At 41.1% G+C, this 72,089-nt stretch overlaps 1 protein-coding gene across 1 annotated transcript; it reads left to right on the forward strand.

Annotated features, from left to right (window-relative positions):
• Positions 1-32,246: 32,246 nt before the first annotated feature.
• Positions 32,247-33,832, forward strand: LOC114893703 (protein TOPAZ1-like; the record flags this gene model as incomplete). The annotated part of the gene is given in 4 exon segments (XM_029219390.1): positions 32,247-32,463; positions 32,466-32,749; positions 32,751-33,420; positions 33,423-33,832. Coding segments are annotated over 4 exon segments (1,581 nt in total), but the record flags the coding sequence as incomplete, so codon positions are not given.
• Between the last annotated feature and the right edge of the window lie 38,257 nt (positions 33,833-72,089).

A 72,089-nucleotide genomic window follows, 5' to 3' on the forward strand; every position in this document is an offset into this window, starting at 1 on the left:
CAGAGCAGGATGTTCTGGCCCCTCCTCAGGCTTGCAGTTTTACTGCTGAAAAGCTGGGGTAGGTGTTCCACTAGCAGATGGTTTAATGTGCAAGTCAGCCTAAGGAATCTGCTTTTGGGGATAGAAGCTTCAGCCAGCATTCTACAAACAGTCATGGAGCACCTGCTTCTTGCTAAATTCTGTGCAGCAGGTTTGAGAAAACAGCAATTGGCATCTGTAATGTGTCCATGGGCCAGGCCTACCTGCTATGTCCATAAATAAGCCAGCCCCCAAAATAAGGTGATCTCCTGGTTCCCCAAGGAAAAGATCCAAAAGAAAAGGTTGGGGCCCACTCAAATGTACAAAATTTTAAGGATGTAGTTGTTATAGAAAATGTGTACTTCTAATGTATAATTTATAAATTGACCTTTCCATATAGCTAAAAGACCTCATTATATAAAATATATTAATTTGGGGGCATGATTTGTTTCCACTCTCACATACTTTCTTAGCTCAGGCTATCCCAAATTACCATAAATGGGGTGGCTTAAACAACATTGATTTCTCACAGTTCTAGAGGCCGGGAGGTCCAAGATCAAGGTAACGGCAGATCAGGGGCCCTCTTCCCAATTTGCAGATGGTCATCTTCTCGCTGAGTCCTTACATGGAAGGGACAGAGATGGGGCCAAGCTCTTGTGTCTCTTGTTTTAAGGGCACTAATCCCATCATGAGGGCTCCACTCTCATGACCTAATCACCTCCCAAAGGTTGCTCCACCTCCTAACACCATCACATCGGGGGTTAGGATTTCAATATATAAATATGTGGAGGACACAAACATTCAATCCATAACACATGACATGAAACGATTTTATCAGGCTCTTCACATCTGCCTTCTACATCAATGTAACCTCTACCATGAGAATGCCCTTTGGGGTCACCTAACTTGGATGAATATTTTTGAATCCACAGCTCATGCTGTCTCTGAAATTTCATTTTAAGTCACAAGTAACCTTGGTATAAAAACAGTTATTACATTTGTCATAACTTCTTGTTCGTATTGTAGTTGTATATTTGTGATCTCCAGGACATAACCATTGACTGCATGGCCTTTTAAGTGGCCATTTAAAGGCTTTTTACAACATCATCCAAAACTTGCACTTGTGAAGTCACTTCATTCAGGTCTCTGCTCAAATGTCCCTTCTCAGCAAGACTTTCCTTAACCAACATTTCTAAATTACACCCTCTGCCACCAGCTACCCCCTTTACCTACTTCATTTTTCTCCATAGAACTCATCTTCCAAGACCTCGTGTTCCCCATGGGCCAGAAATCTTGTCTCTTTTGTTACCATCTATCCCCACTGCTTAGAATAGTATTTGGTACTGTTCTAAGTACCAAACATGTAAGGGACTGATACTTACTTTTAAATAAAAGAGTATTTCCAGGAGTGATCACTAAATTATATTAAATTACATTAAGTTATTGGCTATATATCAAATTTTATTATTTATGTATAAACTTTATATATTATAATATATATGAAATAATATAAATATGAATGTATAAAATTTTATATATTTCCTTAAGTAACACCTACAGGAATGTAAAACTATCATTAATGAAGGCCTTTTTAGGTTAATATGTTTTCTCTAAATAATATTTTTATGAAAAACATAAAAATTTAAGTAGTCATTGAGAGAGTACCCTGTAATACAAGATAAGAGCTAGGAGTCAATTTTTGGAAGGGCGGGGGTCTCTTCTTATTTGGGTCCATATGCAGGTACACAGCAGTCATTTCTACACTATGAAAAACCCATTTCCTAGTCATCTATTTCATCCAAGTGTTTTGCTCTCTCAGTTTCCATGGCAATGTCCTCCATCTCTGTAAACAGTCTTTTCATGATTCTTTTTTACATCTGTCCCTTAAACCCCGAAGCCCTCTGTTGGCCTTTTTCCAATCAGTCTTGCGCTGTTTTGATTGATTACGCATACAGATTGCTCCTCCTTGGCCAGCCTTCCTAACCTCCTGACAGACTTCCATTTTCCTAAGGTCAGATTCCTGGCTTCCAGGCATCTTCCCGTCCTCCTGCCCACCTGAGAACACATTTCTTGCCTTGTTTTCAGTATTCTCATCACTGACCCCATCCTACTCCCTCCTCTGGGTAACATATTATTTAGATGCACTGTCTGAGCCCACCTACCAGCATGAATTCAGATCCCTTGATAAAGTAAACACAGCAATGCATGGACATGGTACGAAGATGGGAGAGACACATGCACATAGAGAAAATGGTAACTGTCACACAGACATGGATCATATCCTAAAGATATGAGAAGGAGGAATCCTAAAGATCTGGTGCGGAGGGCAGTAGCAGAGATCACTGCCAAGCACTAGAAGCCTGGACTTCCAAAAGTGCCCACATGACCTGCAAGGTTCCACCACTGACACCCAGGAAGAAACCCACTAGAATGTGTGAAGCACGGTGAATTTGAAAGTCAGGTAGCCATTGTTCAGTCTGTCGTATATTCACATAGACAACTGGGAGATGGGAAGCAGCAGCCCTTCAGGGGTACTAGCAAGAGAACAAGGAGTCCTGGACTTTACTGAGGTTGAACTAAGGGGCAAAGGGAGAATTAAGCAACACATTCTGCCAAAAACCCATAGCCCCTAATTATCCACTTCCCACTGGTCTGCGGTTTGTCATAGACACTTCATAAAGTTAATCCAACTGACTCTTGGACATAGAATAAAACATTTTCCCTGGACCCTCAAAACATCGCTAGGAAACAGGAGAAATAGATGTCACTCTGTCCTGCAGGATGAAAAGAGGCACATCTCTTGGCCATTGAGAAGAATCCAGCACTGTTGCGAGAGAGAGAAGAGAAGGGTCAAAGCAAACAGCCCCCGCTTCCTCTGAGAAGGTTTTATTTTGTTTCCTGATTTGTGATTTCATGAAAAAACATCCTGAAGCACTCTTTGTTTGGTTTTCCCTCTGTTTAGTTTTTGTCCGTAATGTAAGAAGACAGTTGTGGTTATAGGGAACGAAAATATTGTCATTTTTTCCTCCATCTCAAGTTTTTTATGATGAATTGCCTCTGAAATTTTTATGCCAGGATTTTTTTTTCTTGAAAAAACTGAGCAAATCTCCATTTGCAAACTTCTGTCACACCTAAAATGGCATATATGCTTCTTCAGACAGTAAAGCTATTGTAATAAAAATAGTGATCTTTTTAGATATTTTCACAGTTACACAATCTCTTCATACTTGTGTTTCTTCTTTTTTTTTCTTTTTAAAACATTTTCAAGGAAGAATCTGTTCAGAAAATAGTTTCCCTTACTCAGGCATAGTTATGAATTGGTAATGAAGTCAGTACCACAGATTACATCTGGAGCGAGAAATATGTCACAGGCAGTGATTTACAGTCTCATTGCAACATAATTTATACAAGGAGAGATGCTAATTTCCATGCATCCTGATTTATTTCATTAATAATTCTTACAGGCAGTATATTCTGAACTTATTTTAGATCAGTAAGTTTTCAAATTGGCTTACGATCAATTCATAAAAATACTGGAAGCGATCAGATCCATAATAAATTGTTCCATAGAGTGAGATATAACTAGTATGTAACAGTATATGGAGATGATATTCGTGTTAATCGGCTACCCAAAAAAGGGAAAATTTATACCATTCTCTGTTTAATTTAGATTATAAAATTCACTAGGGAAATCAAGGACTCGGACAGCTGATAGTTCTTAATAGCAACTGCAGTAAAACACATTTCACTGCTGGAAATTTGTGAGCCTCAATTAATCATGGGCTCAGATAGTTTTTAAAAGTGCTTTATAATCCAAATATTACTATCTCAGTAAGACACTCCAGTGTGTTTATTAATCCATATCTACTCACATACCCTCCCCGACCTTCAGTCACATGCCTTATAGCTCAGCAGGCTTCAAGCAAGATTCCAAAACTCCTGCTCTAATTGTACGATTTTCAGTTACTCCACACTATTTCTTCCCAGAGAAGCGTTAAAAAAAAAAATAATCCCCTGCCAGTTTAGCCTCCCTCCTTAACGACAATAGGCTGTGCATTCACTGCATTCTTGGTATTTTAGAGCCTTTCCCTTTAACCTTCCCCTTTAAAAATATTACCTTCCCAGTCCCTACTCCTTTCCTATTTTCTAAAATAAGACAACCTCATCATTAAACACCCCAACACAGACGAGAGTCTGTCCTCCAGAAAAGAGGATGCTAAGTTCTCTCCTGTGAGCTAGTCTGCTGATTAATCCCCATTTTCCCTGCATCCTGATGATCTCCACCCTCAGAGCATAGGTCCCTATCCTCTCTGCCATGGTCCCCACCCAGTACCTAGAAGGTGCATAGTATTTAGTAGATGAGTAAATATGTCACCTGTTAAATAACAAAAATTCAACCAAAAAACTTTTAAAGATCTAATTGACTTTACTGAGCGATTAATGCATTAGGCAGCATCCCATCTGTCAAGGAGAAAGGAGCTCCGAGGAGTTGTACAAAACAGAAGGCTTTTATGGCAGAAGGGGGAAGACAGTGGCATAGGAACCTACCTATAGGAGATGGAAGGGGGCTGTGGGCAGATAACCTTACTGATGCTGACCAGACAACTCCAGACTGACCAGCTAAGACTGTACTCCTGGGGGAGATTAAAACTTCAATTAGGTTGAGTATCAAGTCTTGGTTTGCTGACATGGGCTTAGCACAAGGACTCCATTTGGGGCCTATTGTTTCTGTTATAACAATTCCCCACTACTGATCAGGCTCTCAGCTTAACTGAGAGATGTGATCAAAATTTAACACATTAGCACCACTCTTGGCTACTGCTCTGTATTCTCGCGGCGTCTGCCGATCCTTGGTGTGGTATCCATACATCATGGTGCTTCTGCTTAATCTCCCTGTGATAGTCACAGGTCAAGGCCTCAGTTTATAATCTTTAAGCCTGTCATTCCCTTTGTTCCTTTTCTGGCATTCCAGTGTTAGGGAGCTCATTTGCTTGGTAGTGAGCAGCTCCAAACATGCATTTAAAGCTTTTGAGAGAATACAAAGCACCAGGGAGATTATTATGATTATAATAAGCAGGATAATTCCCAATGTCTGGAGTGTACTTTGGAGCCATGGTCCCCAAGACCCAAACCAATCAAAATCAAACAAGACAAAGAAGGACCCCGTTGAAGGAGTCATCTTTTTAAGCCAAGAGGCTTGCTCAGTCATCTTAATGTAACTGAGTTTCAACTTCTACAGAAGTGTTAATCCAGGTGTAGCAGGTGGTGCTGGCCACAGCACAAACACTTTATGGATCAGCTGAAAGGTAATAAAGGGCTATCCTATTAGCAAGAACAACTTTGGCCAGAGAGTCTAAAAATTTTTGTTAGGCACCTATTGCTTTACCTGCGGATTCTGCAATATTTTTGAATTAAAGAGAGGTTTATGATCATATTCTCATTTATTCTTAACCAGTGAAGTAGTGATCTGTCACAGGGGGCTTATTTTGAACCATGAATGCCTCCTGGTAATTCCCATTTGAATCTGTGGCTCAGGACTAGAGAAGTGACAGCCATAGAGGCCAGTAAAAATTTAAGGGTCAGAAGACCACACAGGCAGTTTTATTCTGGTTACCCTTGTTTTGTGTCCCTTTCTTTGTATAGTGCCTGAAAGCAGAGCTCCCCATGTTTGGGGTTTTTAACCAGAGACAGGGAGATGGACCAGGGAGTCTCTAGCATCATGGACAGATCAGAGTTTTCTGATGACAAATCCAGCAGTCAGAAAGGTTACCCCACACCCCTCAGCAATGGCCTAGGAGGTATGGATGATGGTATTATCTTTGCAGGCCAATGCCAGAGTAAAGAAAGGGAATGGAAAAAAGGTTTCATGGTTATTTAAAGTAAGAAGTCTTGATCCAGTGTCATAAAAAGAAGCAGTCTACCTCGATATCAGCTACTTCTTTTCCCAGTCAATTTTTTTTTTTTTGCGGTACGCGGGCCTCTCACTGCTGCGGCCCCTCCCGTTGCGGAGCACAGGCTCCGGATGGACGCGCAGGCTCAGCGGCCATGGCTCATGGGCCCAGCCGCTCCGCGGCATGTGGGATCCTCCCGGAACGGGGCACGAACCCGCGTCCGCTGCATCGGCAGGCGAACTCTCAACCACTGCGCCACCAGGGAAGCCCCCCAGTCAATTTTATTTGGAGGTCTCTAGCATCTGTACAGGACCAGATGTCAGGTGGAGCCACCTTCAGCTGTGAGACATCCAAGGCTCGAGTCCCTGATGTTTGGCTGCCATCTGGATAGTGAGGAGGACCTGGTATAGGCCCTTCGAAGAGATTTCAGGGCAGTCTTTGTTCTTACTGATTGCAAATCAAAAGTGTGGGAGAGGGCTTCCCTGGTGGCGCAGTGGTTGGGAGTCCGCCTGCCGATGCAGGGGGCGTGGGTTCGTGCCCCGGTCCGGGAGGATCCCACGTGCCGCAGAGCGGCTGGGCCCGTGGGCCATGGCCGCTGGGCCTGCGCGTCCAGAGCCTGTGCTCCGCAGCGGGAGAGGCCACAGCGGTGAGAGGCCTGCGTACCGCAAAATAAATTAAAAAAAAAAAGAAGTGTGGGAGAAAACTGGAAACATTAGTTTGGAGAGTTATAGCCAAATATTTGAGGAACCTAGAAAATTTCAGGATTCAGTCCAATTTACAGGTATATAACAAAACCTCAAGACAATTAACAGGAATATAATTCAATAGAGACAAGGGTATAAACATAATTTTTCTCTCTACAGTTATCCCCATTTCCTTATTTCCAAGGATCATCACAGTTCAAACACAGATCAAAACTAATTTATCTGTGTTAAATGTGGCTTAGTTATTTATATAAGTGCAAGAAGAATAGTGATTGACCACACAAGGTCTTCTGAAGACGCTGTGCTGAGACTTTTTATCAGGAATCCCAGATTGAACTCTTAAAAGCCTCTCCAAGCCAGGAAGCCAAGCCAAAGTTCAAGCAGTTCCTTAAAGCTGTTTGGTCATATCTGAGTCTATGCATATCTCACTCAAATATAATATTCCAGTCAAAGCCTTAGTAATATAGCCAATGTTCCTAACTGTATCCTCTTATAAGGAGAACAGATTTCTGTTGAATTTAGGTAAATAGCTAACTATATTACCATGAAAACAATATTCAAGAGCTTCTGAATTTTGGAGGGATCAAGTAGGGGGGAAAAGTAAATGTGTCATCTTTGTTTACAATGGTATATTTTACCAAATTACTCTTAGCTTTAAGATAAAAGAGAAAATGTTTCCATAAATCTGGACAAACAAAACATTAAGGAATTCATTCAGTCCCATGTAATTAATACTTGTTCTGATTAAATCCAGTTTTTTCACTAGTTCTGGAAATTCTTACCGAGTTCAGTTCTATGATTTTAAAGTTATTGGAAACTGCACTTGTCAAAATTTTCTTTCATGAATTTTCTTGAAGATGAAGCACCTTTGCAGGAATGGTTTTGAAAAAGCATCAGAATAAAACAAAAACTATCTGTCATAAGTTTTAAACTGTGCACCGTTCTGAGTAACATGGTGAAATCTCACGCCCTCCCACCCAGGATGTGAATTATCCTTTTGCCCAGCACATCCTCACTGTGTATGCTACCACCCATCAGTATAGGAAAAAACATAGTATATCTAAGGTTCTGTACTATCCATGGTTTCAGGCATCCACTGGGGGTCTTGGAATATATCCCCTGTAGAGAAGGGGGGTACTACTGTAATTTTGAGCATTGTTATAAATACTAAATTTATATAAGCATTTAAGTCAATTAAATAGAATTTTAGTAATACTATCGGAAGGTAGAAAATACTACACATCTACAACATACATATATAGATACATGTAAACATACAACAGACATGGAGACCTTATGGTTTCATTTTTAAATTTTAACCATGAGGGACTTCCCTGGTGGCACAGTGGTTAAGAATCCACCTGCCAATGCAGGGGACATAGGTTCAATCCCTCCAGGAAGATGCCACATACCGCCGAGCAACTAAGCCCATGTGCCACAACCACTGAGCCTGCACTCTAGAGCCTGTGAGCCACAATTACTGAGCCCACATGCCATAACTACTGAAGCCTGAGTGCCCTAGAGCCCGCCCGCCGCAACTATTGAGCCCACGTGCCACAACTACTGAAGCCCGCATGCTGCAACTACTGAAGCCCATGTGCCTAGAGCCCCTGCTCCACAACAAGAGGAGCCACCGCAATGAGAAGCCTGTGCACCACAACGAAGAGTAGCCCCTGCTCGCCACAACTAGAGAGAGCCCGCGCGCAGCAACGAAGACCCCACACAGCCAAAAAAAAATTTTTTTAATAAAAATAAATTTTAACCATGAAACAGGTACAATAATGTAAAATTCACTAGTTATAAATAACATTATTATTACAAGTAACTTATTCCACAGTTGGAGTAAGTTAAATTTGTCTGATCAGATGGCTAAAGCTTTTTATATTAATATTTGTAGAAAAGATACTTAAGATTTGTATCTGTCCTTGACAAGCAATCTTATGGAAACTGGAAAAGTTTGTATTTTTTAAAAAACCTCTTCCCCCTTATTTTTCCTTTAGTCTAAGGAATTAGGGATGACCTAGACAAGAGTTTCCAGAGGTGACCAGGTAAAATATTTATATCTCAAAGGATATATACAAGGAAAGAACGTAAGTTCCTCTAAGAAGGACTCTGAATTGTTTCTGTAATTACATTTCTCCATTCTCATCAACCCTCATGCCTACATTGCTACCTCTAAGCAGGTGACACCCACAGTTTACATTTACCCTAACTTCTCTCAGAAGTACCTGGCCCCTCATGGCCCCTCCACTTGGATGTCCCACGGGCACTTCCAACTCAACAAGTCCAGAACTGATCTGGCCGTGTCTCTTCCTGCTGCATCCTATCCCGCCTCCACATAGATCAGAGCTCTTCCTTAAAGCCCCACCTTAAAAGCCATCTTTTCAATGACACTTATCATTTGGAAATAATTTCTCTCCTTTGAAACACCATAGCTTTACATTTGTGTCTTTTCAGTACTTGTCACTCTCTTACCTTATACTATACTGATGGAGGGTTTTTTCCTCCCCTTTTGGACTGTAAGATCCTTTTATTTTTTTTTAACATCTTTATTGGAGTATACATGCTTTACATTGTTGTATTAGTTTCTGCTGTGTATAACAAAGTGAATCAGCTATACGTATACATATATGCCCATATCCCCTCCCTTTTGCATTTCCCTCCCACCATCTCTATCCCACCCCTCTAGGTGGTCACAAAGCACTGAGTTGGTCTCCCTGTGCTATACGGCTGCTTCCCACTAGCTATCTATTTTACATTTGGTAGTGTATATATGTCCATGCCACTCTCTCACTTCATCCCAGCTTACCCTTCCCCCTCCCCATGTCCTCAAGTCCATTCTCTACATCTCTGTCTTTATTCCTGTCCTGCCCCTACGTTCTTCAGAACCTTTTTTTTTTATTAGATTCCATATATATATGTGTTAGCAAACAGTATTTGTTTTTCTCTGACTTACTTCACTCTGTATGACAGACTCTAGGTCCATCCAGCTCACTACAAATAACTCAGTTTCGTTTCTTTTTATGGCTGAGTAATATTCCATTGTATATATGTGCCACATCTTCTTTATCCATTCATCTGTTGGTGGACACTTACGTTGCTTCCATGTTGGACTGTAAGATCTTTTATAGATTCGTGAATTCTCTGACAAAGTTTATGCAGTGTTTTCCATATGGAAGTGTTAGTTGCATTAATCAATGAATCAGTCAGTCTGAGGGAGGGAGAGAAAGAGTGGACAAGGAGAACGGCCTACTTCATAGTCATGGTTTAAGATTTATAAACAAAATGACTTAGACTCGCTTTTAAAACCTGATGTCTCTATAAGATCCCATAGAATTTTGCTGCACTCAGAGAATTATCAAATTAGTGACTTAAATGATATTTTTAGAAACCACCTATCCAGAGGTTTTGAAAAACCTTTAAAGTTGCAAGATATTTATGTATGAAAATTGACTGCACAAACTTGATCAAAAGATAAAGCTTTAAATACAAACATATGCACACAATACACACATAACAAATAGTAAGAAACTGATATCAGCTTAAAGTGAATAATTAGTATTAAGGGATTTGAATTTTTATATCCATTATCCATTCATTTAATAAACACTTGTATGGTATTTAATGCATACCAGGCATTGTTCTAAGTGCATTAGAAATAATAAAATATTTTCCTCACAACAATCTAAGAGGTAAGTATTATTGCACCCATTTTATAGATGAGAAAACTGAGGACTTCTTCCAGGTCACATGACTAGTGAGTTGTAGGATTAGGATTCAAACTCAGTCTATCTGGCTCCCAAGTCCACACTCAAAACCAACAAAAGCTACCTCATTTACTGTTATTACTGCTATTGTTATTATTAGAAAAATAATAAAATGACACTATGGTTAAAAAAAAAGCCTTGAGGATAGAACTGTGAACGTTCTTTCCTTTTTCCTCAAGCTAATAAAAAAAGAGTTGACTTAAAAATTGATGACTATAAATGACAACATTTATACTGTTTGCTACTGTGATCTTTGATCACTGTTGATTGAAGTTTTTTGAGCAAGAAAAGCAGAAAAGAATTAGATTAAGAAATTATTTCTTTACCATCCTTATGATTTAGAAGAACATTCATAAGCTCATAAACATATTTAAAGTTTTAACTCCACTTATAAAGTAACCATGAATCCTTGTCAAATTTCTCTGGAAATCAAGAGCTCCATAAAACACTCTGAACACAGCTACTGCTCATTTCTGCTATCATGGAAAGATTCATGAGCAACTTAGGGAATGGACCATGGCTTGTTTATCTCTGTATCTCAGTGTATACAGTGCAGTGCCCAGCTTAGTACGAGTTCATTGCATGTTTCTTGAGTTAAATTTAGTAACTTATCTTATTTGTGATTTTTCTAAAGTGCTACAAAATTCCTGATTTAGTACTATTCAATGTCTGTTTGAAAAAGAATCTCCAAGAACAGAAAAGAAAGCAGAACCCAAAGGCAATGAAAGCTTACAGCAAGGGAAGCTTCACTGCCAAATACAGGGGATTCTTTTTCCCTGTAGGGTGCCATGCAGCAAGCACACCTCAGCTGACCAGCTGCTGTGAGCTTCTCCTTGCTGACCAGCGAAAGGAAAATGGTCACACACCTCCCAAGAGCAGAGCAAAAATGGAGCCCAGCATTTCTGTGGGATGATAGAGACCATGTCTTATCAGCAATTACAGGAACTGTCCTAGAGGGATATCTCTTAGGTAGCACATTGGAGGTGAAGAGTGGGCAGAGAGGAGTGAGCTGGGTATGTGTTCTAACAGGCATCAATTCACAAAAGGAAAGCTCAGGTCACCTCGTGTGTGTGTGTGTGTGTGTGTGTGTGTGTGTGTGTGTGTGTGTGTGTGGGGGGAGAGAGAGAGAGAGAGAGAGAGAGAGACTGGGTGAGGGAGAAGAAGAGGGGAGGGGAAGGGAGGGGAGGAAAGGAAAGAGAGAGAGCACAACCCATCTAGATGACAGATTTCTGGGGTGCTGAGCCACTCACGCCTCTACTCCATCCAAAAATGTCCTCTCCCTATAAGTTGGTAAGGATGAAGCTCTACAGTGAGACAGTCACAGACATTAAACAATGAAAGGGGCTTCAACATTCATCCAATAACTTCCTTTTTGCAAATTATGCTACAAGAGCAAATTATGACCTAACCAAAGTCAAAATTATATTAGCCGTAGGACCAGAACACACAGCCCAGGGAAGACAGGAAAGTTAGGACCCATGTGGTTTGATTCAAATCCAGCCCTCTTTCTATACATTTCACTTCATCTTTTGTTTAAAAGCAAATACCCTTGACAAAAGCAAGACCTTAGCCTTATCCATCATTCATGTGCTATATTTCTAAGCTTCAGTCATTCCCTTACCTCCTTCCCAATTGTTGCTCCATCTGTGTACAATTTGTACTATTTGTTACCTATTAGTTTTCTCTAAATTCATGTCTAACATTTCATCTGCAGCAGAGATTGCCAATGTCCCCTGCCTTCCATTCTGCCCTTCTCCTTAAGGTGACAGAGTGCCCTGCACCACTGAGTCCTGGCTGGGTACCAGGCAGGCGGCCTGTCTTGCAGAAGAGTATAGCCATGTGACAACAGAATGTGAGCAGAAGTAAGAGATGCAACTTCCACTTATTTAAAGGAAACTCCTTGCCATGAAGCTCCTCTTTTTCCCCTTCTGACAAGCGAGAAACAGCAAGGTCATGTAGCAGCTTCAGTCCCTCAGAGGAGCACGCTGCCAGAGAGGATGACAAAGCAACACAATGGGAAGAATCCAGGCCCCTAAATGAGTTCATGGACCCAAGTTTGAGACAGCTATATTGGGGATAAATAAACTCTCTGATTTAAGATACTGTATTTTAGGGATCCCTTTGCAATTTCCTGAGCTGTGAGCATGTGAGTGTCTTCTGTTATGTTAATGAGGTGACTTTTGGAAAGCCCCTGGGTCACCTAAGGGGGTGGGAAGCAAAGAAGGAGGGGCTGGTTGCCAGGAGAACCAACCACGTGATTAGAGGTTGGAACTTTCAGCCCCACTTACTGACAGCTAGGGAAGGAAGAAGGGCTGGCTGGAGATTGAGTTCAATCACCAACGGCCAATGATTTAGTCAATTGTGTCTTTGTAACGAAGCCTCCTTAAAAATCCAAAAGGACGTGGTTCAGGGAGCTTCCAAGTTGGTAAACACATGCAGATTTGGGGAGAGGGGTGCATCCAGAGAGCATGGGAGCTCCAAGTCCTTCTTCCCATGCATTGCTCTATGCATCTCTTCCATCTGGCTGACCCTGAGTTATATCCTTTTATAATAAACTGGTAATCTAGTAAGTAAATGTTTTCCTGGGTTCTGTGAGCCATTCTAGCAAATTAATCAAACTGAAGAGGGGGTCACAGGAACCTCTGATCTACAGCGAGTTGGCCAGAAGCACCAGTGACATCCTGGACTTGCCACTGGTATCTGAAGTTGGCTGGGAGGTGCAGTCTTGCAGGAATGAGCCCCTAACCTGTAAGATCTGGCACCATCTCCAGGTAGAGAGTGTGAGAATTGAGTCAATTGCTCAATGGTGTTGAAAAAACACACAGTGGACTTTGTTAAAGCAGCTTAGCATTGACCCTACATAAAACAACATCTTGTGCAATAACAGCCATGAAAAATCAGGATTTTATTTAATCTTTTTGGTAAAAACATTAAATTATATAACTATTCAAATCAACAACTGTTCAAATACCAGCTAAAAAATCATGCCAATACAACAGAAGCATGAACACCTAACCTGAGGAAAGACTAATAGAAGGGAAGCAAAAACAAGTGATAAGTATAAGTGGTAAGGGCATGTGGGCACTGAGAGAAGGAATAGGAGAGAATAAAGGCTGGGTGCCCAGAAGTAACCTTTGCCTTCTTCACCACCCGGCCTTGGGCAAGCCTGCATTCCGCCACACCACCAGGGGAAGACAGGAGGACCAGGGACTATGGGGGCCACCTCAGATTCATCTCATCTCCTAGAAGGATCCCACGTGGGCAGGGACACAGACCTTCCTCCCCACCACGCCCCAGCAACCACCCAGGTGGGCCTTGACAGCAATGGGCACCATTTGGAGAGACGGTAGTTGTACAAGAGTCTGGCCAGCATCAGCTCCTCCTCTTGCCCTGACTCCCCTTCCCTGTGCAAACCAAGGGAAAAAAGGCAGAGCATTCAAGGAAGAGAGTGAGAAAGGCAGCAATGTCTGTGTTTGCCAATAAAGGCAATTCTTTTGCGTGTTTTTCATGCTGGACTTTCCCCCCACGGCTCCTCCTCTCTGGGTCGCCTCTCTCCTGCAGCGGTGCAGGGGACCGGCTTGAGATGCAGACTGGAAACATGTGTGCCTGAAACCCACCTTCCCTTGACCTATAGTGTGTCCACCGGTGTCGCCCCACATGGCCTCCCCCTAACTTCAGTGTGTCTTGAAACATAAAAATGCCATTTTGCCTGGGGCCAACTTGGAAGCAAAAAAAAATGAGTGTTTAATTTTCGGAAAACGATATTCATCATTTTAGCTTCCCATCTGGAATTCTTTTTTTTAAACAACACACAACGGCAGGTTTTGCCTTCATCTCTATAGCTACATTTGACCCTTGCACTGAGGCGGAACAGAATCACGTCAAATAACTGTTTGCTTCTCCTTAGAAGGTGGTGGGACAAGGCTCTCTCTTCCCACCAAGGAGCCCTTCCTTGTAGCATCCTTCAAGTCACTGTCAGCACTGAGACCCTGGATTCCCCTCCTCAGACCACACTCACCCATCAGAGTAAACACATCAAAGTGTAATTGCTGAGTAACTACTTTCCTATGTATGGAAAGGAAAATTTCATATTTTAGTGCCTGAGCTAAGCAAAGTAGAAAAAAATGTTTGAAAGCAAAGTTTGAAAACAAATCACCATGATTGGTAGAAAGGGCCCTAGACTTTAAAGTTGGGCAGACCTAGTTCCGCACTGGCTACTTGGTTCAAACCAAGCAAGTTAATGCATATCTCTGAGCTCAAATTTCATGCTCTGGAAAATGGAGACGGTTAACACCTTTCACATAAGGTTGTTGGGAAAATTAAAGGGGATGACATATTTTAACCTGAATAACACAATGCCTGGCAGGTACTCCATAAAATCGAGTTACCTTTTTCTTTCTTTCTTCTTCCCCCTAAAACAAGCTTATATGTTAAGTGGCTTAAATTGAACTATCAGGGGCAATTTTAGCATTATAGATAACAGCTGGTAAGTGGAAACAACACAGATATCCATCAATTGATGAATGGGTAAGTAAATTATGATACAACACAACGGAATATTATTTAGGAATAAAAAGGAATGAATTGATGATACACGCTACAACATGGATGAACACGTGCTACATGAAAGAAGCCAGTCACAAAAGTTCATATATTGTATGATTCCATTTATGAAATGTCCAGAATAGCCAAATCTATAGAAACAGAAAATAGATGAGTAGTTGCCAGGAGCCAGGCGGGTACTGAGGTGGGGGGAAAGGAGTGTGACTGCTAATGGGGGTGTGGTTTCTTTTGGGGGTGATGAAAATACTCTAAAATTCGATTCTGGTGATCATTGCACAATTCCATGAATATACTAAAAAACACTGAATTCTACACTTTGGGTAAATTTTATAGTATGTGACATATCAGGAAAAAAAGTGTTTCTTTAAAAAAGGAAAAAGGTGTCAAGGTTGGAAGTGGTCTTAGAAGTCATCTGGTCCAATCCATCCTTTTGCACATCTGAAAGCTAAAGTCCAGAGAGCTTATCAGGTGACCTTCCTAAGGGAGCACAGATGCTCAGGGGCAGATCAGAAACTAGAAGCCAAGTCTCCTGAGTTCTGGAATGGGGGCCTGTCCCAGACAGAGAATGCAGCCCCAACATACTTGCTGACAATAGGGTCCTCTCAGTGCTCTCTCCCTTGGAAAGGAAAGCTCATCCTGCAGGGTTAATGGGGCAGTGACTGTAGCTGAGTCAAACATAGCCAAAGAGGGCCGCTCGTCAACCACTCAGCAAATGTTTATTGGAGCCTTGCATGAGCCAGGCAGTTGAAGGACTGGGAAGGCAACAGTGAGCAAAAGAAAAGCTTGGATCTCAATGATGATAATAGCTCATCTCTATAAAACACTAAGTGTTATGCACTTTACATGGGTCATCTCATGTCATACTCACAAATAGGTACTTCCTTATATGTTCTTTTATTATGGGTACCCTCCAGGTACTCTTATTATGCCCATTTTACTGATGGACACACTGAGGCTCAGAGAGATTAAATAGCTAGACTGAAGTAAAAAAGCTGACAAACAGTGTAATCAGACCTCAATCATGATACTCTGACCCCAGAACTGTGCTTCTAACCCTTATGCTGGTCTATTAGTGATCCAGAAAATAAGTAAACAACAACAGTCAATTAGCCATTACAATTAGTGAGCAGCAGACATGTTGGTCTGAGAGACATGTGGGAGGGGTGTTTAGGTATCATGGAGATGAAGTGATCAGTCTCTATGAGGAGGTACCATTTAGGCTGAAACCTGAAGAATGAGGAGCCGCCAGGGGAGCAGGAAGAGAAGGCTGGGAGTGCCTGATGTGTTGCAGGTTGTGAGGCTGGAGCACAGAGGAAGCTGGGAGAGACAAAGGGGTAGGGGGCAGAGCAAGGTGGTTTGGTGGGCCATGGAAATGAGTCTGCATTTCATTCCAAATGTAGTGAGAAGCCACTGGATGGGTTTAAGCAAGGTGATATACGAGTGATAAGATCTGGTTTACAAAATCCCTCTGGCTGCTGGGTAGAGATTGATAACAGAGGGGTGAAAGGAGAAGCAGTTGGGAATGTATTGCTGCAGCCCAGATGAGGGATGCTGGTGACTTGGATCAGGTGGGAGCAATGGAGATGGAAAGTAGAGACCGACTCAAAATGTATATTTGGGAGTAGAATGGTCCTGGATGAGGGATTGGGCATGGGGAGAAAAGGAAAGGAAGAATGGATGACTCCTAAGACCCTGGCTGGTGCTTTGTATCAGGCCATGTTGTCCCCATGCACGGACCATGTCTTTTATTTTCTGTATTCTGATGCTTTGACATCTGGGACCTTGCTGACCCTGGAGGGACCACCCTCCCAGGATCAGCCAATTCCTAGAGATAGTAAACGACTTATCCATGAGGGTGCTTTTCAAATACAAGCCAACCAATCCACAGCCCACACCCCAAGCACCTCCTTTATCAGCTGTCACACTCCTGGCCACTATCCACCTGCCCTAATCACTCCAGGGCAAGATACCAAGCAGCTAGGGACAGACCCAGAGCTCACTGAAACAATTCACATGAGCCAGTCCTAAGCCTTCTCACTCTGCCTCACCCGTTCCTTCCTGTGGAAACCACAGCAACTCCTGCCCACACTTCCTCTCTCTCCCCCTGCCCCACTGACTGACCTTGGTGTTTCCCCATGTGGCCCACCATGGCGTGATGGCCCCTCTCCTTGGGAACTGTGAGTAACAAACCATCGCTTCAATGGCAGCCGTCTCTGATCTGCTGGCCTAACTATACCTCAAATTTTCTATTAATGCACTGTATTTTAAAACACCCAACTCGGGTCAGAATCTCACTTCTTGGGAGGCAGACCCAGAGGAGTAAGGGTGGCTGAGCTTGAGAGCAGAGAGCTTGTTGCACCCTTAGAAGGATCTCCCCTGGCTTGACATCAAGTGGGCAAGTGTCTTTCGTGACCCTGAAAGAATCACAAGAGCCTGGACAAGGCGAGCCCCCTCCCTTCCCCACCCCAGCCCCATCATTTTCACTTGTATCCCCTGGACTGAGAAACAGAGCTGGGCTCTCACTCCACTGTCTCTGCACACAAGGTGGAAGGAAGCCCTTCTGCTCTAGGCTAGGAATGACGCTCCAAATTATGTGCTCAGAGCACTGCTCACTCCCCACAAGCTGCACTTGGACACCCAATGCTATTGATATCGCAGATATTATTTTAACAATAGCTTCCAAGATAACTAAGCCAGCAAACATCTCTGCCTGGGGAACCATAGGCAGGGGCTGTAAGAGGATGGGACAGGGGTGACTGAACATACCCACACTATTAAAAGAGGTGAGAATTAGCAGAGGCACTTAGAGGGATTTCCAAGAGTTGTTAAAGGTGTTCAAAGCCTTTTCTTCCTCAATAAGACCTTAATTGTGCTGAGTGTTACCACAATTAAGCAGTGGGTAGCAAATAAAATGCCCTAGCTCTTTGCAAAGTGAGGCAAGGAAACTGTGAAACTGGGTTTCAACAAGCGAGATTTTCAAACTACTGCCAGAAAAGTTCCCAGAGTACTAGATTCTGAGGCAGTGTGAGTACGGAAGCACACAGCCCACTGCATCCACTCTGAATCCTGGAAGATGGAAAAGGTCCAGGCAGAGAACCTGACCCAAGGCCTTCAATGTACTGATGGGCACAATGGGGCCCAAGAGGTGACGTCAGGTGAACAAGGTCACACAGCTGGCGAGTGGCCCGTTTGCAGGTGGGTGGGCTTTTCTGAGTGGGGTGCATTTGACCTTGGAGCTCCTTCCTCTCCCCAGCCCAACCCATGTGCTCCCAGGAGACGGCCCAGACAGGTGTAATCAGGAACCTTCTCCCAGGAAGACCAGGAGAGAGGGCAGGCTCCTCTGGTCTCTGCAGCACCCTGGGCTCTCAGCGTGGTCATCCTCTCCTCGCTAATCCCTGTGGTGCTTGACTGAGGCTGCTCAAAGGGCTGACTCTGATGCAGTTACCTGTGAACTTCCAGCGCTCAGCATCATGCCTGGTACATATCTCATAGGTGTGGGATGAATGTGTGACACCTATGAATGTGTGGGAGGGAGGAGAGGGCAGAAGAAGGAGGGAGGAAGGAAGAGAGAGAGGGAAGAAAAGGAGGGAGGGAGGGATGGGAGGAAGGAAGAAAGGGAGGAAGAGCCCCCAGGAACACTGTCCCTGGCTTCCAATCTTTCCCTCTGTCTGCCCCCATCCTGTTCCCTCAAACTCCGCTCTCTGCTTTATAATGCACTACCCAAATTATCTGACAAACCAACTTTTGGTCATGAATTAGTGAACTGCGATAACAAATTTAATTCCTCAGCAAACTTTAAACAAAACAAATATATATATATATGTGTATATATATATATACACACACATATATATGCCTAAACCAAAAGATGCCTACAGTGATGCCTGCAGCAAACCCTTGTGGGAGAAATACCAAGACCCTTCAAACAGGCCTTTACGCTCCAGAAACAGGGGAAGTCCCACTCGTTAATCCAGAGAAAATAATTATATGTAGAATCCAAAGTGGAACCCTGTCCAGTGCTTCTCTGATCTAATAGAATGAACCTCTCATCATAGCTTAACATTAGCTTAACCTCTTAGCTTAACCTCTCATCAGAGCTTAACATTCTTTCTATTACATAGTGCAAACTATTCATCCCGCCCAGATAAAATCAGTACAGCTGAAACATCAGGGGAAAACACTATTAGATTTGACTATGGACCCAGCATTGGCATATCACAAAATTGTTTCTTGGATCCTGGATCTGGGTGTCTTTTTCTAAAACGAAAAATCATTTTACAATAATCACTCAAAGAGGTTATCATATTGATTCTGCCAAAAAATTAAACACTTAATCTATATCACACGTGTTTTGGAGAAACTACCTCTCTCACAACATCACAGTGATGCATCATTTAGGCTCTGAACGCATAGCTCTTCTATGTTTGATGTCTGGTGCTGTTCTATCAAAACAATTTAGTACAAAAACCACAAAGAAGTGAAAACTTTGAAGTAGCCTTAGCACTGTGGGCCATACTTGTTTTCATTTCAAATCACCTTGTATATTTACTTGAAAGGAAAATGGTAACAATAACTCTTTGCAAAACAGGGAATATTAAGCAGTTCGCTTTTCCCATTTTTGTTTGATTTCTAGAAGACGTAAGCAGGGCCTATAGGCCTTAGGAGAGTACACCCAAAACTGGAAAATGACCCTCGTGTCCTGATTATTTCGAAGGAAATTTCTCCCTCTGCACTTTTCCATCCCAAGTGAGGGTTTCTGTCATCGCCACCTCTGCTGTTACCTTTGGAGATCAGAGAATACATAGATTCCAAATGCAGGTGGTACCTTATCTAAATGAAAACTCAACATATATTCTTCCTGAAAGACAAGGGCAACTCTCAAAGCATCCATGTTGCCCCTCTCTCCTGAAGGGTGACAACTGACACTTTGCATAGATGCTGCAGAAACAAACCGTGTGGAGACAGGTGAGCACAAATAGGCATCCACCATGCAAGGACCACCTGCAGACCTACATTCCACTTGTCCTGTCAAGAGATTGATGATTGCACCATGGTGATGGGGTTTATTGTACTTATAGTCACTCAAAGGCAGGAAAGAGTTGCAAGCATGTTGAGAGATTAAAATTTGCCCCTCTCTCACCCCCAAATATATAGCAGAAGCTTCCATAGAAGGCAGCATGGGGATGTTTAAAAAGTCTGAATCTTGGGCTTCCCTGGTGGCGCAGCGGTTGAGAGTCCGCCTGCCGATGCAGGGGACGCGGGTTCGTGCTCCGGTCCAGGAAGATCCCACATGCCGCGGAGCGGCTGGGCCCGTGAGCCATGGCCGCTGAGCCTGTGCTCCGCAACGGGAGAGGCCACTGCAGTGAGAGGCCCGCGTAACGCAAAAAAAAAAAGTCTGAATCTCAGAGTTTGCAATGTCAGGTTTGATTCCCAGCTCTTCCACTTACTAGCTGTGTGCTGTGGACAGGGTGCCTATCTTCCCAAGCCCGCATTTTGTCACCTGTAAAGTAAGTATACCTGTCCCACTTAGCTCACTGGGCTTTGAGACATTTAAATGAGAGAAGGGATGTAAAATGCCTTCACCTGGCAGCACTCCATAAATAATACCATTGCTATCTAGCCACCTAATGCTAGGTCCCTTCTGAATTATGTTCCCACTGCCGTCAAATGATTCTCACCCCAGGAGTGGATAGAGCAACTGCATATGCAAGACTCAGAAAGTCTTGCCCTGAGGGAGGTGGTCAAGAAGAGGCTGATGTTCTGAAGGGTTCTAGTTCCCATCTCCCTACTTGGTGAGGAGTCTTAGGCATACAACACACCCTCTTACTTTCTTTGAAAACCTCCTGATTAGCCCAACAGAGAAATGAACCGTCTGGTCCACACTAATTTCAGCCCCCCCGGAGGACAAGGCCAAAGGCACCAAATCCAACCTGCATACGCAAATTTATCTTTACACACCAGGCTTCAACAAGCTGCAGATTGGAAGTGAATTTCTGCGGTCACTGCTTTGTGTCTCTTGTCTGAATTGCACCTGAACATTGAATCTCTCTGATGAGTCTTAAAGAGGTCCTACAACCATGTGGAAAGCCCCAGGACAGTGGGTCTGGAGGAAACCTCAGACATCAACTCCACTCTGCAGCAGGATACCCTTCAGTGGCTTCCCATTGCCCTTGGGATGAGGTCAAAATGCTGACCACAACATATGCAGCCTCCACCTGGCCTACATTTTCCTTCGTGTTCCGTAATCCAGTCCAACCTCTTTGTTGCTGCAGAGCTTGCACAAATGCAGTCTGTCTGTCTGAAGTGCTTCTCTATCTCATCCCACCCCCAACTTTTCCTCACCAACTCCTCCTCATCCTTCAGTCTCAACTTAAACAACTTTCCTCAGGAAGCCTTCCTGACTCTTCAAACTTAGTCCTATCTTTCCATAGCACCGTATACTTCCCACTTTTTAAAATGCAGCACCTCAGAAGTATTTTTTTAATGTTAGTCTAACTTGCTATCCTATAAAATCCAAAAGGACGTGAACTGTATCTGATTTATTCGCAAATCTCCCCACTGCCTAGCACAAATCTTGGCACAAACTGAACACTAAACGAATGATCGTTAAATTAGGTTTAACCATCTGGTCTACCTCCCTTGTGTTACAGAGGAACCTGAGGGGGACCCAGAGAGGTGAAGAAACTCACCCAAGGCCACCGCGCATCTTTGGTTGCAGCCAAGAATCAGAATCCAGCTTTTCCAAAGATCAGTCCTGGGGTTCTTCCCATGCAACCTTCCCTCCCTCTTTCTGACAGTATTTAACTCCTATTTCTCACAATGTCTGCGCTTAAGATTGATTTGACATAGATCAAAATTTAGTTTAGATGGTGTGACATCCACCTTCTCCATTCTGTATGAGGATGAACAAGGAAGACTGCTATTTCTCAGTCTCTTATGGACATGCTGGGATTCTTATTTGGACATCACACAGCTAAGCGCATAGTTAGCATGTAGGAGCACACACTACCCCCACTGCTTTGCTCAGTGCCTTAGAAAAGTAAATGCCACATCACAATATCGCTTTGGTGTAACTGTTGAAATGGCCTTCTTTCCCCAATGAGGAAACATCCCAAATGAGTGCAAGCTCCCCTCCAGTGGTGTCATTTTCAGTGAAGCTTGCCTGTGTCATTTGCAGTTAGGGGTTCATTGGTCAGAAGTGTTTTCTAGGGATGTGCACAATGGAAACCATTAGAGAGATACTCAGAGCCGCCAGCTAGCCCAGAAGTTTAATCCACTATATTAACTGTAATGATGGTAAGCAGCTGCTAAAAGAGAGGAAAGATGAGGAAGCAAAAGAGTGCCAGCCTAGTACCAACATACTCACATGAGGTTTTAACAAGAGCCCCAGTGCTGGATTTAATATAATTATAGCATTAATAACCTCTTCCAGATTACTAAAAACACCTTTAAAATCTTTAGATAATGAAAGGATCTGAAGAGATTATTCAATAAACCTGTATATCTCCACTGTGAACTACCATAGTGAAATTCTATCATCACTTTTATTTTTGTTTGGGGTGGACTGGCAGCACTCAAAACTCTTGGGGGTAAGTTTCAGGATCATTTCTCAGCCAGACAGTTTCATACATGAATCCCAGAGAATGGTGACATTCTTCTTTAGAAAGCATTGGGTAGTATAGGAATTCTCATCTCTGCAACCAAAGTCATCAAAAATAAATTAGGACTTAAAAAAAAGAGGGTTATTGTAAAGGGCCTCAGATTCACACTTGTTCATCCGATAAATTACAGTATGTCATCTGTGCCAGTAACTCTGTATTAGAAAGCAGTCAATGCAGTATCTGCAGTACAAATTACAGACTTTGATCCCAACGTGCCTGTTAGAACAGAGGACTAGGTTTGCGCTTTTTATTTTATATCTCCAAATGTTTCAGAGTGAAGAGATGAGAAAGCGTATTGAATCCTTCGGTTCCCTCTTTATCCATCTCTAAATAGGATCTTAGGACTTTGTGTTCTTACCTCGCCTTTTATCCAGCCTGCAGTGTGACTCATCTGCAAGCACAAATTACCTCGCCAAAGTATTCTTAGGAGAAATAATTAGCCACACGCCCCTCCTCCGCATACCCTCCCACGTTCCTCAGGAGGCCCAGATGCCTGACATAAATCATTTAGTCCTGAGCCCTCGCTCACACCTTTCCCACTGGATTCCATAATTGGCAAAGTAGTTGCCAACTGGGTTTAAAGTGATTTGAAATTGTTTTCCATCCAGTCTTGCTGATAGCAAAAGGTTTCCCCTTTACCTCAAGCATGAGTTACAGTAACATGATTGAATGTAACCAGTTATTCAGTTCAAGCTGTGATTCTGATACAGTATAGACAATATGAATTCCCCAGAGCTCGGTGAGGCCATCTCAACGGTCCGTTTAAGTCCAATTCAATTAGACTCACTATGGTTCTTAGACTTCCTTAGGTATGTTTGCAGCAGCCCTCAGGGTTGAATATGAGACTGGTATTCATCAAGGACTTTTAAATTAGGTCTCAGGTGTCATCATTCTAAATGAATTATTACAGTGGTGTGTTCACACTGCTGTAGTTGAAGTTGTGTTAGCATCTCCTCTCCACCATTTTAATCCACTGTGGAACAGAACTTGTCATGTAAGGTCTCTACCAGAGAGTGGCTTTTTCCTTGAAACCTAGTTTTTAAAATAATTGGCCTACCAAGTAAACACTGTGATATGCATTTTTTGGTAGAGGGATAAAAAGACCACCTTAATTTATTTGGGGTTTTTTGTTTGTATGCTTGTTTTATTTGTAAGTGAGCACATAAAAGAATAGCTCTCAATATTGAATTTTCTCACATTTAACAGACTGAGGCGTGACTGCATCCCTATTGGGGGGGGGCGGGGAGGAGGAAGTGCCAGACCTAAAAGGAAAGTTAATACATTGGTGGGCTTCTTTTCAAAATTTCCTGTCGTCTGACTCTATAATCTCTCCTTCTGGAGCCTCAACTAACGTTTTCTTCTTTTAATTTCCCAGGCTTTATATGAGCCCCAGTCATGACATCAGCAAGCATGTGGGAACATCTGTCAGTGTGTAGCTATTTCAGACACATTAAAAAGTACATGCTCATTCCCCCATGCTAGAGTTGCCTAACAAACTATAGGTTCGAGCAGAGTGACAGTGACATTAATACCATAGTAGAGGGATCAGCCAGCCTAATGGAGAAAGCACCCTATGCATGTGTCATCAATAACAAATCACACGCTGTGCAGAAAATAAAATAATTACAGAACCTACTTTTCTTTATCCAGCCAATTCAGACACTGTGGCAGTGTTCCAAGTTCCCCAAAACCAAGGGGTTGCAGTAATCAGCCTCACTCAGAAAATGTATGCAAGAGAGTTTAAAACAACAGAGCCATGAAATTCAGAACAAAGCAACAACAGGTGAGCAGATTAAATGGGGCACTAATTGGGGAGTATATAAATCAGAATCACAGAATGTGAACACACTTAGGGTTTATTATTTGTTCTCAATGAAAGAAAAGCTGAACTGGCAAATTGATTGATATTTCTATATGCCATCTCTATGATTATACCTGTGACTTTTGTCTATAAAGCATAAAAAGGAGGTAATACTTTGCAGTTACATGGTAGATTTGCATAATTAACCAAACTGGAAAGCTCAGGTCCTCCAACTGTTCAAGACACCTAAATTATACAAAGAGAGTCTAACACTCTAACCGTGCACAAAGCTAAGTTTATTTTTAGTCACTAATATAAAGTCTTAAGCAAAATCATTATAGCCCTCATAGTTTACTTATTAAATGCATGCACGCTAGAGCAAGTAGTGAAAGCTTGCTTAGAGTGACTGAAATGGTGGAGGAAAATGCTAACTGATTTCAGTAACGAATACTACTTGCTGCTGATTTAAATGGATGGTCAATTTTTATTTCATAAATACATTCTTTAAGATGTCACATACATTAAGGATAATATGCACCAAACTAAACTTCCTCACTACCAAGACTTTAGGTTTCTCTGATGGGATTTAGATAATTAATCACACTAATCCTATCTCAGATTCATTGCTCTTGCTATTCCCCCATCACGAAAGCTCTTCCCCCAGATATACACACAGTTTCCTCACCATTAACACCGGGTCTCAGCTCAAATATCATCCCCAGAGACTCCTTTCCTGACCACCCTAGCTCCTGCAGTCCCCTTCTCACTGTCACAGTCTATCCCATTACCCTGGATTCATATTCTTTGTGAAATTACTACTTAGAACTACCTCGCTATTTATTTGCTGATATGGGTACTGTCACTTCCCCCGTTAGAATTTGGGCAGGAAATTTGTCTTTTTCACTTCTGTATCCCCAGTGCCTAGACAGTACCTAGTACACAACAGTAAGTGAATAAATGAATGAATGAACGAAGCACCTACACAAACACACATACACACACAAGGTGATAAGAAGTCAAGTCAAATTATACTGACACAGATTTATCCATGCTTTTCTGATGTGCAATATGGATCTATTCCTCAGAGGAAGAATTGGAGAGTTGCTACTATCAAGGATCATCATGAAATGTGTAAATAATGTGATGTAAAATAATATCTAGAATAGTCAAAGAACAAAAGAAACAATATGGGGCTTCCCTGGTGGCGCAGTGGTTGAGAGTCTGCCTGCCCATGCAGGGGAGGCGGGTTCATGCTCCGGTCCGGAAGATCCCACGTGCCGCGGAGCGGCTGGGCCCGTGAGCCATGGCCGCTGAGCCTGCGCGTCCGGAGCCTGTGCTCCGCAATGGGAGAGGCCACAACACTGAGAGGCCCGCGTACCAAAAAAAAAAAAAAAAAGAAACAATATGGACCGCTCAGTGAGGCAGGACGTCAAATTCCTAGGTTATCATCTTGGTTTCCACAGTTTGGAATCTGGCTGGGTATCCATATGTAGCTAAAACTGAGTGCCTAGTAGACACCATGAACACAAAGGAAAAGTCAGTCCAATGGGGATTTCTAATTCCAGCGTTACGGAGAACTAAGTATCTTAGGATAGAACCCCGAAAAGTGCTGAATAAATTATAAAAGCCTTTTTTTCTTAAATTATAGTAAAACGTACCTAACATAAAATATGCCATCTTAGCCATTCCTAAGTGCACAGTTCAGTGGCATTAAGGACATTCACACTGTTGTGCGACCGTCACCACGACCCACCCCCAGAACTTCTTGCATCTTGCACAACTGAAACTCTGTGCGCGTTCTGAACAATCGGGAGGACTCCCGATTCTCCTCTTCCCTCACCCTTTGGCAGTCATCATTCTACTTTCTGTCTTTATGAATTTGGCTACTCTAGGTACCTCATGTAAGTGGAATTATACAATATTTGTCCTTCTGTAACTGGCTTATTTCACTTAGTATAATATGTTCAAGGTTCATCCACGTTGTAGCACGTGTCAGGATTTCCTTCCTTTTTAAGGCTCAATAATATTCCATCATGTGGATACACCACATTTTGTTTATCCATTCATCTACTGGTGGACATGTGCGTTGTTTCCCAGTGGGACTTTTGGCTATTGTGAATGATGCTGTTATGAACATGGGTGTACAAATATCTGTTGAAATCTCTCCTTTTAATTCCTTTGCGTATATACCCAAAAGCAGAATTATATGGTACTTGAATCATATGGTAATTCTATTTTTAGTTTTTTGAGGAATCGCCATACAGTTTTCCACAGCAGCTGCACCACTCTGCATTCCCACCAGCAATGCACAGGGGTTTTGATTTCTCCACAACCTCATCAGCACTTGTTATTTGCTGCTGTTGTTGTTTTTAAATAATAGCCGCCCTAATGGATAGGAGGTGGTGTCTCATTGTGGTTTTGATTTGCACTTCCCTAGTGATTACTGATGTTGAGAACCCTTTCATATGCTTTCTGGCCATCTGAATATCTTCTTCAGAGAATATTCAAGTCCTCTGCTCACTTTTAAGCAGGTTATTGTTTTCTTGTTGCTGAACTGTAGGAGTTCTTTACATATTCTTTTTAGATATTGTAGAAGTGTACATTAATATGTACATATATATTTATAATACATATTATATATTCTTTATAAATTATCAGATATATTATTTGAAAACATACCTCCCATTCCATGGGTTGCCTTTTCACCCTGTTGATACTGTCCTTTGATGCACAGACTTTTTTTTTAAATATTTATTTATTTTTTGGCTGCGTCGGGTCTTAGTTGCCGCACGTGAGGTCTTCATTGAGGCTTGCGGGATCTTTCGTCGTGGCGTGGGATCTTTCATTGCGATGTGGGCTCTTCGCTGTGGCACACAGGTTTCTCTCCAGTTGCAGCACGTGGGCTCTTTGTTGCAGCGCACAGGCTTCCCTCTAGTTGTAGCGTGTGGGTTTTCTCTTCTCTAGTTGTGGCATGCGGGCTCCAGAGCGTGTGGGCTCTGTAGTTTGCGATGTGCGGGCTCTCTTGTTGAGGCACGTGGGCTTAGTTGCCACGCGGCATGTGGGACTTTAGTTCCCCAACCAGGGATTGAACCCACATCCCCTGCATTGGAAGGTGGAGTCTTTACCACTGGAGCACCAGGGAAGTCCCACAGACATTTAATTTTGATGTAGGAAAAACCATTTTTAAAATTCATGGCTATTGTAAAGAAACTATACTCCTGGTACCACCGTTTGCCTGGGAGGTATATGCACGTTCCCGGATGCTTAGATCTTGGGTCTTACCAACCAGAGGTGTCAAGAAAGGAAACAAACCTGGGGCCAAGTAAAGCAGGGAACATATCTTAAAAGTTGAGACTTCTCAAAAGTGACACCCTCAGTGGGTATGTTTTTTATAAAGGTTTCTGAGAGGGAGACAGTGGGGATATTTGCATGTCTCAGCCCTGTCTCTGGTTAGAGCATAAACAAAGAATATTCTCGCCTAATAATTCCTAGCCATAAGCCCATTTTCATGCACGTTTGGGGCCAGAATTCATTACTGCAGAAGGCCAAGAAAACTTAAGCTAAAAATTTACTTTGAAGTGGTCTTCATCAATGGATCCACAAATTCTCTCTGGCAAAACACAGTTTAGACCTCCAAGAACAAATAAAATTGCAAAGAATATGAGTTCACAATCACTAGACACATGAGAAAACAAACTACCACAACTAGGAATCAGAAGAAAAAGCAAACCGTAGATACTGGAACTGCAAACCTGCAGCTACTGAAACAGTAATATATTGACCAAAAACTAAATATGTTCACGTTTAGAGAAATTTTTTTAATGTTTTCAAAATTATAAAGATCAAGATATTATCAAAGATTACCAATAGGCTAGGAAAGAACTAAATAGAGCTTCTAACATGCAAAACTGAAATTGAAAAAAAAACCAATAGATAAATAAAACTGCAGTTTAAAAACAACTGAAGAAAAAATATGAAAACTTGAAAAGATTAATAAATTTCCAAGAATGCAGTACAGAGAGAAGCAACAACAAGGAAAATATGAAAGATGGGATAAAGACCAAAGACATGGAGGACAGAATGGGGTCTAAAATAAATTCAATCAGAGTTTCAGAAAAAGAAATTAGAGAAAATGAGGGAGAAGCAAGTATCCAGAACTGGAAAGTATCTACCACCCTTCAGATTCGGAAAGTGCAACGAATCTCAAGAAGGATAAATAAAAGTAAAATTCACTGATCACACCAGAGAGAAAGATACCAAAAACAAAGTAAAGGTCTTAAAAGCAACCAAAGAGAAAAGATAGTTTACCTACAATTAAATTCATAGCAAGCAACATTGAAAGCCGAAAGACAGTGTATATCTTCAGTGAACTGAGAACAAATAATACAGAATTTTAAAGACTATCAAGAATAAAGGCAAATAGACTTCCCTGGTGGTCCAGTGGTTACGACTCCACGCTTCCACTGCAGGGGGCACGGGTTCAATCTCTGGTCAGGGAACTAGCTCCCACATGCATGCTGCAACTAAGAAGCCCACATGCCTCAACTAAGAAGTCCACATACTTCAACGAAGATCCCGCGTGCCACAACGAAGACCCGGCACAGCCAAAATAAATAAATAAATAAACAATAAATAAATAAATAAATATTTTTAAAAAAAGAATAAGGGCAAATAAATACATTTTCCACACACAAAAAAAGAGAAAACAGAGACATTTCTTACCAACTGACTCTCAAAAAAATGAAATTCTAGAGCTTATAATTTTAGGAAGAATGAAAATTATACCAGAGTGGGGCCTGGGAAGCAAGAAATGAAGAAAGAACAGTGAGGGGGAAAAATCTTCAACTACATAAAACAATAAAATATCTAATTTGTGGAGTTAAAAAGTAATCAATACGGAGCCAAAAATACTAAATATGTTAAGTCAGAGAGAATAACCGGAATTGGTCGTCTTAGGTTTTGAGTGTCTGACAGGACTGCAAAGATAATAAGTGTACACTATCTTAAGCTACATATGCATGTTAAAATTTCTAGGGTAAACATTAAAAGAATGGAAATAGTGTATATAACTTCCAAGCCAGTAGAGGAGGGGAAAATGGAATGAGAAAGGAAAAGAACAAAGCTAACACAAGAAAGACTTAAACAGGAAAAAAACCAAAAATTATTTGAATGAACAAAAGATTAAAATAGTAATAATGATAAGAGCAGAAAGAAACACTGATTATGAATTCCAAATAGTGCACAAAGACATAAGCCAATATAACATGCAAGCTCTAGTTACAAATAAAATCATATTTTATAAATCACAGCACCTACATGCATTGATTGGACACACAGCTTAAAATATTTTGATCAGGGATTAAAAAATATGCTAGAATTTTTTAAATAAAAAGGCGCACCACCTATATCAATCCAGTGTAGAAATATACTGAGATACATGAGTTAATAAAAAAGGCAAGTTGCAGAATTGCACATACGACGCTTTGTTAAAAAAATTTTTTGAGTGTGTATGTATATGATTAGACTCACACATAAACACACACATCTATGTAAAATGCATAGAAAAAATCTTGGACGCATGGGAGACTTCATAACTATGCATTTTGCATTGTTGAAAATTATTTATACAATAAGCATGCATTCCTTTTATAATTAAAAAATTAAAATATAGAAAAAAAATTTTAAAGTGCATCTAAATTCTAGAAGAACAATAAACAGATAAGAAAAACAAGAGGGAATAAGCTGAAGGTCATGGAAAAGAATCAAGTGTAAGATGGTATAGGGAGAAAAAAAAATAAGAAATTGGAAAACAGAAACACCAAAAGGTTATATAAATGTTGCTCCTATTTAACTTTTTTTTTTTTTTTTTTACTGGCTCTTTTATTTACGGGTTGGTTTGGGGTTTTCTTGGTTTTTTAATGTGTGTTGGTATGTTGCCAAAGCTCTAGATTTCTCTGGAGCTAATTAAGACCCTTGTCTGGATTTGGACCCTGCAGATAAAGGTCAGAACTGCTAGTGGGGCTTTCAATGGTTTTAACTGTTGTTCTTTGTGCTCCTAAAAGCTTAACTCCTCAATTGCCAACCTGAAAAATGGTGTCACCCCCCCCTTTCCTGTTTAAATCTTTGTCCATTTAACCCCTCATTAACTCATTAAACTCCTTCAACTGAATTTACATGTCTGTTTCTTGCAGCTTTGGTATTTTCCAGAGATACTGCTGCCTGGAAACATCATCTTGTCTCTCCTATGGCTAGTTAACATCGGACCCTGATTTTCCAAACTGCCACGGCTTTTTCAGGATTAAAAGCCCTGAGAGGGAGGTGTTAATCAGAGCAACACCCAAAACAATTGGACTCGAGGTACCAACTCAAATCCTGAGGTAAAAGCAGCCTGAAAATATCCAGTGGCTCCCAGGCATCGAAAAAAGTTATGAAAACCGAACAAGAAAATGGGCAGGAAAGGACTAGGCAGGAAATGAGGTAATGAGTCATGTAAATCCTAACATCTCGCCACTGCTTGTGTTAAGAAGGAAATGAAAAAAAATAAATGTGCCCCTCCATACAGCTTAATTTATAGCAGAATACGAAAATATTCTGCTGATGAAATTTTTGAGAGATTCAGTTGCACCATTAGTTATTAAGTTCTCAAAAGAAAATATAAACTAATGGCATGGCTAATTAAAATTGTGGCCTCAAAATACTGTAGCCCAAATCACTTTATTCTTAACTAATGAAAAATAATACGACCCCCTATTGAAGACGTCTTTTTTTTTTTTTTTTTTTTTTTTTGCAGTACACAGGCCTCTCACTGATGTGGCCCCTCCAGGTGCGGAGCACAGGCTCCGGACGCGCAGGCTCAGTGGCCATGGCTCACGGGCCTAGCCGCTCTGCGGCATGTGGGATCTTCCCAGACCGGGGCACGGACCCGTGGCCCCTGCAATTGGCAGGTGGACTCTCAACCACTGCGCCACCAAGGAAGCACCAAGGAATTTTTTTTTAAAAGAAGAAAGAAAAAGAATGATCCAGCAATCCCACTCCTGGGCATATATCCAGACAAATCTGTAATTCAAAAAGATACATCACCTCTGTGTTCATAGCAGCACTATTCTCAATAGCCAAGACATGGAAACAACATAAATGTCCATGACAGATGAATGGATAAAGAAGATGTGGTACATATATACAATGGAATACTACTCAGCCATAAAAAAGAATGAAATAATGCCATTTTCAGCAACATGAATACAACTAGAGATTATTATACTCAGTGAAGCAAGTCAGAAAGAGAAAGACAAAATACCACATGATATCACGTATATGTGTAATCTAAAATATGACACAGGGCGGGTGCCTGGTGGCAGGAGCAGGTTTCATGCGGCCGGTGGGCTCCTGTGAGCGGGCGCAGAGGGCCTAGGTGGGAAGACAGGCGGCCCAGGGGCGGATGCTGAGGCCACCACCCTCAGGCCCCACAACGGCCCCAGGGCGTGAAGGTGACAGCAAGGCCAGCGCAGGGCCAGGTGAGGCGGGAGGCTGCAGCCCTGAGGTGGGGGCGGGGGCGCGAGGAGAGCAGGCAAGAGAGGAGGATGGTGGCCCGGGCCATCTGGGAGAGAAGAGGTGGAAAGTGACAAGTCGGGTGAGACGTCCGGGCCTAGGAAGGCCTCAGCAAGGCAGCTAGTGGCGGGGCCTGGGAGCCAGGTGGGCTCTTCAGACCCATCAGACCGGCCTGGCTTAGAAGCAGTGAAGGAAGCAGAGCTACACTTGCAGTCGGGAAGACACACCAAGGAAAAAAGAAAAGTTACTGAAGCCTCAAGTGATGATCCACAGCCAGGGACTGACCTGTAAACACATTTATGGAGTACTACAGAAAGTTTCCGCCGGGTATACACTTTGATTTACAAGTGTTAAATGACCTTCTAAATTCTTTACTCAAACATTGTTTATTGAAAGAAGTATTTCAGGTCATGAACCTCAGCATAATGGTTAAAATGCTGCCTGCTCTGAAAATATTACTAAAAATATTCGAGTATGTGGCAACTATGAAATTAAGGAATGCTGTACCTGCTTTGATATCTTTTGCGAGCTTGTTGAAGCTGGGATGGTACTTGATCCAGAACACTCTAACTATATTATTAAGCTTTTATACCAAGTACAGGCTTCCAAGCAAGAAATAACTGCAGTTCTGGGAATGAAATCCAGGTTACGGACGAGGCAGTTTGAAAAGAACTGGAAGTGTGATTTAGAGTCAGCCTTGAATGAAATAGAACATTGTAAAGAAAAAGATGACTGGACCAAATTGGGAAATTTATACATTAACATAAAACTGGGCTGTGAAAAATTTGCAGATTTCCCAGAGATTTTGTGCTTGTATTGCTGAAACACTAACAAAAGACTGTAAAGAAGAGAGACCAGGTGTTCCATTTCGTGAATTCGCTGAAACAGTTAGCAAAGATCCACAAAATAGTGAAGTAGATAAAACTTTGCTGGGAAGAATCGGAATCAGTGCTATGTACTTCTACCACAAGCTGTTGCAGTGGTCCAAGGGAAGGAAGGTCTTAGATAAACCATATGAATTAAAAATACATTTTACAAGTTTAAAAGGACTTATAGGGCCTGAGAAGTTAGCACCAAGATGTCAAGTTGTGAATATTGCAGCAGAAATTTTTCTAAAAAGCGGAAGCCTAGATGGTGCTATTTGGGTATTAAGGGAGTCAGAGCGAGTCACCAATACACCACTGTGGACTTGTGATAGACTGGATGTGCTCAATCGGCATAATCTGCTCTGTACAACTGCACGTGAAATCTTAGCGAAGAGTCTTTACAGACAGACATTTGAAGTTTTGCAAAATCTACCAGGTTTTCAAAATTCTCAAGATGCCTGTGTAGAAAGCAACAGTCTTTGTATGTCATCCTCCGGAGCAGAATTCATGATTTCAAAGACCATCCCTATTGCTTTTTCCTTTCTTAGAAGATTAATTACTTCTTTAGGAAGAAGTTGTTTACGGCTCAAAGCCAGAGCCCACACAAAAGTGCTCTTTCATTGGGTTGCTACCCACCATTGGAGGGAAATTTATACCGAAAACTTCTCCTGATTCCTTCCTATTTGTCTGAGATTGAAATGCTTTTAGCTATTGAAATCTTCCTGGTATCTAATGCTAATAGTATTCAGAGTCCTGGAACTTCTACACAGATGCTGCAGATAGTTTTAAAAAGATGTGAAGAAAACAAATCTCAGAGCAAGGATGACTATCAAACTGCAGTGGAAAGATTAATTATGGCTGCTCGTATATCAGATCCAAAGCTTTTCATTAAGCACATGACCATCAATGTTAATAAGGAACAGGTTTATAGTATGGAACATTGTTCTGCCCTGAAATGGTTGAAAGAGAATATGAAGTGGGCTGGAAAGGTTTGGCTTTTCAATAACCATTAGTTATTAAAGGATTTTTTTTTTAAGTTCAAGTAATCATTGTTGAAAATAAAAGGCAATGAAAATAAAGACAGTTTTCACTATAAAAAAATAAAATAAAATATGACACAAATGAACCTATCTATAAAACAGAAACAGAATCACTGACATAGAGAACAGACTGGTGGTTGCCAAGGGGGAGGGGCTTGGGGGAAGGATGGATTGGGAGGTTGGGGTTAGTAGATGTAAGCTTTTATATATAGGATGGATAAACAACAAGGTCCTACTGTATAGCACAGAGAACTATATTCAGTATCCTATGATAAACCATAATGGAAAAGAATATTTTTAAAAAGAATGTATGAGGGACTTCCCTGGTGGTTCAGTGGATCAGATCCTGTGCTCCCAATGCAGGAGGCCCGGGTTCGATCCCTGGTCGGGAACTAGATCCTGCACGCATGCTACAACTAAGAGTCCACATTCCGCAACTAAAGATCCCACATGCTGCAATGAAGATCCCGCAACTAAGACCCCGTGCAGCCAAAAATAAACAATAAATAAATAATTTTTTTTAAAAAAGGAATGTATATATAACTGACTTTGCTGTACAGCAGAAATTAACACAACATTGTAAATCAACTATACTCAATTTAAAAAAATACTAAAACTGAAAAAAGAAAGAAAAAAACCCATGAATAACTGAACAAAAATTCCACCTATTCTTAAAACACTATCATTTTTTTTTCCTCTGCAACCCCTTTCCCAAATACAGAGAGAGAAAGAGAAAAGGAAGAGGGTCCAAAGTACAATCTTCCCAAGATTTGGGGCCTCTAACAGTTGGGAGGACAGTTTGTAGCCCTCAAAGGAAAAGCACTGGGAAGATGGCATTCCCACCCTGCACCCTGGTCCACCACCTCCTGTCTGCCATGGTGGACTGCATAGGCCAACTACTTCCATAAGACTGATACCTGCCTTCTATTTGTTATCAGAGGGGGTGGGAAAATAAGCATGGGTGCTTTCAAAAATTAGTCGTTCCAGATGTTTTGATTTTAATGTATGCGTCTTACTAATTTTATAAGAAAATAAAACAACAATCTAAACAATATAGGTCAAACTAGAAAACATTTCTCCTCTTGGGAAATAACTGCTGGATGTAGATTTCTTAAAGATATATTACTTGGATATTTTACCTTCTTTTTCAAGACTTTTCCAGAAAAATGTGTTACTTTTATCACATGAACTTCCTTTTATATAATGCAGAGCCTAAACAACTTGCTTGTGTAAGGGAGGGAAATTACTTTTTCTCTACCCACCTTAAGTTCATTAGCTGGGACTCTGCAAATTAGGCTGAGAAAAGACAGAGTAATAAGAGAAAAGCAAGAAACAAACAAATTTATTAGCATGCGCATCACACATACACACAGGAGTACTCAAAGATGAATAACTCAAAGAGGTGATTAGAACTTGAACTTATGTGGAATCTTAGCAAAGAATAACAATTTTGTAGAGAAGTAACAAAACAAAGGAAAAGGTCTTTGAGCTTCTTGGAAGGACAAATTATGGGAAGGTAAATATAAGGAAACTAATAGTAGATAAGGGCCAGTTAGTAAAGTTTGTTATAAAGATTCCTCTGGTGCTATCTCTTAGCTAATAAAGATCTAGAGTAGTCTCCAGTGATTAACTTCTGTCTTTCCTGGTAAAGAGGGGAGGGGGGACACTTTTACACATTTATGTTCTGCTTTTAGGCAAATAGGGGGACTGCAGAGAACTTTTCTTGTATCTGCCTCTTCTTAATTGCCTTCAGCTCAAAATAACCCTTGTTTTAAAATAGTGTATTTTGGGACTTCCCTGGCAGTCCAGTAGTTAAGACTCTGTGCTTCCATTGCAGGGGGCATGGGTTTGATCCCTGATCAGGGAACTAAGACCCCCACATGCCACATGGCGTGGCCAAAAGAATAAATAAATAAATAATAAAATAAAATAGCATATTTTGAGATGGCATATTCTGCTGCCCTTCACTTATTAGATATTATGACTGATGTTGAAGTAACTTTTTTTCTATTTTAAATTCCCTATCCATTCAAAAATAAATTTTAAAATTCCCAGCGTGGGAATCTTAGCTAATACTTGTAGAATATCAGGTCAGCCTCATTGGTTGTCTGTGTTGTCGAACCATACCATACACCAATTTCAATTAAGAAAAACAATTTAGGTGCTTCGACTGTTTTTCAGTAATAATACCTTGCTTCATTTCCCACCTTTAACCTTGACGTAAGTGTGGCAGTTAATGAGATATTTTATAGATGAAAATTTAATAAGAATTTTAAAATAATTATAATCATATAAGTAGTTTAAAGTTTTGACTTTTATAAGATTCACAATGAAGACAGAGATTTGAAGAAATATTTTATAATGGATAATTCAGCATAAAATTGATTCTCTCCCATTTTGTGAAATTTTACTTAATGACTTCTATATTTCCAAGCTGCCATGGAAGTAGAAGCCACAGGCACTGTTAATTAGTAAACAGAAGTGTTTTTATCAGTCAATTCCTGCACCAACATGTGATTTCTCTGCACTGTTGTGATAAATATTTGTTATCATCCAGTGTGTCTAAATGGGTCAGCCATCATGGAAGAGTAACTCTGTCATTTTTGTGTGCTCCAAATATTAGGAGGGTAAGTCTATATTGCCCATAAGCTCTAGGTTACAGTGATTCAAACCTACATTCTATGGATTACAAAAGTCCAAAGCCAAACTCAAGTGTTTAGTAAAACTAATAAACCTATTTATATGTTATCCAGAGCTTCTCCTTAAATAGCTGAGTTTATGGTTCTCCCCCAGGTCTTGCTTATGTCACCCTGGTCTTGTGGTAATGCTGTTCTAGTGATAAAACACTGCCTTCATTTAAAAAAAAAAAATCTACCTACACAAGACATTGGTATTAAGGTTGAGAACTGAAGGGAGAAGTCTTTACACAATATCAAGCCTTGGACATGCTTGTTTTCTTTAGTCTTTGACCTCCCACCATGAGGGATTTCCTCTTATCCTTTCAGGGCACAAGATAACAAGCCACAGTGCCATCTCCCTGTGAGCTGATCAATACTTACATTAAATGTAAATAGACTAAATTCTCCAACCAGAAGACTTAGAGTGGATGGATGGATAAGGAAAAAAAAAGACCCCGCTATATGCTGCCTAAAAGAGAATCAATTTAGCTTTAAGGAAACACACAGGCTGAAAGTAAAGGGATAGAAAAATATATTCCATGCAAACAGAAACCAAAAGAGAGTGGGAGTAGCTACACTTACATCAGACAAAATAGACTTTAAGTCAAAAACTGTAATAAGAGACAAAAATATTATATAATGATAAGAGTTGATTCATTAAGAGGAAATAACAATAGTAAATATATATGCACCCAACATCAGAGCACCCAAATATATAAAGCAAATATTAACAGCTCTGAAGTAGGGAACTTCTCATCCAGACAGAAAATCAATAAGGAAACAATGGACCTGAACAACACTTTAGATCAAATAGTCCTAACATACATATTAAGAACATTCCATTCAACAGCAGCAGAAGAGACACTCTTCTCAAGTGCACATGGAATATTCTTCAGGGTAGATCATATAGCGGTTCCTCAAAAAATTAAAAATATCACAAACATATGAAATAGCAATCCCATTTCTGGGTATACATCCAAAAGAAATAAAATTATTATCTTGAAGGAATGTCTGCACTCCCATGTTCACTGCAGCATTAATCACAGTAGCCAAAATATGGAAACAATCCAAATTCATCTGTCAACAGATGAATGAAGAAAATATTGTATATATGTAAAATCAAATGTTACTCAGCCTTTAAAAAGAAGTAAATCCTGCCATTTGCAACAACATGGATAAATCTGAAGAACATTATGCTAAGTGAAATAAGCCAGACACAGAGAGACAAATATACCTTAAATATAAACAATTTTTGTTTGTCAAAAATAAATACATAAAAATAAAAGTCCTGTGGGCTATACCTTACAATATTTCTTCTTCATTGCATATACTTGTTGGAAGTTCTAACATTTTTTTCCCACTATTATTTTTTTTATGAGATCCCCTGATACATATAATTAGAACCTGGATTACTTCAATGGTTTTTTGCTGCCAATGAGTATAAGCTTCCACAATTGTTCTAAGAAACACACACTTTAGGTTCTTGCCAGTGCAGATGGTGCCTACATCATGTTAAGCAGACAGGTTGACTGAAACAATTTGATGTTGACCTTTGCTAAGTGAAAAAAGGGACGCTGTTTGCAATTTCATGTTTAATGTACTTTGTACATCGTAGGTACTCAACAATGCGGGCTAAATGAACAGTTGTAAAAAAAAATGTTGTTGGTAAATAACTTCTGAAGTCTTGGATGCAATTAACGTTTTAGACGGGAAAGATCAAGAATTCCCTGGCAGTCCAGTGGTTAGGACTCCATGATTTCATTGGAGGTCCTGGGTTCAATTCTGGGTCGGGGAACTAAGATCCTGCAAGCTGCATGGAGCAGCCAAAAACAAAATAAATGGGGAAGATAAAAATGATAGCTCAATATTCAACACTTGTCAAGAAGAATGTAGCCTGAGGGGCAACGTTACCCCTATATATAGCACCACTATAGTAATTAGTTGAGTGAGGCCATCATCAAAAAATCTACAAACAGGAAATGCTGGAGAGGGTGTGGAGAAAAGGGAACGCTCCTACATCGTTGGTGGGAATGTAAATTGGTACAGCCACTATGGAGAATGGTATGGAGGTTCCTTAAAAAACTAAAAACAGAACTACCATACGACTGAGCAATCCCACTCCTGGGCATATACCCAGAGAAAAACATTAATTTAAAAAGATAAATGCACCCCAATGTTCACTGCAGCACTATTTACAATAGCCAGGACATGGAAGCAACCTAAACGTTCATCAGCAGAGGAATGGATAAAGAAGATGTGGTACATACATACAATGGAATATTACTCAGCCATAAAAAGAACAAAATAATGCCATTTGCAGCAACATGGATGGACCTAGAGATTGTCATACTAAGTGAAGTAAGTCAGACACAGAAAGACAAATATATGATATCGCTTATATGTGGAATCTAAAAAAGGGGTACAAATGAACTTATTTACAAAATAGAACTAGAGTCACAGATGTAGAAAACAAACTTACGGTTACCTGGGGATGGGGGGCGTAAATCGGGGTTTGGGGATTGACATATACACACTACTATATATAAAATAGATAACTAATAAGGGCCTACTGTACAGCACAGGGAACACTACTCAATACTCTCTAGTGGCCTATATGGGAAAAGAATCTAAAAAAAAAAAAGAATGGATACATGTTTATGTATAACAGATTCATTCTGCTGTATACCTGAAACTAACACAACATTGTAAATCAACTATACGCCAATAAAATTTTTAAAAAATTTTCATTACCGGCAACATAAAAAAATTAGTTGAGTGAAAGGAAATTGATTCTGCATATTTTTTTAATCTATGCAGTATGTACTCATATAAAGCTTAAACTGGTTTAAACATTGAGGTGATTTATGTAAAAGCCCAGCGAGTATGACAGGCAGTATATTCAGATGGGAAAGGTACTGCCAACTGGAAATATAAATGCACTTGTATTATCTTTTTGGCGGTCTTAATTTTTTTGCTCAGAACATAAACATTTATATGGCAAAGGAACATAAAATCTCACTTTTTCACAGCACTTTTCACGTGTATTGTTTACACAATAACTCCATATCCTGGAATGGCACGGTAGGCTTCAGATGATGCCAGGTTTATATAACCACCTCTTTACTAACAGTCCAAATGCCTGGATTATGCAATAACAGAATCCAGAAAAAAATTTTTTTAATCAATGAGATGCATTTAATACATTAAATTTGTACCCATGGAATGTGGAGTCTCTAGACTTGGTACTATCTAACTCCTGGCCATTTTCTGCTGTTGCATCCACCAGATGTATTATAATTATCTGTTGGTATGTCTCAGCCACTCCACTGTCAACTCTCTGAACAGAGCCTGATCCTCCTCTATGTATCATGCCTAACAAATAAAAGGCTTTCAAAAATGCTTATTACATGAGTGAATGCTGTGATCCAATCATTTGCTCTTTGGGGCCTCTCTGAAATTTATAGTTACAACGTTAACCTCAAATTCCTTCTGTCCTTTCTTGAGTCATCTTATCCAACTCAGTACTAACAGATAGCACTTTTGGAGCATGTGTCATATGCAGGCACTGTGCTACACACCCCTAAATCCTTAGCATTTAATCCTTAGCACAGCCCTGGAGGGTTGATATTATGATTATCATTGCCTTCATTCTCAAAAGGGATAACTGAAGATTAAAGAAGTTAAGTAATTTGCCTGAGGTTACACAGCTAGAAAGGGGCCCAGACAAGAGTTAAGTCTGTATCTGTTAGATTCCAGAGCTTACATGTGATTTTAGGCATTTCACTAAAATTCTGAACTGGAAATCAGCCACAGGAAAAAAAAAAAAGCCAACTGCCCATTAGTAATGGATAAAAGTATATTGTCTCTAAGGGCCCTGGGGCTTGTAAAAATTCAGGAAGTTCTTCATCTTGTCCATCATTCGTGTCTCTAGATGGCGGCCCTGAGCCTGGGTTTCTAAATGAGGGAACGGGAAGGAGTGTCAGAAAGATGCTCCCACCAGTAGGTAAACAGCAGTCTCCATTGAAAGAATGGCTGTGGGTGAGGGAGTAAAAACAGTGAATGCTTTCTCCCAGCTTTAAAATGCAAAGCTTTTCCATAGCAGTGGTCCTGCAGTTCTATACCAGAAGCCAGTGCAAAACCAGGATTCAATTATGGGATTTCACCTCTACAAAGCTCTAGGGAGAGAGAACTATATTAATTAAATGTAACCACTGTTGAATTTGTCAAACTCCTCCTATGCTTACCAGGAGCATCTTCATAAAAAGCAGTGTCTGAGAGCAGCCAGAGGAGCGTCTACTACATTATGTGATCCGAGGGAGGCCAGAAGGCCCACAGCCTCCCTCTCCCTGGCCCCACTGAGGCTGCTCCAGGAACTAACCCTCCCACAGTTGATCCTTCTCACAGCCCCTAGCCTGGGCCAAGCCCCTTCCTCTAAACTCACACAGCATCTTTCAGAAACAAGCATCTAACATCACATAGGATTCATGAGAGAACACAAAAAGGTGAGCTGAAGAAAGACCCTTCTATCCTTCCCCCTCAATTCCAGCACTCCAGCACGGGGTGCCTGGGGAATCTGTGAGCATGGTTTCTGGGGGTGAGGTTCAAACAGAGGCAAGTGGTCACTCATTTAGGTCCTAAAAGGGATTCCTGCATTAGGCAGAATGTTGGAAGAGGTGACCTCTAAAAGGTGACTCTTCAGTTTCATGAGTACTGTGCTCAGTCCCTGTGTGGCACAGAATATCAACAATCCAGGTGTTCAGACAAAGGAGAAATAATGGCTTTCCATCAGGTTATTCTGTGGACAATTTGCAAGCGACCAAGCATTTCTTCATCCCCTAAATCAGATCATCAACCACGGTTACTCCTTGGTAAGATGAAATTTTATTTCTTTGTTAAGTTGCTCATTTGTAATACAACCTTGTTTCAAAGAAAATCCGGAATGACTATAATGCAAATTGGACAAAGCAAAAGTGTTAAAAATACAGAGACAGACTTACAAAACCTCCCCAGTCCTCGAGCCAAGTAGCTGTGTCCATAGTACTTATATGGAGCAACAGTGACATCCACTGGTCAATTAAGTTATTCCCAGATGAGGTTTGTAATTTTCCCTCAACCTAGTACTAATTATAACCAGAAAAATATTTTTTTGAGCAACTCAATTTTGGGCTCTTCTGAACTTCAAGAAAGGCCTGAATTTTGTGTCCTCAAACGCAGGAAAACACTTTCCTCTGTCTCCCAGCTTGTGGCTTTAACGTCTGCAGATAGTCTTCGCTCTAATGTAGAAAAAAAGAGCTCTCTACTGCCTCATCTATAAAATGGAGCAGGTAATAAACTACCTGCCAAATTGGAGCCAGCAATGAGTTGCCACGGGAAGCACAGCGTACAAGGACGGCCATAAACGTGCACCGGAGGAAAAAACGAGAGAAGGTATTCCGTATGTCAAACATAGAACAAAGAAAGGAAAGCTGAAAGAATGAGGCCGGATTAATGCTCTCAGGCAGTGAGCCGTACTGAGGGTAAGAGCTGTGGCTGATTCGCTGTTGTATCCCCAGCACGATATATCCGTCATATGGCAAGTACTCAGATACTTTTTTACTCTGTGAATAAATGAATGAATGAATGGAGGATTTTCTAGTCATTCTATCCCAAAGGATCTGCCAGTTAAGATTAGGTGGGTCTGTTCAGCCCAGCTTGTATCCAGAGGTTGCCCCTCAGATGGCATCTGAAGACCAGCAGGAAGAATAAAGACCCAGAATGATCTTACTGGTCTGAGAATAAAACAGGCTAGAATAGTAAGCAGTTTTAAAGCCTAAATCAACATAAATTCCCTCTCTGTGTAGTTTACATTGAAAATCTCCATGTTTAGCTGCCTCATTTGCTGGATTCACGTCAGGCGTTCAGTGGCTCATGCACTACTAGGCAGTGGCCCCAAAGGATGGGACAGGAGCCTGTGACAAGCACAGCCCCCAGGGCACACGGGTTAGAGCTTGCTCTTGTTCCCTGGGGTCATGACAGCCAGACTGATCAGAGGTCAATCTAAAGGGCTCTAAGTGGTTTTGCATAAACTGTAGCTTAGATTATCTCATTTTAAATAAAATATTTGTAATAAGAAAATTGTATTCAATATAAATAATTTTCTTTAGTAACATTTTAGGAGCCAGTTACATGGGGAAATGTCTTCATCGTTTACAAGTTTTTACTACTAAATATGCTTGCAAACAAAGCAAAACATTTAAAGATATAGTCCAGATAATCTTATTGTATTCTCTGGATCCGCCTGGGGGGGGCGGTTAAAAGAGTCTTGAAAACATATCAAATGGCATTTTTGCATAGCTTGTAAAAAAATGACCAAAAACGATTATTTCCAATTCATATAAAAATTCATCATCCTATAATCTTGCAAAAAAATGTAGTAAAACATGATATTCTTGGTAAAACTAATACGTTTGAGATTCTAAGAAAATACGGGGAACTCCAAATCAATTTCTTACTAAAACTGTAATTAGTACAAAGGGCATAAAGTCTTATAATAGCAATAACACGTTTGTTTTAAGAAAATAATTCTTGGCCATTACTATAAAATTGCTAATTCTTGAAAAGGCACACGTATATAAATTGTTAGTGCAATTATTATACTCTTCTCCCTACATGAAATACGATAATGTCAACATTACAACCAATAATAAATTAAAGAGTGTGCATATGAATTCATTTAACGATTTTACTACCTCTTCTGTGCAGATGGGCTGCAGTCTAGATTAAAATAAAGATTTGCGAGTTCAAGAATCGCTGAAGTGAATGATTAGGAGGACAACACAATCTTCCTGCATATGGGTTCTCCTGTTAGCAAAGCGTCATTTGCACTCTAATGTAATGCATAATCCCCACAACTCCCCATGAGCAAATTCGGCATCCTAGAACCAATTCAGCCCTCAGTTTCCACAAGTAAATTCCTTTCAAAGGTCCAAAAGCTCAGGTATCAGAAAAAAGAGAAAGGTACAATCTGAGACCAAAGAAAGGGGCTTCTGCATCCATAGCTCTGCATGCCGGCCACAGTTTCTGTCATTTGATTTCATTTCATTCATTTCATAACTTGTAAAAGCACTACACAGAAATATAACTATTTTAACTGAACGTCAATTCAAAATAATTTTCTCTGAATGTTTTTAAGGATTTCAAGGCAATAATTAGGCATTATCGATACATTTTAATAACTAGATATCATTCCTCAGCTAAAATCTCTGTAGTGGCTTCCCATTATCTGTCATATAGATTTTACCTGCCTTAAATAGCACATGGGCCTTAGTGTTCTGACTTATATACCTCCCTCCTGCCATCCCTCTCATACACCCTACCTACTCCATGCCTCCCCCAAAGAACATTCAACATCCCAAACGAGTACAACATCAAATAAGAGACTAATGTATCTGCATTTCCCTACATTCATTTAGCAAATATCTATCCCATACCTTCTTCATCATTGGCTCTAAGGATAAAACGATGGTCAAACCATCATTCCTATCCAAAATGCTTACAATCTGGTAGCTTGCTGACAATGTTACAGAGTTACCTCTATCTCTTATTAAGAAAACCGCACACACACCATCCTTCCAGTCACCAAGAAGAAAGAGGCTGAGGCCTTAATGACAAGATAGGGGAAAACTGGTAGCCAAAGCTTCCAATTAGGGAAGCAGCTTCAAATTATCAATTACATCCAAACATGGGACAACACAGACCAGTTACCTGCCTCCTCCACCAAAAAAAGATAAGGAACAGGAGAAAGAACTGGCCTTGGAAGTACAGGGTGGAAGATAAGAGAGCATCCTCAGATGCCAGGCAGATCTTTCAGGATCACCAGATTCCTGATCATGTCAGAAAGAAACAAGGCCCACCACCCGAGCATGGTGAAAAAGATGATCAGGTTCTGGGAGTGCTCTGGGATAAGCAGAACAAGCAGAGATAAAACCTGGGGACCTGGAAGGCTGGGGAGAAGAGATTGGTTGACTCCAGCTCACCAAGATATCATGCAGGTTATAGGGAAACTGGGGTGTAAAGACAGGCCAGCTCTTCAGTACCTGGAAGGGCTTAGGATTTCTACCCTTTAGCAGATATCAGTCATAAGAATTTGCGATCAAGAGTGGAAGAAGAGTAAGTTGCCAATTTCTCAGTGGCTCTAGGGAAGAGAAGACCAGGCTGTGCAAGACTTGGTACCCAGCTCTCAATGCTGACCAATGTAAGGAAGGAAGGTAGTGGAGGAGAAGATCTCCGATGAATGGCATCTGCATCTCTCATTTTCTCAAAGCTGCCATCTATTGGGCCCTTATTAAACCTCACGACCACCTATGTGATATTATGATCTCCATTCTATAAATGAAGATACTCGAGGTCCATTTAAATTAAGTAACTTGCTCAATATCCCCATAATTCACTGCATTTTAGAGCCACAATTCCAAAACCAGTCTCTGTAAACACTAAGCCATGCTGCCTCCCTCTTTGAGTCATTTAATTGGCCCAAGTTTCTTTATCATTGGGATAAAGGTAAATGAACTTATGCTGTTTTCCACATAAGATACTAAGGAACACTGGTCACCTCAGAGGTTTCCAGGTTGATTTCACACCATTTCAGCCTTTAGGATTAAAATAAGCCAGCAGATGCTAGAGTCCTTGAAAAAAAAAGGCTAAAAAGTATCAACACTGTCTAAAACAATCATGTAGGGGCATGATAGGGGAAGGGTATTAGGAGGTACAAACTACTGTGTACAAAATAAATAAGCTACAAGGGTATATTGTACAGCACAGGAATGTAGCCAATATTTTATAACTTTAAATGGAGTGTAATCTATAAAACAATTTTTGAATCACTATGTTGTACACCTGAAACTAATATAACTTGTAAATCAACTATACTTCAGTATAAATAAGTAAATAGAAATAGTTAAGATAGTTTAAAAAATTAAATAAATAAAGCAATCACATAAATGCCTACTGGCTTACACTATGGAGCTGTAGCTGCTAGGTACAAATAATTTCTTTCAAAACCAAAAGGCAGTATCAAAACAAATGAAAAAGGAAAAAAGCTATTCCATTTTAGAAGTCAGTTATTCAAGACAGGTACCTATGAAGGGAACTAATTTCCCTACAACTAGGGCTAGAAGGAATTGTTGGTTATTTTAAGTCTTTGCCAAGCAACAGAAGATTACGCAGCAAGCCGTTTCTGCAGAGGCCGAGCCTGAAGAAGAACTGTGTGGCCTCAACACAGGCAGAGGAGTGGAGGGACCCGCCAACCGAAACTTGGTGTACTGAACACAAATATTTACAGCACCAGTTTATGAAATGATCCATTTTCAAGGCATCAACTGCTTTATGCAATATCCCATCATACTAAAAATGTTCCCTTCTGGGTCTACACACAGAGGAAGTTAAAATATATCCTGATGAATACTGACATGATTGGAACAGCTTATTGTAACGATACCCACCTAAAAATGTATTTTAAGGGTCATAGGATTAAGGATGCGATTAAGGATGAGATTTTGGATGTCTATTTCATACTAGAACAGGACCTCTGTAAGCTTTTTTTTTCCTTCTTTCACACCATTAGAAATATATGTATGCTCTGCAATTTCAGGATAATATTTTTGCTTTGCTGCTTAGTGATACAATGGAAAGAGTGCACAGCTGAAATTTTATGCATCTAGAATACTAATAACCCAGTTATCACAGAACTTGCATTCATTTAGAAAGATGGGACAAACCTCTCTCTCTCTCTCTCTCTCTTTTTTTTAATTCATTCATTTCGTTCAGTAAAAGCTATACGTAAGGAAAGGGAATATAAATGTTCCACGAGACCAAAGTTTCTCAACCTCAGCACTATGGATATTTTACTCCAGACAACTTACTGATGTGGGGGACTGTCCCTGGCATTGTAGGATGGTTAGCAGCCTCCCTGGCCTCTGCTCACTAAATGCCAGTAACACCCATCCCCCCAAAAGTGTCTCTAGACGTCGCCAAATGTCACCTGCAGGGCAAAGGATGCCAGTTGACAAGGATGTCTTAGACTCTCCTTCGAGAGGCACTCTCCCAGCCCAATAAGCAGGCCTAACGGAGCCCTGATTTTGCTGACATGTGGTCAATAACTACCTTCTTCACCAGAGGCCACTGTGTTTCTGCATAAGATCCCCTTATCTAAGCATCCCAAACGCAGCAAGTCAGATGTTCAGCGCTCATGCAGCAGAGAACGATGACCAGGGCCAGGTGTACACAAAAAGAGTTTTCCCCTCTAATATTTGAGGACAACTTTTTGTTTTTTTAATTAAATTCTGCTTCACTACCTTTAATACATCCAGGAATGTCGTCAAGTAGACAAACCACCAACTAGTAGATAACGGCTAGGCCAAGATCATTTGACCTTTGTTCCTTTCTATTGTTCCCAAGTGCGCAGGTTAAAAAAAAAAAAAAGTGGACCTTGCACCCTCCTTAAATCAAGGCTGGCTGCACGATTATCATATCCAAATGAGAAACTCACAGATCCTAATCTCCTGCTCTTACCTGGTTTAGAACCAAAGAGACACATTTCATTTGCTTCCCCAGATCAAATAAAGAGCGAGTCTGGCAATAACGATAAACCCCAGAGATCAGCTAAATTATGTCCCGACTTGACATTTATACGAGTACACGCCTCTCAATCTCCGGAGGTGATTAGATTAAGTGTGTTTTAGCATGCGCTTCATGCACACACATCCCTAAAGATTAAGTGATGGGGTATATTGTGAGTAATACCATCATTGCTTCTATTCAGATGTCTTGTATTGCCAATATGCTGCCTAAAACATTATTTAGGCTGGAGAAGTGCATTTCAACAAAGTGCACACAAAGCCTCTTACATTTCAGGATTAAGGTTTTCACACCCACCCCAGCTCAGACCCTGAGCAAATATTTCTACCGCTGGGACATGTAATCATGGTTTCTTATCTGGGCATCATCCCACATGGCATACTCTACCTCCAGAGACTGAAATCATTTTGCTCGGAGATTTTGATTTACTTCATTAACTCCAGAAATCTCAGGAGAGGCCATGAGACAGTACATTGGAATGCAGCCTGACAGCAGTGAGTCTCCTGGGTGTATGGGAGAGTGGTGAAAGGCGCTTCCCTACCTCTGCTCTATGTTAAGGAAAAAAAACTGGTGCTCCATAAAATTCAGAATTAGAGCTGAAATGCCAAGTCACCAACAGTGAGCCAAAACCTACCTCTTTGTCCTGGTATGAGTTAAAATCAAACTGATATCATCCAGGGGATACCGCATTGGTCATGGAGAAATCTGTTCTTAGAAAGAGAATGAGTAGAAACATGGGATTTCAGGTTTCAGATCTGATAGTTTTGGAATAGATATAAAATACATCTCAAAATACACACTAAAAGGAAGAAAATATGATAGTCTTTATTTTTTTTAGAAATTACTAAATTATTCCAATACAAAAGACATGTTTCAGTCTTGGTAAAAAAAAAAATTAAGTAGCAGTTTAATGTTAGGAATTTAAAAATTACTTTATCTGTAACTGATCAAACAAAACTTAAACTCTTTTCCAACTGTAGAAATTTATGTTGTTTCTCTTCCCTGCTTTCTCCTTTGCTCTTTATGTATTATTTAATCTATAAATATTATGCCCATTCATCCTCTGTTTAGCAGACCTATTGCAAAAATTCTGTCCTGTTGTCATCGTGTCAGACCCTACCTCAGAATATGTGGCTCAAGTTTAGTGTCCAGAAATACCTACAAGTGTCTAATAAATGCAAAACACAAAATACTTCGGAAAGAGAAGTTCCTCATCATGGCCAAACTCCCAATGTCCTATTTTACAGAACTGTCAGGGGCTGTGGAAACTCTATAATTCATCTTCTTCCTTTGCTTGTATTTACCCTCACCTCAATCCACAAAGGATTTCAGGCAATTTACAGAAGAATATACATTACAAAAGAATGAAACAGATGAGAGAGTCAGGACAAAGGTAACTGAGGACAGGAAGCTAGTAAAAGTCAGAGGTAAGCTCAGAGGGCAGACGTGCACAACATTGGGACCCCACCTGGTCGAAAGAGACGAGTCCAGAGTGTGACTACAAGCTTCCCCGTGACCAAAGCAATGACAGAAGGACCAGCAGTTGTGAGAGTGACAGCCAACTGTTCAAGAGCAGCCCTGTTGGATGTCAAGTCCTAAGAGCATTCCCTCTCGAGATGCCTCCTAAGGAGACTGTATCAGGACCTCAACAGCACCTGAATCCGTTTTTTCATCTTCTTAACCTTTACCAAGGCAATGCCTAAGCCTCCCTGAAGTAGCACATGGATGTTTCTCATTCTTAAGAATAATCACTAGGTAGGGAAACGTGGAGACACCATCCAGTGACTCACAGCTCCGCAGACAGTTTTCCTTCTTACCCCTTGTCTCTTACAGTTTTATTACCTGCCTTTTTGTCTCTTTTCTGCAGCCTGCTCCCCAACTCTCCCTTCTTATACGTAAACACATGACCACCCTGCAGACCCACTCTTTGAAAGCTGTATATGTTACACAACCTCAGCATACCAGCCCCCACAATCAATGAGCCTTTTACATTAACCAGAACACACAGGGCTGTAAAAACACATTTTGCTCTAAGACAAACCCTACCAATTTCCATGAAAAATAGTGGAAAGTCCAGATTGTTTTTAATTATAACTTCCTATAATACATATATCCTACCTAAAATAATTTGCCCTCAATAAGACCTTTTTTTGGGGTGAGGGAGTAAGGGACAGAAATATCATGGAAAAAAGGAGGCAGCAAAGAGCAATAATGATATTACACGCTCTTATACAGAAAGGAGAGGAGGCTTGCCAGCATTACTAGAGTAATGATCTTTGAACACAGCATTAAAGTTGTAGCATGAAGGAAAGGAGATAAAATATTTAATGACATCTTAATATTCCCAGTCTTGCAAAAAGCCAAGAACTGGTCACAGTTTATCAGTGCCTGTACATTTTAATATCATTAGACAACAACTTTTCCCAATCAGAGTAACAGAGTTACCAAAACCATGGGGTGGTAGAAAGGAAGGAAAATAAAGTGGACTGTAAACTGCTTGGAAATCCTGTCTTTTCCAATTGACTTTTAATAGGAACATGGAAAGTGGGCTCAACAATCACTTGGCTCACTTGGCTAACAGCCTGGCCAGAGCCTCAGTAAATATTGAGGCTGTTTCTATGAAATAACTTTGGACTGACCATGCTCGGGACAAACCCTCGAAAACCCCACTCGCCTTCTGGGACACAAGTATGGTCAGAAGTCATTTTGGGGTCTAGTATGTCACTGCCCCCAGCTCTTCCAGTCCTTGCTGTATGATTCAGTTCAAGGAATCTAAAGCTTTGCACCACACAAACAGTTGCTTAATGAAGATCGGGTGGAGGAGTAGGTAAGGCAAGAAACCTGTGTGATCATAAGCAGAAAAAACAGGCAGGAGTGAACAAACAATGGTGGGGGGAAAAAAGCAGACAGTAGAATGATAATTTAGAATGATTATCACCAATTCGCCTGGGTTCCCACTGTCTTTCCTCTCCTCCTCCAGTCTACCATCCCTTCCAAATAGCAACGGCCTTACTACTTTCTTGCCACAGAAATTTGAAAGACAAATCACAAGCCAAGGGCTCTTCCTCCTGTGCAAAACCCTGAGCAGATTTAAAAAAAAAAAAAAAAAAGGATACAAAATATATTAGTCAGCTAGAGCTGCCTTAACAAAAGACCACATACAGGGAGAGGCTTAAAAAACAAATGTATTTTCTCACAATTCTGGAGGCTTGAAATCTGAATTCAAGGTGTGGGCAGGCAGGGTGCAGGATTGGTTTTTCTGAGGCCTCTCTCAGTGGCCTGTAGGTGTGAGGCAGCTGAACAGCCAGAGTTCGTCCCCTCGGGACAGATACTCCAAACTAGCAGGAGAGAGGAGAAGCCAAGCCCTGCCCAGATAAGAGATATAAGATCACGTATTACTCATTCTCAAGTCAAGGAGACCTTCCCGACTACACATGCACAGAAAGGCTCCTCGGAGGTCAAAAGGGAGGGGGTGCCACCTCATAGTAAGTGATGCCAACCTACCCATAGGCCTCTTCACTAGAATCCAACTTGGCTAAGAGATGCATGTGCACACAGGGGAGGACCCTCAGATATACCAAATACAGACTCAGAACCAGGCAAAGCAAGGTGATTGGCCAAAGGAAACCCAGAAGAAATGCCCCATAAAAGTGATTCAAGCTACCATGAGGGCGCAACTCTCTCTCTGAGAATCTATCCACACGTACCCTTTTCCTCCTAATAAACACTTTACTTGTTTCACTACTTTCTGTCTCTATGTGGAAATTCATTTCTACACAGCTGACAGGCCAGGGCCTTGACACTGGCCACTGGTCTAGTGGCTAGGATTCAGCGCTCTCACTGCCGTGGCCTGACTTCAATCTCTGGCCAGGAACTGAAATCCTGCTTCAAGCCGCTGTAGGTCAAGGCCACCCGAGATCAGGTGGAAGCCTTCTCTTCCCTGTGTCTTCACATTGTCTTCCCTCTGAGTGTGTCTGGGTCCTAATCTCTTCATATAAGGACATCAGTCATGGTGGATTATTGTTTTAACTTAACCACCTCTTTAAAGGCCCTATTTCTAAATATAGGCACATTCTCACATGTTGGACTTCAACACATGAATTGGGGTGGGGGAACCACAATTCAGCCTAGAATACAGAGAAATTTATTTGGGGGAATGGAGAGAGAGGTGAGTGGGCCCTGCAGGTAGCCCAGACCCAGGAAGGTGATGAGACCCAGAAGTGGTCTCTCTGTGGGACACAGAGGGAGAACAGACCTAAGCCCAGGGGTCCCTAAGCCTCCTCCAGGATTCCTCTGCTCTAAGCACCACATTCAAGTAACAGAGACTCCCAGTCTAAGAGCTTCTGGGATCAGAGGAGCAGACTGGTGGCCAATGACCAGATGGTCTTCCCTGATGCTCAGGCTCTAAGTCCCAAATCCCTTGCATAATCCAAGGCTGGGAGTCCTAAGAGAGTGTTAGTAATGGCTGATACTGAATTTCCAGACAGTCCTGTGGAACAGGGGCTCGGCAACTGATTTATATTAATTTAAAGGAAAAACAGAATGTGATGTTTCTTGTTTTTTATGGACAACTTGCTAGAATTCAGTCAGGCTGTATATAGAGTTTGGTCAAGAATAAAACAAAACAGATGCAAGGCCCATATCTATACAGTAAGCCAACCAACGTATCTAAAACTGCACAGAACAGAGCTCAGACTAAGAGGTCCTGGGGTAAAATGGAATTTATTTGGACATAAGAGGCAAGAGAAAGTCAGGTCTCCTGACCTACTGCAATAATACACTGATCTCCTCCATAAGTAATAATAATGGTTAATAGGTGCTAGGAGCTAACACATGTTCAGCCTTCCCATCCCAACCAATCATGCCAGCACTCACATTTAAATTTAAATCCTTCCTGATATTTTAGTATTATGTGTGATTTTATATATCTTTTGTTTACACAGTCCTCCATCTTAAATGTAAACTTCATGACAGCAAGACCTCTGTTTTCTACTTCCTTTGGACCACCCCCAGTACCTAGAGAAATTTTGCTCAGTTAATTACAGGTCACAGCTATGACTGAAAACTCTTTCTTTTCCTTCCTCCATAGCATTAAAAAGGGGAAATCCCTGGCGTTCCAGTGGTTAGGACTCCGTGCTTCCACTGCAGGGGACACAGGGCTCGATCCCTGGTTGGGGAACTAAGATCCCACAAGCTGTGTGCTGCGGCCAAAAAAAAAAAAGCATTAAAAACAATCCAATAGCTAGTGGGAAGCAGCCGCATAGCACAGGGAGGTCAGCTCGGTGTTTTGTGACCACCTAGGTGGGTAGGATAGGGAGGGTGGGAGGGAGACATGAGAGGGAGGGGATATGGGGATGTATGTATATGTACAGCTGATTCACTTTGTTATAAAGCAGAAATTAACACACCATTGTGAAGCAATTATACTCCAATGAAGATATTAAAAAAAAAATCCATGTGTCCCTTTGTACTCTTGAGACAGAGTGGGAAAACTGGATAAAATCTCTATTTTTGCATTAACACAGGTTAAGAGTGTTTTCAGAAAATTCAGAAAATGCAGGTAGCTAAGTTCTAGAAAGACCACTGGGAGAAAAAAAGAGGTCTGGCATTGAGAAAGGTAAAAGGAAGCAGAGGAGAGACAAATTCTGGAGAAAAAGGATGAGAACATGATAAATTCAGTGTGGGGTAATATTAGCACTTGAAAGCCCTATGTCCCCCCCCGCCCATCCCCCAACCTCAACATACACTTTTTCCAAGCCTGGAGTTCTGAACCAATTATGAAATACAACAGAAGAGTAAAGCAAATAGGAGATTAAAATGTCCCTTTGTCTCAGATAAGATTGGTATTATAGAACATAGTGCACACCATAGGTAAGTGGACCTTCTAATGTGGAGCCGCTGAATTAGACCACACTCTGCACCCTAGGAAGACTGGGTGCTCTTCAGCTCTCCTCTGATAGGTGCCAGGCCTTTGCCACTAAGCTTCCTCCTGCAGGACAAGGCAAGAGCATTGGGGACCACACACTCTCTGAGAGCAGCTCAGGAGAGGAGAGCCCAGCAGGGGCTATTGATAATTAAACAGGCAATTACAAAAGGCAGAGTCTTTACCTTGGATCCATAAATGTGCTCCCAAAAGGTCCCAAAAACTCATGTGCCAAACTGTGTGCTTTGTGTGTCGTGGCATTTTTCTAGGGAGAGATTTATAGCTCTCATAAAATCCAACTGCCCAGTATTAGGAGCCAACAAAACAGATGACTGAATGGAGACGGGTCAAGATTGTTAAGTCCTCATAAGGGCAAGTAGGTAGTTAGTTATAAGCCTTGGGGTCCAAGTTGGGTAGGAAAAGAGCTAAACCAAGAGAGCAACTCTTCCACAGTGCTTAACCAGTCAATACCTGGGAGACGCTTTGAGGGGTCAGTTGAGCAGATCCTGGTAAAGGACAGGAGAAACAAAAGCAAGCATGAGAGAGCTGGAAGTGCCATCCATTCATTTCACAAATATGCAGTAAATGCCCGCTATGTTCCAGGTATGATGCGAGCTCCTAAGAATACAGCTGAAGAGAATTTGTGTTCAGAAAATGAGAGGCTGAAACAAGATTTCTTGGGTGAAAACCGTTCTCTCACTACCTCAAATTAGGTTTTGCTCAATTATTCCCTTCTTAAGTTACAATGTCCACATTTGGAGGAAAAAGAAAGAAAGCAAAACCATGCATGGTGAATTAACCCACCACGCTGCCAAGATCAATCTCCTATTCACTCGTTTGAGTCAAGGGGAAAGAAGGAAAAATCAGGATGACAATAAAAACAGAGAGAAAATGAATATGTTAAAGCTTTGCATTTCAACTTTGAGCTGACATTGTGCTGAGACTCCTTCCAGCTGCTTTGCTGGCCATGTCAAGAAGTGACCATGATTTATGGTGCCACCTCCACAATTTCGATATTCTTGATCCCCCACCGGAAGCAGTGACAAAGGAAGGTTAACTGCTGTGTAAAGAGACAGTTTGAGTAATGCTTTCATGCACAGATCTGGCACTGATCTACGGCGTGAGGGGGAGGCAGGGATGTTAGCCGTTGGTTAAATCCCTTCCAAACAGCAACCTCCCAAATGCTCTAACACCTTTTGGAACAATCTATGCTTGTATGGAAAGACACCCTGAATTGTGTTTAAAACAGTTTCCTTGTCCTTGTTCCCTCACAAACATGCAAGCAGCTAACTCTGCCCACATCTGCACTTTGTACTGTTAATAATAGCTAACATTAAGTGTCCGTGTACCATACCAGCCCTGTCTACATGCTTTATCATCATTACATCAGTTAATCCTCTTGTCATACCCTATGATCATCCCCATATACAGACCAGAAGAATGAGGCACAGAAGCTCATCAAGAAGCAGGAAGCAAAGCCAGGACTTGAGCCCAGAAGTCTAACTGCATAACCTGCTATACTACTCAGACCATTCTTCTTCATTTAATTCAGCCAACTTATTCTAACTTGTATTTTCTCTTTCATCAGCTTGTATGCATTTCTTTTTTTTTTTTTTTATAAATTTATTTATTTATTTTTGGCTGCATTGGGTCTTCGTTGCTGCGCGCGGGCTTTCTCTATTTGCGGTGAGCGGGGGCTACTCTTTGTTGCGGTGCGTGGGCTTCTCATTGTTGTGGCTTCTCCTGTTGCAGAGCACAGGCTCTAGGCGCGAGGTCTTCATCAGTTTTAGCACACGGGCTTCGGCAGCTGTGCCCTGCAGGCTCTAGAGCGCAGGCTCAGTAGTTGTGGTGCACGGCGTGTGGGATCTTCCCGGACCAGGGCTCGAACCCGTGTCCCCTGCACTGGCAGGCGGATTCTTAACCACTGCGCCACCACGGAAGCCCCTTGTATGCATTTTTTTTTAAACATCTTTATTGGAGTCTAACACAACAGTGTGTTAGTTTCTGCTTTATAAGAAAGTGAATCAGCTATACACTTGTATGCATTTCTAAAGGACTATTTACACTACTGAGTAAAACAGGGTGTGTATCACCATAGAAAATATTTTTTCAGTCTTCCATAGTCACAGCTTGCTTGATGAACAGGGTTAGAAGTTTCTGTGTCTGTAAATAGTCCATTAGCGCTAATCACTTTTTCATATATTTACACTTCATTTCCCCCAATAAAGAAGAGGAAACAGGAACCAACCTTGATTGAACACCTACTTCCTCCTAAACATTGTGTCAGGTGCATTCTGCCTCACAATGACTCCATGAGTTAAATATAATTATCCCCATGTTATAAACTGGGAAATGGAAGCTCAAGAAAGTTAAGGACACTTCTGTGTGTCTAACAATGTGGGAGGTAGAAATGGGCTCAAAGGCCTGTGTAATTCCAATTCACCAGGGCTGGATACCTGCTGTGTACATCTTGGTAACTCAGCACCTTCTACCCTGTTAGTCACACAGATGAGGGCTAACCGAAGAGGAAAGAGAAAGGCAGGAATAGAAGAAACTGAGGAGTAAAGTGAGAATTGGTTTAGATGTCCCTGAAACACTGGAGAAATAGCTTCTCCGCATCCCAAATTTCCTCAATGTCTGTCTAAACTCTTATCCAAAACTTTAGATTACAGTTGTCTGGGCAGCAACCTTGAGATGTTACACTCAAAGTTTCTTCTCTGGCAAAAAGCCAAACTCCCTCTAGCTTCTGGCAACTGCATAGTACCTGTGTGAGGTCTCCTGCTTTCCAAAATGCCTGAGGACAAGGTCAAGGATGTGCTGCTATGGGGATCTCGTCCCCCACAGCTACTCAGCTGGGAGAGACTGGGCTCCTGGAGAAGGAGGTGAGGGTCTAGCCCCCTCCTGTCACACAAATATCATCTTAATCTTACTTCCTCAACTCTTTCCCTTCACTGAAGAGTTCTTGAAAGTCAATTCAAATTTCACTTCAAACTCTTTTTCGCCTAGAGAAAAAAGAAAAAAAATGCTGTTTTTGCCTAATGGAAGTAACTGTGCTGTGACTGGATTTGGAACAGCAGCGTGTGTCAAAATGCCAAAAAAGCGTGTCAAAAATAACATTTAAAAGAAACTCAGGGGAGACATGTTATAGTCCTAAACGAGCATCTTTATTTCTCTGTGTTGAAATTTGTTAGTCTCCTCTCAAGGGTCTTAATAAACCTCAAAGAAACACACAACACTTGAACACAATTTAAGGGCCAATTCAGCCCCTGCTACTCCCGTTACTGTCAAAACATCTCTCTCTCGTATTTGTGAGTTCTTCTCTTCCAAGTCTTTCTATTCAATTTCTTCCTCCACGGATGCTTGTTTTCCCAACATCCTCAACCTCCAAAGTATATGCATGTTGCCATGAAGTTAATCAACTAAAAAGAATTAATTTCAATTTATTTTCTTTTTCATTGTTGAGGAAAACATCACGAAGTATTTCTTGACACGTTACAGATTACAGTCAAATTCATGGCAATCCCATGCTGCCCAGGGTTTGTATATTTAATTTAACGGGCTTTTAAATAATATTCAAGCATATCTATAAGGATGCTGGCCTCCCATGACCTGGCTGAGAGAAGATAAAAAATATTATAATTTCAGAGGCTATTCAGATAATTCAAAGGAGCATAGTGTCTTTTTGCGTAACTTGAAGAGAAAATATTTACTTCCATCGAGACATGGGGTGAAGATTGGATCTAATACCAGGAAGCTCCTTGAATTTCCTGTTTCCACCACCTCAGTGTCATCTATTGCTTGTTCACTGCTCGGCCTCCCCACTGCAGAGGCAACTGCAAGTCGAACCAAAATCAAAATGCCCCCATTTCCTGGGCAAAGTGATCGGAAAACAGTTGGACCTATAACATAGCAGGGTCGTAGTTATTTTACACAAATTACTTTGATACGAAGCGGGAAAGGGTGTCTCTCTTCTTAGTTCAAGAACAGTAAAGGATGATGTACACCTAGAACAGCTGGTGGCCATTTTTGCTTTAATGTGGAGCACGTCTTTCTAAGCATGAAGTCAACGAAGGTAGCCAACAGCCAAGAAATGAAGAACAGTCTCGATAATAGCATTTGAACCCTTGGGTCTAGCTGTGCCTAAAGTCAGCTGTACTCTCTTAGATTTCCAAGTTACATGAGCTAATACCTTTCTTTTCTGTGCTCATATTAGTTGGAGTTTGCTTCTCTGCCATTCCTGAAAAATATACCTGATTCTTCCCATAGGTACCCAAAACAGTGTTTCATAAGCCATGATTCAATATGGGTGGGTTTTGAACTTTTATTTGCTATAGGTTTGTGCCTTTTCCAAAAGGAAAAGCAGGAAACTGAGACTGGACTCTGGGTGGCTGGGAGACAGAGTGGGGTGGAGACTTAACCTGACGTGATTTGTATAACCTTTTATATTTCTATCTTATACATATCTGTATTACTTATTAAAAATAACTAAAACAATTTAGAATTATTAAACTATTTTTAAATGATAAAAATAGCATAACCATGGGCTTCCCTGGAGGCACAGTGATTAAGAATCCACCTGCCAATGCAGGGGGACACGGGTTCGAGTCCTGGTCCAGGAAGATCCCACATGCCGCAGAGCAACTAAGCCCATGTGCCACAACTACTGAGCCTGCGCTTTAGAGCCTGTGAGCCACAACTACTGAGACCATGCACCACAACTACTGAAGCCCGCGCACCTAGAGCCCAGTGCTCCGCAACGAGAGAAGCCACTGCACTGCAATGAAGAGTAGCCCCCGCTCGCCACATCTAGAGAAAGCCCACGTGCAGCAACGAAGACCCAACGCAGACAAAAATAAATTAATTTTTTAAAAAAACCTTTAAAAATAGCCTAACCATACTTTAATACAGTGAGATTATTTCTAAGACTCTACTTTAAGAAAATAATCTGAAACACAGACCAAAGTACATGCACAAAGGTATTCATCACAAGGGTTTTTGTGTTCTTTTTGTTTTAATAATTAGGAAATGGCAACAATCTAACTACCGAATGTTAAGGGAACAGTTAAGAAAATATTACATTCATAAAATAAAATATCATGCAGCCATTAAAAATGATGTTTATGAAGAGCTTTTAACATGAAAATGTGCTTATATGATAGGATTTAGTGAAAAAAGCAAGCCGTTTTTCTATACATTGTATAATTTTTTAGGTACTGTGATCTCAACAAGTAAAAACACATGGAAAATATATTAAAATGTTAATACTTATTTCTTAGCAATCAGCTTACAGAAAATCTTTTTTTCCTTTTTCCTTTTTCATAGTTTCTAGTTTTTCCAAAATAAGAATGTATTTCTGAGATTCCCTGGTGGCGCAGTGGTTGAGAGTCCGCCTGCTGATGCAGGCCACACAGGTTCGTGCCCCGGTCCAGGAAGATCCCACATGCCGCAGAACAGCTGGACCCGTGAGCCATGGCCACTGAGCCTGCGCGTCCGGAGCCTGTGCTCCACAACAGGAGAGGCCACAACAGTGAGAGGCCCGCGTACCGCAAAAAAAAAAAAAAAAAAAAAAAGAATGTATTTCTGCTATAGTAATCAGAAAAATGTTTTATAAAAATTAAAATGTGTATGTTCTTGTTCACAATCTCTGGCCACCTTACTTAGTAATGATGGACTCAGAAACATGCCCTCTGTGACTTCATCTTACACGGCGTGGGACATTGTTTTCTGCTTGCTACTCGGATTCACCAGAACTGATTTCATTTTATGCCTGCACTCACTGCCGAAGAGATCAGTGCCCACCTTCTCATCATCAAGCCCTCTGCATGAGACTGGAATCCAGCAGCATGACAGTTTCTGAAGTTGGTTTGCTTGGATACACATCCCAATTCCATCATTTTCTACTTAATTGCTCTGTGTCTCCACTGGGATGCAAGAGACCCACCATGGAATGTTGCCGTGGGGATTAAATGAGATAATTCACATAGGATGCCTACCTCACAGTGCCTGGCACACGGTCAATCCTTAAGAAATATTAGATATTTTGCACAAGAGAAATTTGTTTTTCAAGATTGTGACTTCAAAGCATGAAAATAAGCTCTCCTAGTAACACCCAATTCTCTATTAGCTTATCTGCTTTGTTTCCCAACAGTTTGAGGTTCTGTCACGTGGCTTGAGGTTTTCTTTCCTACCCTCTGCATTAATTCCACATTGACTCTGCTGCCTTTGAATCCCACATCAGCAGGAAGCCTCAGAGACTACCAAGACTTTAGTGCTGATGCCCTAGGGCAACTGTCTGTCCTAGGAAAGAGGAAATGAGTTGGAGGAGGTGAAGGTCAGAGGGAGCCCATGACCAACAGGCCTCCAGAAGATCTGTATACACCCCTGAAATGCCAGAGTTATATCGTCAGAATTCTTCACGCAGAGCAAGAATTCAAGATTTCTCATTGTCCAGAGTAGATCGATTTCATGGCTAAACTCGAAAGAAAGTTTGGAAACAAGATCTTGATTTCCAAGCACTATTTTCCACTGAAAAGGAACCAAGGGCTCCTTGAAGGAAAGTCTGTTTCCAGGACTGGGGCAGGAAAAGTAGAAGATGCTCCTAGAATATTTTGTTGTGCCAGAAACCAAGGAAGTACTCAGAGAACAATGTGGACATGTCAAAGGAACACAGAAGCCAACTTCAAGGGGCTCCCACTGGCCAGATCTGGGACAATTCTAGCATCAAAATAAATACTGATAGTAATGAATGATAATCTACTAAATAAAATAAAATTCCAAAAATACATACTGATGGAAGGAAGGAAGGAAAAGAGGAAAAAGAAAAGGCTCTTCCTCATAGAAGAAGGCCAACTAATAAATACAGAAGGAATAATAGAATTAGAAAAGTATCAATGATGCAAAAAACAGTAGGTCATAGTTTGAGGTCATTTATATGATCTCAAAATATCTCCCAACAAATTTCTTATTAATAATAAAGAGAAAACAGTAAATAAGCTTAGAGTGAAAAAACCTTAACCAACTTATCAAGGCCATCACTACTAATGAGTCAGTATATACCAAGTTATCAAACTCATTATTAATAATGAGACATCCTGATATGATATGATGGTACTTCTGCCAAATATGCATAACCTGAATATAATCATGAGGAAACATAAACATCAAACAAACCCAAATTGAAGAACACTCTACAAAGTAACTGACCTGTAGTCTCCAAAAATATCAAGGTGAAGAAAGATGAAGAAAGGATAAGGAAGTGATCCAAATTAGAGACAACTAAAGAGACATAACGATTAAATGTAATGTGTGATACTGGGTTAGATCCTGGACCCAGAATAATAACTCCAATTTTGAGATACTTTATTTGAACAATTTATGAAATTTGAATATGAATAGTGAATTAGACAACAATAGTATATCAGTGTTAACGTTCCTCATTTTGATAATTCTGCTAGTGTAAGAAAATGTCCTTGGCCACAAGAAGTACCCACTGAGGTATTTCAGAGTAAAGGGGCATGATGTCTCCAATTTACTCTCAAAGTTCAGAAAATTTTCTGCAAGTCAAAGTTTGTTTTGTTTTTGCGGTACGTGGGCCTCTCTCACTGTTGTGGCCTCTTCCATTGTGGAGCACAGGCTCCAGACGCGCAGGCTCGACAGCCATGGCTCACGGGCCCAGCCGCTCCACGGCATGTGGGATCTTCCCAGATCGAGGCACAAACCCGCATCCCCTGCATCGGCAGGAGGACTCCCAACCACTGCGCCACCAGGGAAGCCCCCAAGTCAAAGTTTTATCAAAATAAAAAAGGTTAAAGTAGAGCAAACCTGGGAGAGTCATGGCACGTTAAAGACAAATGAGGCTTATTGAATGCTCTCTGCCTTTCCCAACTCTATGCAGCGTGTATACACACACACACACACACACGGTAGCTAAATTCCTTGTGCACAGCCTCCGCATGGAAAATTGTGCTGTCCATTTACTTCCCAGTCTCTCCAGGACAGGGAAGAAACAAAACCTTATCAATGGAAGAACATTTTCACCTTGAGGTGCTCCTCTCTCCCCTTAGTTACAGAGTACTTTGAGAAAAAAAACTGATCACCTGGGGGCTTAAACACAAGTTAAGCGCTCACGTCTCATCCCTTCCCTTAACGAAGGCAGAAAAAGAAAAGAAACTTCGTTGAGAATTTTAAAATCCTCCCCCAAAAAAGGTAGCTATAGCGGCAAGAAGTGCAGTGCCCAGTTAGAGAGGGCCTGACACAGTAGACTAGGGAGGGGGCAGGGCATGGGGGTGTTAGCAAGGGGTTAGGTGAAAATCCTGCCCAGAGAATTTCAGGAGGGGACTTCGGCCGTGGTGGGGATAGCAGAGTGTAGCAACAGCAGCCCATCTCCCAGCCCCTGTGAGTACAGCCCAGAGATGAGGGGCAGCCAGCAACAAAAACAGGAGACCACACAGTCCTCATCCTGAGCTGATGTGTTGTAACCCACATTGGCTGTGAGATTATTTTGCTCATTGGAAGATAATTCTGTATCAGGAGGATTGGTTTCTGGTACTAAGGAAACCAGAACCTTCCTGCACACTCTTTTTTTGTTTTAACTGTGGTAAAAAACACATATAAAATTCACCATTTTCGCCATTTTTAGGTATACAATTCAGTGGCATTAATTACAGTCATACTGGTGTGCAACCATCACCACCATCCATCTCCAGAACATTTTTCATCTTTCAAAACTTAAACTTTTTACCCATTAAATACTAACTCACAATTCCCTCCCCTAGCCCCTGGCAATCAAGAGTCTACTTTCTATCTTTATGAATTTGTCTACTCTAGGTAACAGATATAAGTGGAATCATACAGTACTTGTCTTTCGGGGACTGGCTTATTTCACTTAGCATAATGTTTTCAGGGTTAATCCATGTTGTAGCACATATCAGAATTTCATTCCTTTTTAAGGCGGAATAATATTCAACAGTACCATATTTTATTCATTCAAATGTTAATGGACATTTGTGTCGTTCCCACCTTCTGGCTATTGTGCATAATGCTGCTATCTCCATGAGTGTACAAATGTCCATTCAAGGCCTTGCTTTCAGTTCCTCTGGTTATATATACTCAGAAGGAGAATTGCTAAATTACGTGGTAGTTCTATTTTTAATTTTTTAAGGAACCTTCATACTGTTTTCCATCATGTCTGCACCATTTTACATTCCTAACAGCAGCATATAAAGGTTCCATTTTCTCCACATCCTTACTGACACTGGTTATTTTCTGTGTCTTTTTTCTTTTGATAATAGCCAACCTAATGGGTGTGAGATGGTATCTCATCATGGTTTTGATGTGCATTCCCCTAATGATCAGTGAAATTGAGTTATCTTCTTGTGTGCTTTCTGGCCATTTGTATATCTTCTTTGGGGAATATTCAAGTCTTTTGTTGTTTGATTTTTTTTTTTTTTTTTTGGCTGCTCCACACGGCTTGCAGGATCTTAGTTCCCTGACCAGGGATCGAACCCAGGCCCCCAGGAGGAGAAGCACAGAGTCCTAACCACTGGACCTCCAGAGAATTCCCGGGGTTGTTTGTTTTCTTGTTGTTGAGTTGTAGGGATTCTTTATACATTCTGGATATGAACCCCTTATCTGGTATATGATTTGCAAATATTTTCTCTCAGTCTGTGGGTTGTCTTTTCAATCTGTTGATAGAGTCTTTTGATGCACAAAAGTTTTTAATTTTGATGTAGTCTAATTTATTTTTTCTTTATTGCCTATGCTTTTCATGTCATATCCCATACACTCTTAACTTGTTTCACAATTCAGAGTCAAATAATAGGCACTTATTTGACTTAATTGCTGACGTTCTTGCCCTGTCACTTACTCTTCAACTACAGGCAATGATATGGAACTCCTCAGCAAGGGCAGGATCTCCACTAAATGGCGGAAAAAGGGTGAGGAGTGACCCCACAAATTATCAGTTTTTAAATACAAACGCATCTGGGAAACACAGGCTAAAATTTTTTTAATCAATGATTCACATCCTCATGAGATCCTGTCATCAACCAATAACCAGCTGCTAAGCTCAGGGACACTCATCCTTATCCTACTCTGGCCTATGCTAGGGAAGGGAAACCCTAAATGCAGCCTGATAGCCTGGTCACATAGAAGAGAAAAACAGTTTGAACTCTGTTTTTTAGGCAGCATAAAATTCTGTGATGTGTTGATGAAAAATAAAAAGAAGCAAAGCACAGTCCTCCTGAAGGGCTGGCAGATAACTCTGAGCATCATAATGACATCAAGCTTCAGATAAACCAGACGCATATCTAGCAGTATTTACAGATAAAATGATGAGCCCTCAACCTCCCCACCTAATGTGCATTTTCTAGCGCCTTCTCCCTGTGTCCAATAATAAAAGCCAAAGCATTATTTCATACATGAGTTACCTTCTCTATAACGCATAGATAATAATAAAAACAAGTGCTTATATTCACTTACTATGTGCTAGATACCATTTTAATGCACAAATTAACACATTGAACCCTCCCAAACAACTCTATGAGGCAGATACTGTTACTGTCATCCCTATTTCATAGAAGAGAAAACTAACGCACAGAGAAGGTTTAGTAACTTACCCCAGGTCACAAGGCTCACAAGCAGAGCTAGCATTTGAATGTGAGCTGTCCAGTTCCAGAACAGTGATCTTAATCATGACAATCTACTCTCTGGATTTACAATTACATGTATATTTTTAAATATCTTTATCTATAATCACCAAAAACCCTCTCTTTCAAGGTAATTTTAGTAGGTGAAATGGTAAAAAAAATTGGCAGGTCACCTGCCATCCTTTACGGTTTGAGTACTAATGTACCTATCCTTTTAAATTCCAGAACACAGATTCAAACAGTTGATGTCAGAATGGGCAACATCTCTTCCAGACTAGCTGGGATCTAAACTTTTGGTTCAATGAATAAAGTTTCTATTGTGGAATTTCAGGCAGACTCAAGTATGCGGTAAAATCTAAAGGTGGGGAAGCCTCCAGTCAAGGCAGCTTTGCTGGTTCCCCAAATTGCTCTGGCCAGGCAGCTACCTCTGCTCTGGATGCACTATGCTGACCTCATCTGAGGTCTACCACCACACAAAGCACCCCTTCCAGTTATTTTCATGGGTCTTTTGGTTCTCAATTCCGCCTCATTTCCCTTACCTGTAATATGGGCTAAAATAGCTATATCATAGGATCTTTGTGAGAATTAAATAACACATGTAAAGCTCTCAGAAGGCTGGTATAGGGAAAGTGATAAGCTGTTACTGTATTATCAACCCTACTGAAGATGTGTTTTCTCCCTTGTTTTGCATTTTATGTGATGGTCATTTCCTTCCTGTCGACTGTTCCACCCATCTCATGATACTATCATAGACAACTTTGGTTACTGATTGTTGTGGATTGAATTGTGCCCCCCAAAAAGATATCAAGATATCTAACCTAGAACCTGTGGATGTGGACTTATTTGGAAATAGGGTCTTTGCAGATGTAATCAAGTTAAGATGAGGTAACACTGGATGAGGACAGACCCTAATCCAATGTAACTGATATCCTTATGAGAAACACACACACACACGCACGCACACACACTCAGACGACGGAGGCAGAGATTGGAGTGAAGCATCCACAAAACAAAGAATGCCAAGGACTGCCAGCAGCCAGAAGCTAGGAAGAAGCAAGGAGGGATCCTCCCCTAGAACCTTCAGAGAGAGTATGGCCCTGTAGACGCCTCGATTTCAGACGTCTAGCCTCCAGAACTATGAACGAACAAATTTCTGATGTTTCAAGCCACTCAGTTTATGGTAATTTGTCACATCAGCCCTAGTAAACTCATACATGGATCTGGACTTTTCACATTCACTCTCTGGGTCTTCCTTCTCTAAGTTCCCTCCCCAAACCATGTCTCTTGTAGAATTCCCATTCCTGTTTTTTGTGCATGAGCTTCCCCTCATCTATGGCATATCTGAGGAAATGTTTCGTCACAGTGGTATCAGAAACTGCCCTGTTTTAATTTGTTATACACTAATTCTTTCCCTACCACAAAATATGATCATGCAACAAGAGGATATGACACGGAACACTGAACTTCTTTTAGTTAACTCTGTCAGTGTTAGGGAGAAATCTGTTATCACTGGAACCAGACACCAATCTTGTCCCTTTGGGGTATCGTGAACCCTCATTTGGCTCCGGCCATTCATAACCTTGATGTCCTAATATTCTTTCAACTGGGAGACTGAAAGATGAAATAATCATTTCACCAACTGATTATTCAATTCCATATTCCTAAATCTCATTTTTTCCAGCTTCTGAGTTCAACATTACATTTTACTTCAGCTAAATCACCCCTGTAATAGGCTGAATCTTATTCTGTTGGAGAGTTTGATGACTTCTCCATAGATGGAACATAAAACAGTGTCTAGCATATATACATTTTTACAGTTTAATTCTAGGCTCCCAAAAGATAAATCGTGAACCAAATGGGGAAAGAGACATGAATAAATAATACCAGCTGAACAGACTAAAATATGTAGGAAAAGTTAAGCCCCTCTCAGTAAATGTCAAGTATGAAATTGTTTTATATAATTTTATTCATTGGACCTAACCTACTCCCACAAGATTTCACTTGATTTTCAGAGATTGATACCATTATGTTCTGCATTCCAAGTATGAGATCAAAACATTTCCAGGGCCAGACTACAGTTTCCTGCACTGTGATGTAGAACTAGCTCTAACAATGGAACAGAGTGAGGTCTACGGTTCAGCTAGACCCTACGCAACACTAGTCACTGTGGACCAGTATGTGTGGGGTAATCACTGAGAGAGGACCAGGGCTGCAGAAGGAGTCTCCACTACAGCAGCAGATCAGAACAAGGAAGTTTAGGGCAACAGCAGAGGAATCACTTCTAATTTTCAACGGCTACTGCCCCAACTGGGGCTGACTGGAGACAGCACAGCAGCCAAGCTAACCACACATGCAGGCAGATGTGGCAGAGATCGTTCACCAAATCGTTGGTCTTTTCCTCCTAGACACACAGCTAGACTACATATCCCAGCCTCGCTGTGATGAGATATGGCCAGGTGACTGAGCTCTGGACATCGGTATGTGGATCAAAGCGGTATACTCCACTTTCAGGAAAAGGCTGCAAAACCACCCATGCAATCCTTCCTATTCTCTCCTGTCCTTCATCTGCCAGCCAAACTTAGAGAATTCATGGGGAAACTCCAAGGCCCTGGGGCAGAAGCCAGCAAACTTTTCTATAAAAGGCCAGAGAGTAAATAGTTTAGGCTTTTGGGGGTGTAGTCTCTGTCAGGACTACTCAACTCTGCCACTGTAGCAGGACAGCAGCCATTAACAATATGTGAATGAATGAATGCCTGTGTTCCAATAATACTTTATTTATACAAACAGGTTGGATTTGGCCCATAGGCCATAGTTTTCCAAACCCTGCCCCAGGAGAACCACTAAGTGGGAAGACCTTGTGTTCCTGAATAACTGTGTGGATTGGGCCATCGCATCCCATGTGTTGACCTCATTGGCTAGGACATGAATAATGGCTTGGCATGGGATTCTGCTCATGGTAGCCACTCAGGGATCCAGGCCAACAGAGGCATCACCTTATCCGGCACTTTCACAACCACCCTACTGCTGAAAGGGAGTACTTGCAATTGCCCCCTTCTCAAAGCTTCCTCCTATAAGTGGTGTGTGTCATTCACATCCACATTTTATTAACCAAGTCAAGGCATATGACTACTTCTAACTTCCAAAGGAGGACAAAAAAGGAAAAGATGGAGAGGTGACCCAACCACATGCCCAAGAGGAGGCAAGAATCCAATTATTTGTGAATGGCACTACTGATAGTACAGAATGCTAAACAAAGTTATCAGTCATTCACAACTTAAGGGCAAGAAAAGCTCAATCAGACTGCTAACCTCCTAAGAAGTGAAATGTGATGTTAGAACTCAGGCCTCTATTGATGGAGCAGGCTTGGATCAGACAACTGAGTCAGGGTTGTCAGAAAGCAGCGTTATGACACAGAGTAAATGCAAACTTGGAGGAGCTCTGGATAGGGGAAGAGAAGACTAGGGGATGTAAAGTAGCATCCTACAGTGTTGCTTCCAATCCATCCTGTTCTCTTCCCTTACAGATATGACAGAATTAAACTGGCCCATTTACAAATGATTCTTGCTTAGGTTGAGCCATAAGAGATCACCAATATTTGATCATTTTTTTACCTATAAAAACACCTTCATATGATCAAACCTAATATATTTTAAATGTCACTAATATGCACTTTGAAAATAGAATAGCATAAAACTGTTACATTATGTTCATAGAGTGGGAGGTTTCTATCTAAAAATGTGCTCAGCATATATATGGGATCTAAAAAAAAAAAAGGGTCTGAAGAACCCAGGGGCAGAACAGGAATAAAGATGCAGACGTAGAGAATGGACTTGAGGACATGGGGAGTGGGAAGGGTAAGCTGGGATGAAGGGAGAGAGTAGCCTTGACATATGTACACTACCAAATGTAAAACAGATAGCTAGTGGGAAGCAGCCACATAGCACAGGGAGATCAGCTCAGTGCTTTGTGACCACCTAGAGGGGTGGGATAGGGAGCGTGGGAGGGAGACGCAAGAGGGAGGAGATATGGGGATATATGTATATGTATAGCTGATTCACTTTGTTATACAGCAGAAACGAACACACCATTGTAAAGCAATTATACCCCAATAAAGATGCTAAAAACTACAACAAAAATGTGCTCAGAAAATAAAATATTCCCTAGACTGTATACCCAGAACTAGTCCTCGAACATACTCATAGAAGGAGCAAGAATGACTATATTCTTGTCTTGACACCTCACTTCTGAACCTAAGGAAGAGAGAACTGATATATTTTGAGCTCCAACTATGTGAAGGGCCTAGAGCCAAGGTCATAGTTGAGCTGAAATGCTGATTAAGTGTCTGGCTAACCCCCAAGCAGCCCCAAGGATCTTTCTGTCTAGAGGAATGGAGATTGTAGAGGTGGAGAGAAACTGAAATAGATATGGCAATATAGGGTCAGCTCTGAGTCCAGCCTGCGGGACTAGGTCTGAGCCCTACACTAAGAGGCTATAGGCAGAAGCTGGAGGTCCTGTTTCCTTGAGGGCTTTTGTGAGATATAAGACTTAAGTGGTGAGTCTTCAGAGCTATCAGGATTTTGTGCCTTCTGGGTAGTGGGAACAGGCAGGAGCACCTGCAGGGTCTGTGAGCCAGACAGCAACAGCTGTGAGAACCCAGGTGAGATAACCCCCTCAGGAAGCTCAGAAAAGAAAAAAAACAGAGGAAGACTGAGAAAAGAGGGGAGGGCTGATGTCCTCGAACTGTGCAGATGGGGGCAACTGGCCATAGAATGTGGGCATTTCTTACAAAGTGTGTTAGTTAGGGTTCTCCAGAGAAACAGAACCAGTGGGGTGTGTGTGAGTATGTGTGTATGTTTGTGTAAAGAGACTTTATTATAAGGAATTGCCTCATGCAGTTATGGAGGCAAGTTCCAAGATATGTTAAGAGGAGTCAGCAAGCTGGAGACCCAGGAAGGTCATGGTGTAGTTCCAGTCTGAAGACAGGCAGGCCTGAGATGCAGGAAGAGCCAACTTTCAGTTCAAGTCCAAAGGCAGCTAAAAACCAATGCCCCAGTTTGAAGGCCATCAGGCCGGAAGAGTTCTCTATCAAGGGAAGGTCAGCCTTTTTGTTCTATTTAGGCCTTCAACTGATTAGACATGGCCCACCCACATAAAGGAAGGCAATCTACTTTACCCAGACTACAGATTTTTTTTTTAACAGCTTTATTGGAGTAAATTACTTTACAATGGTGTGTTAGTTTCTGCTTTATAAAAAAGTGAATCAGCTATACATATACATATATCCCCATATCTCCTCCCTCTTGAGTCACCCTCCCACACTCCCTATCCCACCCCTCTAGGTGGTCACAAAGCACCAAGCTGATCTCCCTGTGCTATGTGGCTGCAGTCTACAGATTTAAATGCTAATCTCATCCAGAAATACCCTCGCAGAAACACCCAGAATAATGTTTGACCAAATATCTGGGCACGCTGTGGCCTAATCAAGTTGATATAAAGTAACCTCATTTATTCACACAGTGATGACTTGCCACTTCACAGGATCTTCTCAATACCTTCTGAGTTAAATATACTGAGGCAAGTCAAGAGGTTAAGTGGATTATCTGAGGTCCCAGCTAGTGGAGGAGCCAGGACTTGAACCCATGACTTCATGCATCAGTTGTTTCTAACAGTTTCCAGCATAAAGGTTTCTTTTTAATGGCAACAAACTACCATAATTGTATTACCTTGATTCAAGAAAACAAACTATGAAGAAAAAAATTTTAAACAACTGGGGAAAACTGAATATGATCTGGATTTTAGATGATATTAAGAAATTATTGTAAATACTTTTAGGAACAATATGACAAGGTTATGTAAAAATGTCAATCATAGATAGACCATTACATAATGGTATTTTTGTCTGAGATAATACATCATTAATAAAGCTTTCTTAAAAACTGAGTTCTCCCAGACAGAACTCCAGTACAGCATACCAAATGGTGTCCATGGCATACCCTTATCAAATATTCAATATTGACCCTGCCTCAATGCATTGACTTCACTCTGAGCCAAGCTCTCCCCACATGATGACAAGATGGCTGCAGAAGCCCTAGCCCTCACATTGTCTCAGCTTTATGGTTAGCAGGGAAGAAAATGTTCAACTTCCTTACAGCATCTGCAAAGCCCTGGGTCTTGCTCTCACTGGACCTAACTAGGTTACTTGCCTTTATCTGAACCAATCAACTATAGCTAGGAGGTTTAACCTTGGAGCTAAAAACATAGAGCCAACCCCATGCCACATAACATAGGCTAATATTGGGGAAGAGGTGTTTGCCCAAAACTTCTGTTAAGAAGTCAGAATAGATGATGAATAGCCAAAACCACCAATTTTACTGCCCACATCTTCCTAAATAGGATTGACTCTGGGTGTGCTATTCCTTAAGTTTTCAGGTAACAAGGAAAGTTAGCCCTTTGAGGATGGAATGTTTTCTAAAGACATGGAAATCTTATAAGAAATTGGCTCAGGACAGTAGTCCAATCTTATATTCCACTATTCTCTTATTCTAGAGAAATTATTTTATAGGCCTGAGACTTTATGTCTTCACTTGTGTTAGGTCCCTCCACTTGAAATGCCCTCCCTCCCACCCTCTCTCATCTTGTAAAACTCCCGCTTATCTCTGATATCCAGCTCAGGTGCCACTTTCTTCACATAGGTTCCTCTGAGCTCCTCCCCACCCAACCTGATCCAACCTCTTCTGAACCCCTATAACGGCATACCTCTCTTAAGATACCTCTATTCTTCTCGCGAATTCATGTGATGCAGAGCTAATCGTGTTATCATCTTATTCTCCCTTCCAGATTATAAAACCTATTTTAATTCATCTTTATATGCCCCAGTACCAACCCGTCAGCACTCAACATTTACTGAATTCCATTCCACTCAGCTTGCAGACGTTATGTCAATTCTCATAATGATTCCAACCACCATTAAAATAATTCAAAATGGGGACTGCCCTGGTGGTCCAGTGGTTAAGAATCCACCTTCCAACACTCAAAACACACCATAAAATTCTCCTGCCAGAATCTCCAAATAAATTCTCAGGTTATATAAAGTATAAGGGGCAGGATTTGATACTGGCTCCACCATTGATTAGGCAAGTTAAACTAAGTTTCAATCTCCTTGTTTGGAAAACGGGGATAATAATGGTACCCACTTTCATAGGCTTGTTGTAAAGGTTAAATGTGTATGTAAATTACTTTGGCATAGTGGTAAATGCTGAGTACTAAATAAATGTTAATCATTATTTTTAAAAAGCTCAAAAAAAAAAAAAAAAAAAAGAATCCACCTTCCAATGCAGGGACTTGGGTTCTATCCCTGGTCAGGGAACTAAGATCCCACATACCGCAACTAAGGCCCAACGCAGCCAAAAATATAAATTAATTTAATTAAATTAAAAAATAAAATAACATGTATTTTAAAAAATAATAATAATTCAAAATGTTCTATCTCTTTACCTGGGTGGTAGGTTCAAGAGCATTATCATCATTATTACTTTTATTATTATTATTCACTCTTTAATATGTGGGATATATACTACTTTTTTAAAGCAAACAGGAAAAATAAAGCCTGCATTCTCATGGATTCTCCATCATCTACACATCACTTTCCTACATGATGAGCTGCTTAAATTGCAGAGGGCTCTAGGTGGACCAGGCCCTGGCTTTAATCCTGCTCTGGATCCCTCATATGCTTCTTAAAGCTCAATCACTGCTGCCTTAAGAAAGCACTAGTTGAAACTTGATGCCTGCAATTCTTAATTACAATTGCATTGCTGGGTTTATGGGCATCTCTGCTCATTTAAACTCAATGCTGACTGACAAATTGTGCTCATCTGCCTATTCGACAGTAATTTAGTCAGGCAACCTGCAGCTTGCACCAGATTGATGAGCAGCTGTTTGATCTGTTTGGGGATGTATTGCTATTTTCTTGGTGTAGGCAGCTTTGTGCCGCTGCTGAATGGACGGATGGTTTCATCTCCTCTAGTGACACTGTGGACATTCTGGATGGCCTCACCTGTAACTCCAAATGCACATTAAAAAAAAAAATCCATCAGCCTCCATCCCAGACATATTATCACACAGAACAGCAGGGCAACATGGCTCATGAGACTCAACTCAAACTCACGTTGCTGCTTTTCAGGCCAGTGACAGCTCAGGTTGACACCCAACAGGTAGCTACCCTTAAACGACAACCCCAAACCTACTAAATCCTGACTATAGTGACTTCTCTCTAAAGAAGTTCATGCTGGTAGCTTTCTCTCTAAAGCCTTTCAGTAGAATAACCCTACTCATAACAGTATGAAATACAATACAAAATAGGATTCTGAGCC

The sequence above is a fragment of the Monodon monoceros genome, unplaced genomic scaffold (genome assembly GCF_005190385.1).
Source record: "Monodon monoceros isolate NGI ecotype Baffin Bay Population unplaced genomic scaffold, NGI_Narwhal_1 Super_Scaffold_1, whole genome shotgun sequence".
In the NCBI taxonomy this organism is placed as follows: domain Eukaryota; kingdom Metazoa; phylum Chordata; class Mammalia; order Artiodactyla; family Monodontidae; genus Monodon; species Monodon monoceros.